We start from the raw sequence: 72,089 nt of genomic DNA, 5'->3' as shown, positions 1-72,089 counted from the left end.
AAGAACTGGTATGTTCAACGTCGTAATGGACGTCTCACCTATTATATTAAACACCTATTATTATGTTTTCAAACGAAAAATTCTAATGGACTAATTATCTTCTTAACGATCTAGATCAATTATCATATTCTGTATAATAGCAGCAGGTGTCCTAATACTTATTCACCGCGTGTGAGTTTTGAACTCGTTTCAACTGGCCGATTTCTGGTCTTCTTCGATGTTCCAAGAAGCTGTGTAATTCTCCGAGGACCTGGATAAATGAGAATCTAAATAAATAAAGAGGCCGCTACCAGCTTCCAACAAAGCAGATCCTTGATTTTGAATAATCCCTGTTTCGTGATATCTTGCATTGGCTTTCCACGGAAGGTGCGCAGGTTTCTCCTCAATTAAAAGTTGTTACGAGGAATCGAGTTGTTTACTTAGGATTAAGACGTCTCAAAAGAAATTATTCCATTCTTGTTCCCGGGCAACATTCAACAACAACGTCCGTGTTTCTTTATTAAGTAATCTCTTTGTAGTTGCGTTTTCTATTTTAATCAAATTACATCTAACTTCTCGGTGCAGTTTCTCTGTGAGTCTCCTTTTTTAAATCTACCCTCCGACATTGAAGCAAGGATGCCGTTGATTAATTCCACGAGAAAGGTAAAGAGCATAGAGGGAACGATATTATGTGAGAGTCTGATATTTATAACGTTCGCGACAGTCAGGATCGCATCGATGGTTCTTAATACGCGTACGTACCGATAATATCGATGCTACGAGGATTATCCCGTATAGGATCCAGGTATTATCCGACGGTTTCTGTCTGATACGTTTTTTCAAGGTTTCCATTTTTTCAAACACATCGCGGTATATTGGACGTCTCGGTGGAAAAAAAAGATTTGATGTAGCCCCGTTGCAGATAGACCGACAGAAAATATTTTTCCCCCGGTGAATCTCCTTCGAAGCTTTTCGACCACGATCGAGAAGAAGAGGAGAGTGGAGAAATAAAAGAAAGAGCAAAGGAACGAACAGAGAAGGAAAAGAGGCGAACCTGGTCCGAAGATGAGAGCGATTGGAGTTCATAAAGGCTTTTCGAAAATTGGAAATGCGTACGTGAGATCGAGAAATTGGAGAACGAACAGCTTTAAATCGCGAATCCTTTCTCATAAGATCGTGAATCACCGATTTATCTACTCGAATTAGAAAACTTTAATTATCCGGCCACGTATCTCGTATCGACCATCATCGTGATGCCCGCAAGAACAAAATATTCGTTTTGAGTGGCTCGTTAAATTTCCACGGTGCTTCCACTACCGAAGGAAAACTCATCCAATAGATCACGCTAAACTTCCTGCGCGTTCGTGCTGGCAATTCCCTCGTCTCAGCACGAGTCAAGGATACCCGCAAGAGAACGCGAAAAGGGGATATATACGTATACGTATGTACATTTAGATATATGTACGCCCATAGATGCCCTTCCTGTCACGGAAATCTTTGAAATCCGAAGAACACGCAGCTCCGATGAGCCATGGTGGCGTCTCGAAACGATTGACCGAATATATCGAGAAACTGAGTCGTCACTTTTCATCGAAAATTTCAATATCCAAAATCGTAAACCCGTCCCGGTGTGCGACGACCGTATAAATTTCTACGGAATATTCGAAGGCATTCGCCGCAACGGGTAACAGGGTGAAACGTTAAAACGAAGCCATTATCGTTAAATAATTTAATGCTTCAGGAAACGTTGCCGCGGCAGCGTAACCTGAATTCTCGCATAAATTTCGCAACCGCGTAATTTCCGGTGACTACGGGGTATCAGCTTCCATAAAAATGGCCGAACGATTGTGCCCTGTCTCCGGAGAAAGTCGCTACTAGCTGGCGTTCGTTCGATACCACGCCTCTATCGTCGATTACGCCGCGAGAATGGTTATCAGAGAAAGATAATATTAGAGTTGTACGAGTCACGGAGGTTCGGGCTTAATGTCGTATTTGCTTTAATTTTAATTTCAGTGCAGGAGCCATCCCTAGGCACTCTCTTGCTAGTGCAAGCGAACAGGCGAGCGAGCCAGCCAGCGGCCGACGAGGGCTCCAGGCAATTATGATAATATCTTGATCCGATAATGGGACACGGTCTTATTCTTTACGAATTGTCGCGGGGTGGCCGATGAGGGGGCAAGGGGTCGCGCGGGGTGTACGAGCGGCGCCGATTTCACGCTCGAGAACTCCGGGAATGGAGCTGGCAAAGAGGAATTAAGATCTCGCGGAGGTTCTCATTCCTACGGCGCAAAGAACCTTGCTCTGGGGAGCGAGAGAGCACGGATCGGAATAAGATGGATCGTGGCCGAAGAAGGAGAGACGCGAACGTGAAACGGAAAGAAGAGGAGAGGAGGAGGAGGACGGTCGTACGACGAAGCGAGCGAAGGTTCGAGTGAAACAGAGAGAGTGTAGTGAGAAGATAGAAAAGAGAGACACAGCGGAGGGCAAGGGGCAAAGAGTCGGGCGGAGAAAAGGAGAAAAAGATCAAGAGGAACAGGAGGTAGAATCGAGGAATAAGGTACGGTCTGGACGAAAAGTGACGGAGGGGGTAGAATCGAGAAGACGGAGCAGGAGCGAACAGAAGCAAGGGGTCAGAAGGGACATTATACTTGCTTTTGCAGCTCTGTCGTCGGCTCTTTGTTTATATTCCCAGGACAGCCAACGGGGACGGACCGTTTGACATGTCACCGCTTGCAAAGATGTTAAAGGACAAAAGGGGTAAAACCTTTCCGTCCACCCCTCTTACCATACGTCTTGCCCTTTCGCTCGATGAAGGCCCTTCGCTCTCCATCCCAAGCAGTTCTCGTAACCATTGAAAACGCGGCTTAAAACACGGCTTGAAACGCGGCTTAGAACACGGCGCACAAGCTGCCGCTCGTACGCACGTAAGTGCCATATCATTATGCGGTTGGATAATGAACCCTCGCGAAGTGTTGGTGGGATAAGTAGCTTCCTATATTTCACGGAACGACCGACGGCCGGTTTTTCGGATCGGTCTCGAAGTTGGACGCCGCAGGATTCGTTTTAAGAAAGAAACACGGAAACGACGGGCGGTGTACGTAGAAGAGTAATTCAACCCGCAGCTGAGGAATTTCGAGTCATGCCGACGACTACTACTATTACCACTGGGTGTGTTATCGAGAATACTTGTTAATTTCACGTTTTCTGCGAAATTGTTAAGCAGAAAGCAAATACGATTCTTCGAACGAACAGAGTGCTCTATTATTTCAATCTATCCTATCTCGTGTATACGGTCGTACGCGTATAATTACAGTGACCGATGCCACGCGTGACACGACCGCCCGTGCCCCATAATTTTCCCTTAGTCTTCGAATGGCTCTCCGATCCGAGTAATCTGCTCCATGGATCACGCGCTCCCATAATTAGAAATAACTCTCCATTTGACGTGTTGGTACCGATCTCTACTTCTTACTCCTCCTCCTCTTCCTCCTTTTCCATCCGTCCACTAAGGAGGAAATATCTTCCGTTGAATAACTTCGAACAACGTGTCCCCTCCCTTGACACTTCATTACCCTGAAATAATTAATTCCTATCTGGTAACGAGGTACCGGTCGTTAAAGTCCGTGACACTCGTAATACGCCCGGTTAATGATATCCATATCGTGCGCAGGTAGCAGAGCTCGCGTGCACGTATCATAAGCTGACGTGAGATGTACAGCTTATCTTTAAATATTTTACTCGGCGAACACCGTATTCTCGTGCCATCAACCGAAACACAACCCCTTTTAAAAAAATTGCCTCGCATCGGTTGAACGCTCCTCCTTCTTTCTCGCTTCTTTCTATTCACACCGTTATCCTGTCCTCTCTTTTCCTTTCTTTCTCGATAAACTCGCGAAACTACTCTGACGTTCGAGCTGTCAGCTCTCGCGTCGTTCCAAAACCGATCGATATCTGCCTCGTTTATCGAACCCTTTTCGTTAGGTAATCTCGACGAACTGTTAATTTATGCATGACTTTTTTCACCGTGTCAGCTACGATCTCGCTATCTTCGCTATTTTTTTTTCTCCGGCTGACGAACCAAAGGTTTAGGCACGACGATCATTTACTCGAAAATATTACCTACGATTTCAAATTAAACTTGGAATTTAGCTGGATTTTCCAGTTAACGGTGTTGCAACAAGTTAATCCAGCATTGACCTAAGTACGAACGCGTGTTTAGCTCGGCAAAGTGTGAATTCCGGGCCCATTCTTTTAACCCGATTCCATCGAGTTGCGTAACAAGTATCCCTCTCGTCGACCGACTTCGCTTGTCGAGGGTTAATGGAACTCTTTTCACGCTTTCCGCGCTGGCCACGATTCAATTACGGTTTTCCAGATTAGTAAATCCGTCCCGGTGAAAAACAGACGGTGAAATCTGAATGTACGCGATTTCCGTGGTCTTATTACGCGGCCGAAATGAGACTGTCCGTTTCGAAAATCAGTTTCCGCTCTGTGAGCAAATTACGACTCTCGGCTAGTCGAACGCTTATTATTGAAACTGTTTCCCCTACTAAAATCTCGGGGTGAAAAAGCATTACGAAATAGGAAAACGACGGAGCCTCTTTGGTTCTCGAGCGCCGCGACTAAATACCAGTAATTAAAACGTCGAGGTTTTGCGCCAGTCTCGCCGCTTATTTGATATTTGTTTGCTGCCCGACGCGAGCTTGCATTCGTCACTCGTTGCACCGTTTACCCCTGCCCGGTCTACGGAACCCCTTTTCTCGCATATACACATACAAACATCGTATCATAGATATAGCGGTTAAACCCGCTGTTTAAATTGTGTTCATTCGTGCTCGCATGTAACCGCGCGACAATATATCTTTATGCAATCGCGCACCCACACAACGTTCTCTGGTAAACACAGGTCAAGCCGTACGTATCAGTGTGGCCTGCTTTCAGGCAGACTTCATTTACATAGGGTGGCATTTATTTTGGGGATTGATACAACGGTTAAAAACAGTCGAAACACCCCTCACATTATTGCAACTTTTTCTCCCGACCTACTTATACTCGGCCAATCATCGGATTAGGTAAGATGTTCCTTTATCACGAACATCTCCTAGTATTGTCGTACCCTTTCTATGTATATAAGTACGCGTTTTCCAGCGTGCATTTGCCTATGTTGTCCTGACTCGCGTTAGAGTGCTCCCGTTGCGACGATAGAACGCGACAGAAAAAAAGAACCGGATTGAACCTGAGAGCGAGACAGAGAGACATTCGAAAGGGAGCGAACGAAGGCGAAGAAAACCGCGCGAGTACGCGCATTCGCTTCGTTCAGCAGCTGTTGCCAAGCCTCTGTGTGTTACGACTGCACAGTTTGTTCGTTGGCTGCGGCGCGGCCGGCTCTACTTCCACCAGCAACGTCACTGCCACTATCACAGTGGGGTGGAAAAGGGGTGAAGTGGGTGGATCTAATGAAAGGAGTTTATTAGGACGCGCACACCGGCGGACGAAACCGTGCGGAAGGGTGCAAGGGAGGATTTGCATCCCTTACGCGTAATTTCGCTTCGATATTAGATTAGTCGGTCCTGCGTTATCCGCGCCTCGGAATTACGACGTAGCTGCGCTGATTAGGGACCGAACCGCGCGTCGTCAGTCTCTTTCTCCCTCGGTTCCCAAACCTCTCCCTCGTTTTGCCCGCTACTTCCCCCCACGTGCAGGTACAGGCCTCCATTTCGCGGTCTTTTTGGCTCTCGCGGCCGAAATAAAAGCTGCCGATGGGCCATTGTCTCGAAATTAGCCGACTGGATGTCGTGTACACCGGCGAGGGCCGGCTCTCGCTCTGCCGCCGGAGAAAATCGATCGCCGCGACTGTTTCCGTTGTCGTTGCGCTTTTGTCCGACTTCATTCGCTGTTTCGCCGTCAGAGAATCGTGAAACGCGCGACCGCCTCTCGTGCATAGGGCATCGCCCCGATAAGACCGGCTGGAAGGTAATTCTATGTTTTCGGGCTGGTTCTGTGAACCGGACGCACAACCTGAGAAACCGCGTGTTCGTCGCAACATTCGGCATGTCTCTCCCTAAGCCCGGTGAAACTAGAGAAATTTCCCTGACAAGTAATTCGAGATTTTTTCCTCTCGGGCGACCATTGTGCGGCTCTTGTGCCTCTTTGGAATTCGCTGGACTGTATTCCATTAGATTCGAACGTTTCTAGCCACTACATAAAGGTGAAACTCTCGTTTCTCGACGGGGTGAAGAAGTGGAGGAAGGTAAAGGGAGAGAGGCCGGTCGCGAGGAGAAGTGGCCTCTTCAGATTCCGTTGAACTTTATCAGTTCGTTGATGAGACGGTCGTTTCGATTTAAAACGAGACATACCGAGTATTTTAGGAGACGGTCGTTTTTCTGTAGCCAAAGTATTCGCCATTGATACCCGTTTATATGACCATTTATTCGTGACGCGTACATTTTGGTATTCTTGTGAGTTCGTATAAACTTTAACGATATCGTCATTTAAAGGGGTTTTACAGCGATCAGTTATGGCGGATTGCACGATACCGATGTTTCGTAAATGGTACAGTTAGAACGACCTATGTGGACACGCCTCGCTATCAAAGAGACGTGCGTAGCCTTCAGGAATTTTATCAAACGTCCGGTAAACAAGGTGCGTTTCTCGCGTTCGTTTTGATCGTCGATGCTGTGTTAGATACCAGTAGCTCCAGCAAATTGTTGCACGTTTTCCCCGACCGATTCCTTCCAATAAAGCTACACGGCGTAGCGTCTCGTTCGCTGGCGTATTCGAGATGTATCCCCGGCGTACGTGCTCCGGAATCGTAAACAATCTTTCATCGCTCGCTTCCCTTGTTTCGATCCGTTTAAATGTTTGCTCACGCGATCCGTCGAGCTGCAATAAGCAAATACGAAGCCCGTTCCACTGGTTTGGTATCGCGCAACTGGAGCCAGAGTGAAGGATGAGCGAAAAATTGAAGGGAAATTCGTTTCGATATTTACCGGTTACCAAAACGGTTAGCCCGACAGCGAAAAAAATCCCGGCGCGAGCAGACCATCCAAGTAAATAATAATGAAAGGCTATCGATTGCCGGGACCGGCAGTCCGTGGATACTTCGAATTACGTGTTCTGCGTATCGAAGCGCGATCTAAATGTAACATTTTATGGTCGATGCGTCAACGCCCTTTTGATTTTCGTCGATACAGGGAAACGTAGAAACGAAGGGAGGAATAAGATCTTCCCACCTTACGCGACTTACCACTCTCGATAATTCTTTGTTAAACGTGTTAGGGATATTTGAAACGATGATGTGAACGAAAGACGTCGATGAATACGGTTCATTTGAATACGGATAAGTCCATTATTTCGAGTAGGAATATCCATAACTCGAATTCTCAAGTTATTCAGAGGATTTAGAGGGTGGAGCGTTGAGGTGATTTGAAGGTCAACATTTTTTTAATATACACCCCTGTCAACCATCGACAGATATATGCACTTGTGAGCACCCCAAGCTAAGAATTTATTTAAAATGTATGTAAATGCAAGCCACGGAACGTGTGACGAATGCAAAAGGTAAATGCATCATGACAAGTGTTGCTACAGTACGCAAGATTATTTAGAAAGGCCGAGGGTAGCCTATACAAGGACCTTCTTAAGTGGTTTCAATGCGTGGAGGTTCGAAGTGGTTTCAAACGTGTAACCTTTCGAGTACACATGCTGCAACTTGTCATCGGTTTTTACTATGATATTTCTAAGCTACAAGCACAGCCTGTTTATTCGTAACTTCCATAATATCAATAATATTTCTAATAACAATACTTATCAAAATTAATCAACCATTATGGCTTAACAGATTCCTATGTACTTGTATTTCTATCGTCGATGTTACGACGATATCGTTGTAATCTGACTATCGCGTATCGATAATCGTTATCAGGAAGCGAAGCATTCTTCCAGAAACATTTCTGTTTACCGAATCCCTAACCCAATAACGTACAAAAGACTTTGTCGAGTTCTTAGCTGTTTGTTCGAGGCTATGCTGCTTACTACAATCGTTCAGCTCCATGTTCTTCGACGTTGTTGATCCTCATTGTCGTATAGGGCACGATCAATTGAAAGAGCTCACAACGGTGAATGTCCACCGATATCAAGTTTCCGGTTAAATGTCGTTCAGGTTATACCGGTGCAGCATGAAAGAGGGATCCGTCGCATTGAAACCAGATCATGCACGGTCGTATAGTTGCATTCGATGCGCGTTATATGCGACAAATTAACAATCTAGAATGGCTCGCAAAAAAAGAGCATAGAACTGCACGGTTTTCAATCGGTAGGAATTTTATCGTGGCTCTGATTCGCCGCTTTTTATTTCCTTTCTTTCGATCGATTCTATTACATATTACATACATGGAATCGAAAGACACTCGATATTCGATCGTTTCATCGTTCTCCCATGTCTAAAATAGGAATATAATTTGAACATGGTAAATCGCGCTGTATCGATTATTTTCTTTTTTTCTTTAAAAAAGAGAATTTTTTTTCTTCAAAAAGTTTGAGTCTGTTGTTTATTTCGAGTGAATTTATTCAACTCGTCGGAACAGCAGTATTGTCTATCAAAAATAAAAATAGAATTCTTCGGAGGACAAATTCTCTTCCTTGTGATATTCCTTTGTGAGAAGAGCAATAATAGACTATTACAAATGTTCAGCTTCGTATCCCAAATCCTTGCGTCGTTCGACAGCCTGATACATATTTTCGAATCGTCTTTAATACAGCATTTATAACGATACTCGTTCGAAACGATTTGCCAGTCTTTCAATTAATGCGCCACGTGTTTCCTGTACCGAGCAATTTATCGCGAAAGGAAAGGACCAGACAAAAGGAAAATGAAATTCGAACGGACTGCATCGCGGCGAGAAATCGATTTGAATCGAAACGGATGTAAGGCCGGACTCGAGACAGTCCGAGTCTGAATTCGGGGTAGAGACACACGGTTCTAACAAAAAGGGGACCCATTCCTTGAATTGATCTGACTTGCATCAATCGGATCGAGCACGAGTAAAAAATTGCACGCACGCGAATCGATCTACCCTGCCCGACGTATTTTGTTCTTCGTCGCAGCTGGAAGATTTAACGAGCCGATGCGGCTTCAGACGAACGATGACGTTTCACGAAATACATAGCACGATAAATTTAATGTCAACGTCTCGAGATTCCTGTTCTCTATATTCTGAGAAGCCATAGATATAACAAAGGAAATCGCAAAATGCGTTCGATTAATTTGAAGCGTATCTCGAGGAAATTTGTCTCACGAATATGGCTACAAATCATGTTAAGTAACAAGTTTAGTATCTTCAAGATGTTCCAATGACGAATTTTACTTCCTTGCATAGTTCGAAATATCATACTTATCGCTTTAATTACTGTCTCTATAAAGTTCGAATTCACATCTTCCGTCAATTAGTTGCTAAGAATTAACTTCTTTTTCCTGAAGAACTTTACCTGCATACACTACCATTCGTAATTATTCGAACGACGTCAATAGACGTCGATGGATATTTCTCGAATTATTCATATTTTAAGACCAGTAATTTCCAGCCAAGAGTACTCGTTGTTCGTGTTTAATAAAGAATATAAATTGCGTTATTATCGAAACATAATTCGATTGGATTTCAATAATTATAGCAAAAGTTTTCTGCGTTTGAATTGACTTAAGAAAATAGGTTAATATTTTCCGACGTTTTTAGAGATCGAGAGCTCGCGCACTGCCGACGGTCAATCTTCTTAAACAGAACAACTTGCCGCGGGAAGTGGTTGTCTCATTTGCAGCATTCGGCAGTTCGTTTCGGGTGTGTACCGCGGAAAGTGGCGTCGAAATGCGGTTGTTTGGAAGTGTTTGCGCCTTCTGCAGCAGAAGCTCCTTTTATTCTCGAAAACTTTTCGCTCGTGTATCTCTCGCGTACGTACATCGCTGTGCACAGTAAAATTTTACTACAACTCCTTTTTTCCCTTCCTTCTTCTGCGCACATAAAAACAATTGCGGTAGAATGTAGCCAGGGTATGATAACCATTAATTCTCTCATACTACGCTACCCCTTGTGTAAACTCGCAAAGAAACACCCGCGTATATACATCTACATCCTTCGTTTCGTCCGTCGTTGTCCAACAGAGACGCGAAATTGCGTTTGGAAATTTTTCGGGCGACATTTGGGACCTCGGAGCTCATCGACCAAAGCCACCAAAGCTCGATCTCTCTCCAATACCGATACTTTCACCGTCTCCCGGAGTTTTCAATCTTCTTCTCCACCCCTCGTACCGCGTCAACCCTTTACGCTCGACGTCTACGCTCCGTCCCGATCTTTCAATAAATTGTAAATACTACCGAGTGTTCCAATATTGAAAGACAGTCGCGGACTGATTGCCAATTACTTTCGGACCGACGATTTCTTTTTCCCTTCCAATCGCTCGTCTCTTATTTTCGCTCTTATTTTCGTTGTTCGTTTGCTTGTCGCGTGCAGATTGGGAACACGGAAAGACTGGTGAATAATTCGTCGGTATACAGTGGCTCATGAAAGTACACCAACTTTTATGAATATATTATGTGTATTATACTAGGAATTTTAGAATCTCATTAGCGCTATAATGACACGATTGTATTGGTAAAGTTTGAAACGAAACTGAAAATGTACATAGGAGCTACAAGATAGATAATTTTGCAATTACGAAAATATTTCGCAAAGATCGCCAAAGTACTTAGAGAGTCAATTTTCCATCATATTAATACACCTCAATATTCAATAACGCTTTGCGTTTAACATCTTATAACTTTCATATACGTTTTCAGATTTGTTTCGAATTTTACCAATACAACACGACAGTTGTCTTTTATCACGATACTAATGACATTATAAACTGTTTTATGTAACGTCCATAATACATGCATAAAAGTTTTCTATGATACACTTTCACGAGAATGTGTAAATAATTTCCTGTAAATAACTACTGTCGTATATGATATACGTATAGTTATATTATATAACATACGATGTTTCCTACTTTCTTGTTCTACTCTCCGGAATTAGAATGTTCCTCCAGGTTGCATAAAATAGAAGGTACGACCAGGTGTTTGCGGTACGCGACACGGTATTCGTTTTATACACTGCTTCCTTCGTATCGCGAGTCACCCTGACAAACTTGTTTGACACAGAGCAATGGACGAAGGCGTGGGTGTTTTCGCGTTGCCTGGCTCGTGTAGATTTTTCGATCCGCCATATGGTTGAAATACCGCTGCCAGCTCGGAAAAATCCAATGTAAATCAAATCGTCGTAAAGCACTCCGTTGTCCGACACATTATAGCGACGCGCCGCTGTGCTGCAACGCTCTACACCAGAAATTTCTGAATGTCATAGATCGACGTCGCTATACGATCCGTTAAAAGCGATCCCGAAGAGCAACGGGTAGCCGATGCCTCGCGTCCATACGCTGGCAAATGTTTTTCGGACTCTCCTGGCCGTTTTTCGAAAACTACGTGACCGAATCGATGAACCGTGTTCACCGTACTTTGAATTGTACATTCGTTATTTTAACGAACACGAGAAACACACCGGGTAGGTTTATACGCTCTAAGGGCCGCCAAATCAACGACATCGCAAAAGCGATATATGTTTTTACGTAAACGTGCGTTCCGATTGGCTCGTGTTCTTGTCAAGTTACCCTGATTCAACGGAAAATCTGTTATTCGCGTAAAATTTGATGGATTAATTAGAACGAAACCACGTATTCAAAATGATATCTTGCTTTCATCAATTCTCTCGTTTACGTACAATACTACGATTTCGCGAGTTTCAATGGCCAGTTTAATGAATAGTCAATTAAACGCGTTAATGTAACTGAAGCGTAGAATTTGTACCAAAAATTCGCTTCAATTCTAAAAATTGTTAAATCATATAGCTGAACATCTTGTTTAAAATCATCTTACCGCGTAAACTAGAGAATGGTCGATTGAGATATTCGAAACTTTTCTACGGTCGTTAATGATTCTGCAAAATCACAAAATACTGCGGAGTAATGGTGCTGAAGACTTTCACGGTAACATATCGAGTAATCTTATAATCCAGACTAACTGCCATTAACGTCGTGAAACTTACAGTAAAGTCACGAAACTTTCATCGAAAGTTTCTTCGATTCGATAGAATGTAACGTACCATTGCATAAATACAGGACATTTTCGTAGCCTATAGGTACATAATTTCTAGCAAGCATTCAGGATCGCAATGGTAACCGAGCCACGCTGTACGCGACGCGTACAAAGAATCGATACACGAGTAACGAAAAGTCGTGTTGGCGAAGTACTTGAGAACTGAACGATGCTGACTGTGACGTTACCAGGAAAGCTCGTAGCTTTTAATAACATCGATTCCCATTGGCACGAGTATCGAGGCGGCCGGTTTTGTTTGCGAACGAAAAAGGGCTTTCAGAGAAGCATTCGACGCGAGTATTTATGGGGCGGCTCTCTCTTGTCCACGCCACTCGAGAAAGCCACGAGGAATCATCGAGGAAGAGGCAACCGGCAGCAGCCTCTCTTTGACCCCTCGCTCGTTTTAACCCCTAGGCAATTAATCCCTTTTGCTCGATTAAACTCTTATTCTAGCTTTAATTAAAACTTCTTTTCCACCGTCATTCTCGAGCCGGACCAGAACTACTCCGCCCAGAAAGATCGCGTGTCACCAACGCGATTCGCTCTCTCTTTACATGGAAACTGAATCTGCCGCTAATTGATTTTCGAATCGGAAAGAAGAAGCAAAGTTTCGCTCGGCGAGCGAGGCCAGCCGCGATTTATCGGTCTCGTAGTAACGTCTACGATGGTAGAGAGCGAAAGGACGATTCTTTTGAGCAATTTCGAAAAGGGGTAAATGGCAAAACAGAGAGTAAATAAGATAAACAAGGGCCAAAAAGAGAAGGAAACTAAGGGAAGTTATCTAACGTGAACAAGTGTTTCTGATCCTTTCTTACAGCAGAGAGCACCTGTCCGTCGAGGAACGTGTTCGTAACCATTGCTTTCACCGATAGAGACCTATTTCTGGCAAACCTCGGAGTTTAGGACTTCGTAAAGTTGACTTTAACCCGGCTGTTTCTCGCTTGAAAGGAAACTTTCTTAGACCTCCCTCGAGCCTTTCGTCGGAGTTATAACGATTCACGATCCTCTCCAGTTTCCTAACGGTTTTAATTACGATCGTCCATAAGGCGTGATCTCGCCCTCTTGGCTAAGAAGCAGATATTAATTATGTTTCGAGAGATCCTTCGATGCCCGCTCGGTTTCCGTTGATTTTTATCGGCCGATTATTACGTAATACGCCGAGGGGATCGACAGTTTTGAATCTCCGTTAATTACCGTCGAATAATAAAGTATCTCTGTCAGGATTAAATAATATAGTCCTGGACGAACGAAGAGGAACATCGAGCAGCAGTGACGTTTATTTACGACCGATAATTCCTCGTAACAGGTGATACCGTCCGGAGATCTCTTTCGTCTTGGTATGCGTCAATTAAGACGGTGATCAATCATTCTCGGTAAGAAATTCTCGCGTCGGATACGTCGGTGAAACGGACCGTATATTTGCGTGGGAGTCTCAATGGGTTCGCCGCGCTCGAGATTTCTAATCGAACCGCGACTATAACCGCGGTCTAATCTTCGCTCCTTTCGAAACCGCTTATCCTCCGCTCTATGCGCCGCAAGGAACGAATTTGTGCGCGCGCAGATTCCCCGAAATTCAATTCATCGCGACAGGGAACATAATACAAATCATGCGGGATCATCATCGATCAAGTCGAAAGTCTCTCGACGGGTGGACAAGAATGAATCAGCGAGGCTTATTCAAAGCGTATCAAGGACCCGATCCTGCGGAGTCAGTTCGTCGTGTTACACACAAATCGAACATCTCGATAGTCTGCGAAGATCGCCGCGCGTATAAATACGTGCCCACCCTCGAACATACAGAATATTCAACTCCCCCTTTCCCTTGTGGACTGCCCCTCGGCTGTCCTTAACCGCGTAGAAAAAGAAACAGAAAGGCACGCCGGACAACCGACCACTTAAAAATTGATCGAAACCTTTTTATGAGCAGTCCATGGACAAGGGTGGTGCTCTGAATATCACGTGGATCGCGATAGAGAAACGAGAGCGACAAGCGGAGACGAGAGACCGGTTCGTGGCTCTCTTCGCGCAAGTTTACCGCCCCAACCGCGAAGTCGCTTCTTTTCTTGTCCAGATAAATTGAAATTATTATGAATATATATGGCTTTGTTAATGTCCAGACTGTGAATGTTTATACATTTATTGAAGATTTATATGTATAGCATGGTAGAATGTAAAAAATATGTAACGTACAGTACTCGTTATATTTGAAGAATGAAATACGGTGGCTACAGAAGGTATTTTCAAATACCCTTATTTTCCAATGAAGCGTATTTTTATTAGTCCCTACATTTCATTTTCATCTGTAGACAAATTTTTTGTAGTCGCGTATATCTATATTTAATCGTATTCATAAAACTCTGAATTTCCATAAATTTTCGCAATCGAGTGATATTAAATCTGATAATATACGGATAATATTATATGATACTAATTTTATGATAATATATATACAGATAATTGAAATACCTATATTTCAAATATGTGAAAAATCGTGCCATCTATGATAAAATGTATAACTGCTATTTATTTGCTATTCATTTTCCTCATTCTTCCTCCTTCCCCGTCTTTCATATATTATTAATAACATATTATTGAATTAATAATAAATAATCATATAAAATCGAGTTCATATATGTTTCACTTACAATTAGAGTGAAATAAAGCAACTATAAAAGGAAAGAATTCGCCATTTATCTCCAACACGGAATTCAAATGACGCTGCACCTGCGCAGAATCGTGCGCAATCGCATAGCTATGTTACATTTCGAATACTCGGCAAACGAACAAAAAAACATGGTGTTGCTCGAACAAACAAAGAATTCCCAAACCCAACGCAGCCAAGAACGCAAGGCGAAGTAAACAAACCTACCTACTTGCGTCGAAAATAGAGCACAACGCGTGCCTCGCGATGGTTAGCTGCGCAATAGCTTTACGGTTGACCTACGATTTTACTGAAAATTCCGCCATATTGTATTCTTACCTTTTGCAAGCATTCATAGACCAGGCTGATCGTCCCAGTAAGAATAAGATTTCATCGTACAGGCGAGGATGGGCATCGATGTCGAGATATAAGATGTCTCGAACGCTATAAAGTCCTTATAGATGAGAAAGCACAAAACAAACGCGAGTTCGAACACAAAACACTTTCGATCGGACAAACGGCGAGAAGATAGAAACAAGTTGCGTGTAGCATCCCTTTCCACGCATTACTCTATTTCATTGGACGTTCGCGTATGTATACTATACACTGCGTAACTACGTAACATACCGGTGTTCGTTGGAGAGAAGTACGCGCGATTTCCACGTAGGTCAGTAAAAGATGGAAGAGAAGGGTACGAAGCAATACGACTATCTTTCTTACTCCATGGACGGTCGACGGGAGGCGCGTGCTCGCTGAATGCCGGTCCTCGATGTGTTAGTGCTGCCGCCAGTGGTGGGGGAAGGAACGATTGGTGGACGCTGCGTCGAGTTAGATGCTGTGGAGATCTCAACCGTCAGTTGCGCGGTGGTCGCCGTACCGGGTGTCACGGTTTAAGGAATTGTACTTCGTGGATAGTCTGTACGTTTCCTTATTCCTTTCATTTACGAACTCGTGTAGTTTTGTTTCGTCGACCGATACATGGAATTTCAGTGAACGAAATTTAAATCATAACCTCGAACAAAGTGTCGATTACATTGGAAACGTGAGTCGATGACACACGGTAATGGGAATGGGACATTCGTTGGAAAAGTTACGGAGCCCCCAGCGTTTTGGCGGAACGCGAGCATAGTGTTGTCTCACATAGCCGAACAGAAGTATGAGCATCACGTCGCTGGGAACGAGGTTAATTCGCGCCGGTGAGTCAGCACCGTGAACAATTAGCATTTTGATAGCGGGGGGTTGGTAACGAAGTTTACGGGATGCGCGAACTGAAATCACCGAGCATCTCGACGCGTGCGTAATTATCCGCAGATTTACTCTGTCGTTGGTACATCGTCGAGGACTTTCTCAGTCAAGTTGAGTGTCTCGCGAGTCGTAACGTGTAATAACGGCAGGTTGATGAAGGGCACTCGCGCGCGCGCTGGATCGAACGATTCGTCGACAGAGTGAAGTGTGATTCTTTTAAAGTGTAAACTACTTGGAAGCACTACAGTGAAACGCGATAATACTGGTACCAGAGCACCCTCTCGTAAATCGTTCATAAACCTAGCACGCCATTCGGACGACAGGTCAACTGGCAGTGAACTTCGTCCCCTTGAATTCCCATTAACGAAACTCAAGAATTGTTGGGATAGTTGAAACGATCTGACGCGTTCGAGCAGTAATAGCGAGTTCGGCATCGATTACCGGAGAGGGGGGGCACACACATGCCAGTCACTCGGAGTAAATATTGGAGGGCGTACACGAGCGACGACAACGTGCGTTAATAACGGAGCGTGTAGGACTACCGGGGAGCGGCGTGTGATGACCGGAAGTAGACGGAAGAGCGAAAACAAGGGAAGGCAACGAGTTCGCTAAAGATGCGTGGGCTCTCCGGTCCAGAAGGGTTCGGGAGATCGGTGTCGCTGTCGTTGGCCTACTGCTACTATCTTCTCGTGCCGGTATACCACGTGCTCGCCGTGACCAGCGAACTACCACCGAGGCTCGATTTACCGGAGTATTGTTCGTGGGACTCGCGACAGGATGGCGCGCTCACTTGCATTCACCGTTACACCGGGAACGACTCCCTCAGGACGAACTTTTCACAGGCGACTAGCGAATACGTGACCTCGATCAACGTCGTTTGCGAGGATTCAGAATCATTGGAAAATGGTATACTGAACGTGGACGGGTTCGTACAGTTATGGAGATTGCGATCGTTAAGGTTGACCGGATGCAAGCTGGTCCATTGGCCGGCAAAAGTTTTGAGCGGTCTGCGGGATCTGCGTAATCTAACGATCAGGAGCTTAAACGGACGAAAGAGCAAGTACAGCTTGGAGCTGGAGAACGGGGCGTTCGACTCGGTGCCACAGATTGAGAAGATTGATTTATCGTGGAACAACATCTGGCAGATACCGGAACACTTGTTTTGCCCGCTATCGAACCTCCTAACGCTGAACATCTCTTGGAACATGTTGAAGGATATCAGCGAACTGGGATTCAGGGATATCGCGGAGAAACACCCGAGACGTCAGCAGGAATCGACCCCGTCGCCTTTCCCTTGTTCTCTGGATGTGCAATCGTTGGACGTGTCGAGTAATCAAATTTCGGTTCTCCCCGCCTACGGCTTTTCCTCGTTGAAGAGGCTCCGCGTGCTGAACTTGTCGAGCAACGCGATCTCCATGGTTGCAGACGAGGCGCTTCATGGACTCAGATCCCTCGAGACCTTCGACCTGTCTGGAAACAGAATCGTCGCGTTACCGACGGAAATGTTTCGGGACGCGGCCAAGTCACTGAAGGAATTGCGGCTCCAGAACAATTCCATCAGCGTGCTGTCACCGGGCCTGGTCGCGGACATGAATCAGCTTGTCGCTTTGGATCTGTCGAGAAACGCGTTGACCAGCTCCTGGCTGAATTCCGCCACGTTCTCTGGTTTAATTCGACTGGTTCTTCTGAATCTGTCTCATAATCGAATAAGTCGATTGGATCCGGCTCTGTTCAAAGATCTTTACACGCTTCAGATATTAAATTTGCAGTACAACGAGATCGAAACGATACCAGCGGATACGTTCGCGCCCATGAGTAATTTACACACGCTAGATCTAGCTTTCAATCGATTGACTTACCTGGACGCTTACTCTCTCAACGGATTGTTTGCACTTTCTCTGCTGTCGCTCGATTCTAATCAGCTCGAAGGTATCCATCCGGATGCCTTTCGCAATTGTTCCAGTATGCAGGACCTGAATCTATCCGGGAACAGTTTGGACAGCATACCGGTCGCACTGAAGGACATGAGAATGCTGCGTACGCTGGACCTCGGCGAAAATCAGATCAGAAGCCTGAACAGACCCGGTTTCCGTGGAATGTCCAGTCTGTATGGATTACGAATGATCGGAAACGAGATCACGAACGTCACTATGGAGGATTTCGCTGAGCTCCCCGCTCTTCAGATATTAAACTTGGCACGGAACAAGATCGAGGTCGTCGAGGACGGCGTGTTTTCCACGAATCCAGCGTTGCAGGCGATTCGTTTGGACTCGAATTTGTTGCAGGACATGTCCAGTATGTTCGCCAGCGCACCTGGTCTCCTCTGGCTGAATATGTCCGACAACATGATCATACAGTTCGATTACAGTTATCTGCCAGAGAAATTACAGTGGATGGATCTACATAAAAATCTTATTATGGATCTCGGTGTCGCGCCACAGGGCATAAGATTACAGACGCTCGACGTGTCGTTCAACCGGCTAACGAGGATACATTCAAGGTCGATACCGGACTCCATCGAGCTTCTGTTCGTCAACGACAATTTGATACAGACTGTGGAGCCTCAGACGTTTTTCGACAAGTTGAATCTTACCAGGGTGGATCTCTACGCGAATCAGATCGTCAAGATGAATCTGTCTGCGTTTCAGTTGACCCAGGTGCCCGCGTATCGACAATTGCCAGAGTTCTACATCGGTGGCAACCCCTTCATATGCGACTGTACAACGGAATGGTTGCAAAGAATCAATTCGTTGTTGCTGAGACAACATCCGAGAGTAATGGATTTGGAGTCGGTGTACTGCAGGCTTCCGTACGATCGTCACAAATCGTTCATACCGTTGCTCGAGGCGAAACCGTCTCAGTTCCTCTGCACGTACAAGGCTCATTGTTTCGCGCTGTGTCATTGCTGCGACTTCGACGCCTGCGACTGCGAGATGACTTGCCCGACAAACTGCACTTGCTATCACGATCAATCCTGGTCGGCGAACGTAGTGGATTGCTCGAACTCCGGTTACAAAACCCTCCCCGGCCGATTACCGATGGATGCCACCGAGGTTTACCTCGATGGAAACAATTTCGGGGAATTGAATTCCCACTCGTTCATCGGCCGTAAGAACCTGCAGATTCTGTACGCGAACGATAGCAACATCATCGCTATACGCAATCATACTTTCAGCGGTCTGAAGCGTTTGTTGGTCCTTCATCTGGAGAACAACAAGATAAGCGTGCTCAACGGCGTGGAATTGATGCCTCTGGAGAACCTGAAGGAACTGTACCTACAGAACAATCTACTGACGTATATAGATAACGGAACGTTCCTTCCGCTACGTCAGCTGGAAGTGTTACGATTGGAAAACAATCGACTTGGCACTTTCGCTGTTTGGCAGCTCGGCCAGAATCCATATTTGGTCGACATCGGGTTGTCCAGTAACCCATGGAGTTGCGAGTGCTCGTACTTGGACCGAGTACGCGAGTGGATGTCCCGTAACAGAGCGAAGATAAGCGACTGGAGGAGCGTCACCTGTTCCCTTGGTATACCTATTACTCTTCCGGCGAACGGATCGGTCATAAATTGCGCGGCATTAACAGGCACGACCTCGGTCATCGAGACTCGACCGCTCGAGGCTTACTTGCCGCTACTGCTCGCCACCGCCGTGCTGATTTTTGCCATGGTGGCGCTGGTGTGTGGTGCATTCAGGCATCGTCGTACCCTGAGGACATGGGCTGCCAGCAGATGCGGCCTCAGAGCGTGTTACAAGACAGCAGCTTTCGAGGATCAAGAGAAACCCTTCGACGCCTATATCTCGTACTCCGCCGTGGACGAGGCGTTCGTTTCGACGATTCTGGTACCTGGTCTGGAAACTTCTTACCGGCTGTGTTTACACTACCGTGATCTAAGCGCCGGTAGCAACGTGGCCGATGCAGTGGCGGAAGCGGCCGATTCTTCGAGAAGAACCATCCTAGTATTGTCGAAGAACTTTCTGCACGGCGAGTGGGCCAGATTCGAGTTTAAAGCGGCGCTGAGGGACGCTCTGAAAGGGAAGGGCCGCTCGGTGATCGTGCTGCTGGTAGGCGGTGTGGGTCCACGAGATCTCGACGCCGATCTCAAAAAGAGAATCTCGTCGCACACCGTGCTGGTGTGGGGGGACAAGTTGTTTTGGCAGAAGCTAAGGTTCGCCATGCCAGACGTGTCCCCTGTTCCTGTTTTGGAGAGACCCCTGCCATTGCCGCCACCGCCACCGCCCCCGGCGCAGCATCAATGGACGTAGAACTGCCATTATTTAGGTAAGAGCCGTTATTTAATCTTCTTACTCTCTAAGAATACCTTTGGTTTTTTCTTTTCCCTGCCCGTTGGAAAGGAGTACGATGGACATTCGAATCGAGATCGGCAACAATAGTCAAACGCGAAAGTGGGTATAGAATCGAGGCGAACTCTGGATTGAAAATTCAGCCAAGATCAATGATTTCTTTCTATTTTGAAGATAAACGTTTTTTCTGTTCCCCGTGGTTGCTTCACAAAAGAACAGCGTTTGCTCTCTGAATCGATCGTTTACCAGCTATATCTAGCAAGCAAAGTATGCCGATTCCATTTCCAGTTCGCTTCGATTCTAAGCTACTCCTGCCCCTCTTTGAACCAATCGTCTCGAAAGAAAGGATCTCGCTGTTCACCGGCTTAGTCATTCGCCAGATTTTTATTATACCGAATCGGTTGTTCCGTCGAGCTCGTCGAATTTCAAGTACATCCTACTACGCGTCCGTGGTTCGATCGGATTTATAACGAACGCGCTTAAACGATCGAATCCATTCGTAGAAGCCGAAACACGTACCAGTACAGCGATATTCTCTCTAACAGCAATGCTCTAAAATTATATATCATACCCAAATGACAAACTAACGAGATCGTAGCCGTTTCATTGAACACGAGCCTCGACCTATGGCCTCGATTTAACGGCGGCACATTTCGCACCATTGTGATCGAACCGTGAATGGGGTCATCTTCGGCGGGCGGGTTTTGCGGGAACATATGGAACGATCGAAAAGTATACGAACCGATATTACGCGTGGAATTTGTCGTCATCGTCGGGCCAGTTGTCGTCGAGTTCAATTAGAAAACTCTATTGATCGAACTCACCCTCCGTAGTGGGCCGTTCACGAGTCCGCAACAATTCTCACCCACTTACCAATTAAGTTGCCTTTATCGGATGGCTCCCTGCCAGCGTGCAAAGGAACACAGTCAAAATTACATCGTCCGCTCGTTTCGCGTACGGACATTACCTTCAATCGATTATCATTGGCGTCGTCATTGCCGTTCTTAATTCAATACAGGTTTCGACGTGCATTTTGCACGACAACCTATTCGCTTTCGCCGATGTCTAACGTTAACATGTCCCCGATACCGAGCGCCACCGCCTAGCCTTTTAACGCAACTTGACGATCTATACCATGACACATAGCTAATTTTCTCCGTGGTATATTAAACCGAGACGTTCTACTGTTCCACTTCTTCCAATCCATGTTTCTATGGAATTTTCATAATACCGTTCATTCGCGATCTAATTAAACGATTAGCGCGTGTAGCCTGCTCTACTTCGTCAATTTCCTTTCATCCCTAGTGAAAAAAGTTATTAACCTCTGTATCTGATCTGAAGCAATTTTACTCTTCGAAGGGTGACACGTTCGTCGGAATCACATATTTGTGCTACGGTTACACATTGTCGGTGGAACAAGGAAATTAGGAAAGTCGATTGATTGGCCGATCCCTCGGAATTGTGCGGCGACAATGGCGTCGCACCCCCTCGGCCGACTTTGTTCCTTTTATTCGTGTCAGGTGGCCGTCCTCGTCCACGAGAACTCGCTCGGTCGTGTTAACTTTTCGTGACACGCTTCAGTTTCAGCTGTTCGGCTCAAGCTACGTATCCGCTCGGCCAGTGACCGTTCGAGGGAAATCCGAAGGGCACAAGGGACCGTCTGCGATGGTCCCTTTTTATTCGGCGTATTCACGCCTTGTGCCGCCAACGCTTCCATTAGCGGCTGATCCGTTGATAAGCCGCATCGATACTGGTCTTGCTTTTCTTCCTGAAATTACCCTCGATCCAGTCATCTTACGGGATTACGTTAGAAATGCATTCAGTCAAACAATATGTGATTGAAGCCACTTTCTATTCTCGTATCTGCGTTATCTTCCGTTCGAGAAAATATACAGGAAACAGATACTTTCGCTTCCTTTCGAGGCTTCTCTGATTTACCAGGATATATATGGTAGAGTATCTTATCGTTGTATCACGCGATTCGAGCGAACATATGCAGAGGAATGTTTCTAAATTCGTCTCTCTGATGGAAAAAGTTCGTAAAGATCTTCGTATGGAAACTCGTCGATAGTCCTATTTTCGTGTCCCGAATATTTGGAAGGCGATTCTACTGCAGAATAAGAAGAAAGAGGAAGGATCCTTGGTTGTTAGTCTGTCGTCGAACGAAGTAGAAGGAGAGGAGGCTCTTTGTAAGATCACATCAAAAAGGCAGACGGTAACGGAGAAGCTAGGGTTTCGTCAGGCTCTCACTATGGGGGAGAAAGAGGACCGTGTGCTCTTTTTACCGTGATTTATTGCACGCCATACGCGTAGCGGTACGGGGGTTTTGTTGTCAGTTTCGATTTCGGCTATGATGTACGAGTCGAGAAAAAATGGGTTTCCATCGATTGGCTTGTCGTAAGCTACTTCATAGCGCGCGCGCACTCTTTCAAATGTACCGCGTAATTTAGTCCCATAATTCCCTTGTATTTATGTGTTTTCCAGCTACGGCCAGAGGGTGGTTACTGGGAGAAAGAAAGAGAGAGAGGGAAAGAAAGAGAAAAAGGGAGAGAGGGAAAGAAAGTACGGAGGGCGCATAAAGCGCGCGGATAAAAATTGCCGGCGCGAGATCGCCGGTGAAAAATGCTTTTTCGCCGTCGATCGTACGGCTCTCGAAATACGTGTCCCGCCTCCTAATTGCGTGGAGCCCGGCGGCCGTTTTCGTTCGCGTAGCAAACTCTCATCCGGGGAACAAAAATCTGCCAGTAATCCCCGGAGCCAAACGGGCTGTCGAACGGAAAAGGAAAAGAGAACACACGGGGGCTGTCTCGAGGCGTCCGCCCATCGGAACAGGTAGAAATCTACGATCGCGCGTACCTGTTCGTCGCCCTTTACATTTGTACCTGACAACGGCTGGACCGAATCTGGAAGACAAATGGGATTACCACCGGCCTTGCGTTTTCCCTGGCCCTGAAGGGACGTTAGAAATTAAAAGAGGATTTGTACCGGTGGTTGATTCGTTGGTTTCTTTTTTTCTCGACACACCCTTCCCTTGACGGTGGGTGGTCGTTTCGGTACGGATTTTCAAAATGACGCAACGGGGATGGTAAAGTCTGCGACTTTGTCAGCGTCATGTCGCGGCTAAACAGCCTTCTTCTGAATTTTGTAAATAATCAAAGTTTGGATCTATCTTGACAAGAGGATAATCTGTATCTAATTTAAGAAGTCGGGTAGACAGTGAAACGAGTTAAGTTAAAGACTGCGTGGTGACTGTGAATGCAATAAACGAGGAAGTTGAGAAAAAAAAGAAAACGGTTGTTTCTCTTTTAATTAATTCCCGGTCGGATCTTGCTTCTCCTTTGGTCTTTATTCTCTAGAATCTCTCCTCCTTTATTACTCTCTCTCTCTCTCTTTCTCTTTCTTTTCCTAAGAAGACTGCGTTTAATGCACGATTATTTATTTAGTCGGCGACCGTCAGTGGCCACCGCATCGGAATTAATTGAAAGAAACCGCACACTACTATGCCTCTTACTCGTTAGGCTTTTCTACGCACATTACGCAAATTGCACGATAAGCTTTACGATCCGTGGTACGCGAGACGGAACACCGCCACCCGGTTTAATTACACGCACATCGGAAGAACAGCATCGTTACCTGAAAATTTGCCATCTCCAAATACTGTCCGGAAGCGTTAGAAAATGTCTTTCCCTTGAAAGCAAAAATAGACGAAAGTAAGAGGGAGGAAGGACCATGGGAGAAGGACAAAAAGAAAAGCAAACATACAGAGCTCTGTTATCCTGTTCCAGGCTCATCGGGTTCGAAGCCGCTGTAGATCACGCTTAAGCCCCTCATAAATTTCTATAAATCTATTAACTCGCGATGCATTTACATAACAAAGAGAGGATATTCCGACGCGCTCTCTGCATCTGTCCACGTCGATAAAAACGGTTCGCGAGCATAATTTTCGATCGCAAAAATATCGAGAAAAGTCTCAGGGATCGTGCGCCATCGATCGGTGATAATGAAACGACGCGATACGATTTCTCGCCCCTTGCGCGACGAAGCGCTCGAAACGACAAACTATCTGTCGCGTTATTCCCTGGTCAGCCATTTCCAGGTCAGGATCGCGAGAACAGGAAGGATGGATCGGCTTGACGTAACCGCATATCGACAACCGTGCTATTACATTCTCAGATTGGCGTATCAGTCGCCATTGGCATTATCAGCTGTCCACCGGGTGAAATGCACTTCGCAGCGAAACTAGTGGCAGCTCCAGTCGGTCCTCGGTGGCCTCTCATTGTCAGTTCGGTGTTTTACGGGGCCACCAGGTCACCGCAGCTTATAAGGATAGCGCAGTTTGCTTTTATCCTTTCGCCTCGTTGGCATTGTGCGCTCCTTTTCTGCGAATCCTTTCGAAAGCCGTTCTTTCCACAGGCATAAATGTAACTCGAGATATATACTCCGCGAATGAAACGAGTCAAATAAGCCGCTGGTGTTCCTTCAAAATCCCTCCTCCGTCTCTGTTTCTCCAGCTTCCTCGTTTTCCTGCTTTCGTGCCATTTCCCCTGCGTTCTTACTCTCTCTCTCTCTCGCTCCCTCTTTATATAGGCGTGAACCACTCCGAGCCGCTCTTGACGTTCCAACCGGGAGGGAGATTGGGAAAACGTGCCCAGATATCCGCTTCCTTTTCGACGGTGGCCGTCTCGTAGCACTCTCGGCCAACCCCCGCCGCATTACGCCGCGAAATGAATCGCACCGCTGGAATGAATGAGAGAATAACGAGCGACGATCCCGAGTGTGATTTCCACTGGTGAATAGTTAAAGGTAGAAACGATGCGATTCGCTGAATGGCCGACCGTACCATGAAGGAAACGATCGTTATGAAATTTTCGGTGGAAATTTCCGAAACAAAAGTGTCAATTTAGTTTCATTAAAAAATAAATACAGCCTGTAAATCGATGGGATTAAAAACATTTAATCTAAGAACACCGTCGGTAATTTTCTTTAATCCGTTTGCAAGCAATTTTCAACTAAAATCTACTATCCACTCTCCATAATATATGAACAAATATAACAGGGAGGAAAATTCGTTCCCGATATAATAAATCTGTTTAAAATTGCAATTACGCCGAGCGTGCGAGGGGTCATCGTCCTCTACAAAACGGCCCGTCGGGAATTTTATTAAAAAATACACGTGGAAATGGTGTAAACGTCAATATTTGCTCTTCCCTCCTACTCATTATCCACTCTCGTTTCGCGCGTTCCTCATTAACGAAAAGGTCAGTGTTTCTACCGGATCTCTCCAATGCAATGCTTTTGCTCTGCAAATATCGAAAATCTCCTATCGACGAGATACCGCGCGATTCCAGTAAGGTGATACGATAGCACGCAATAGAACACGTTATTTCATAACTTCGGTACTTTCTCGAAAATCGTACTAATCTTATCGGACACGCCATCGTATCCAGAGTGCACCTGCATCTCTGTGCAATATTTGAAGAGCTCAGAATTTTTATGGCGCTTTTAGACCCGGTCCATACGCATCTCGTAGTTTTTTCTTCGAGTTCCGTGCACAGCCGGCCCCACTCTCTGCCACTCCTCTCTTAGTGAAGTCGTTAACAGACTTATCTCGCAGCGTGTTTGGTCAATTTGGAAAGCATCTCTTCGCTTTAGCGCTCGACGATTTCCATCCCGAGTCTCGGGTATACACCGGCTAACTTCGTCATCAGAGTGCTTCTTGCGTCTTACTTAAGAGCTACTTCCACTTTTAATACGCGCTTCGTGCTGCTTTTTATCTTATCGAACTTCTTTCTTCGCTCAACGCTTCCTCTTTTTTTTTTATTGGCTTCAGCTCCTTCCATTCGGCGGTCCGTCTTTGTATACAGGCTCTTACGCGCGCTTTCAACTAGGATGGAACAAGGTTAACGCGGGCTGTTCGCGTCCTCTCGAAAGTCTCACGCGATCGCATGTCTTTTCTTGGTTACTCTACCTTTTTGTAATAAATTTTATAAAATTCAAGAGCAGTGGCGAGAAGATCGAGGCTACACTGGCTTAATGGCTCTTGATATTGCACTTTGGCGTAAAGTTGCACAAAATTGTAAATGTTTAGCAGAGTGTCATTTCTGTTCGTTCAGTGTTCGTTAATAGGATAGCCAAAGAAAAGAAAGATTAGAGTAAATAAAACGTATTGAAACGATATAAATGACTATTACGTAGAATGTATGTGAACCGGTTCGTGACTGTTGGCGTTTTGTATTTCCCTACTCCCACCACTATACCCGCTCGAAGCCAATGTCGTTACGAATAATTTAATTGTGATGTTGGAACCTTTTAAATCTTTGGTATCTTATCGAGGAAGCTATAAAACTGGCCCGCAACGTTGCCTGAATATTTTAAGGCAATTGCCATCAAAATGTTACTTTTTATTGCCTCCCCACGCGTTCGATGTATCTCTTCAGCTATCCCTTGCGCGGTCGCTCGTTTTTCCACAATTTGTTCGTTCCCAGCTGTCTGAACTCGTTTTCCTTCGGTCAGGGCTTTTTTAATCATCGAAACGAAAACGTCGCATGGAAATTACAACGACGCTCATTGCCATGCGGGAAAAATATTATATTAGACCTTTTTTTCAGCGAAATTTTTCACGGTCCGCCCTCGACCACGTGGTATTTTTATCATGGCCAGCGTAATACGGTGCTGCATATACGCAGCTTCCGTAAAATATGGTTACGTTGATTACTTTTTTTTTCTCTCTTTGCCTCATGCCCCTGTTATCCTTACAAACCACCCCCTTAGCGGATCCCCATTTTACTGCGCTTTTCCCCTCGCTTCTTGTTCGGTTAATGTAAAGAATCGGATATGACTCACCAGAGAAGGGAACAGGAATTTTCAGCGGATTCATGGCGGCGTACAAATCGATACGTTCTGCGTTAAAACGCCCGCACGGATCTAATGGCTGATTTCGTATCCTTCCGGACCGTTCCGTCCTCGAATATCGTTCCCCAAAATGTTTCTTGCGAACTTTTCAGAAAACCACGCCGTATCGACACGGTGCGCTACGCGCTGGCTCACGGTCGAAACGTCGACACACGAGTTTATTTGAACGGTTGCCGGAGAAAGGGAGAGAAGGCGGTGAAGAACGGAAGTGCGCGCACGAGCAACGCGGCCACCGGAAATAACAGACTGACCTTAACATGGCCACTGGTGCAAACTTTCAGATGTTATGAGTGTAAACTCGGGCCGTACTATCATCCACCCCACAGTCAGATACGCGGCGCCCCGTTTTATTTATGAAACGAAAACATTCTCGCAGACCGGTGCAGCCGCGGCGAGAATAATTTTCCGCGCGCCGCCGCGAGAATAATTTTCCACGCGCCGCCGTTTCGAATTAACCGCGTCCGGCTACGTTTCGGCTGATACAGAAAGTTATCGTTGCACGGCTGCGTGCACCTTGTCGATCCAGTTTCCGCCAACCTGGCTGCCGGAATATTACGTTCCCTTGAGGTTACCTAGGTTATTACGTTCTCTTTCCGGCGAGTTGCTTGCTTAACGAATTCGTCGCGAATTCTCCGATGTAATTTCCATTGAAATTCCTGTTGGGTCGAAAGTTAAGATGTACCGTAACGTGTACGAGAAACCAAGATTTCCCAATTTTAATCTTTCACGTGTTCGAGCATGTTTCTCGATTCGATGCGACGGGTCGACATAATTGTTGAAGATTTTAATCACGTCTGAACAGATGCTGCTGACAGTACTCGTCCCACTGTTATTCAATTAAAAAGAGAACAAAACCTAATTCTCTTTTATTAGCAAAGTTAAGTAACGCGAGATCAACCAACGTGGTTAATCCTATTATATTTCAAACGTCAGACGATCTCGCGAAAATCTGTTCCCTGGAAAGGGTAGCAACCCCTCTGAAATTAGGCTGGCCCCGTTAACAGCTGCGACAGCATGGCGAATTCCGAAACGCGATCAATTTATCAGAGAGAAACGTGGACGTGACTAGACTTAAGGCACGATACATATGGCCGATTTAACGATATTGACTGGGAAACTGGATTCATGATCGGTCCTGACTGCAAGAGATTATGCCTTTCCGTGGAATATTTTCAGCGACGACATAAAACCGGCCGGGTTTGAAAACGCCAGTTAGAGAGGTGGGAGAGAGGCAGTCGTGTAAAGGAGAGGATCGAAGCCAATTATGCGCGGTACCAGCGTCAAATTCGTTACGGTGTTACATTGTAATCGAACACGCGCGACAGCCAGGGGAACGCAGTGAATGCGTTTAATGGGGGGAGAAATTTTTGGACAGTCGGGTCCAGGTCCAGATCCCGTGACTGGTAGCTTTTGTTGTAGGGTTTTCAGGATTTCGGACTAGGGTCTCCTCCCTACATTTCACTCTCTCTCTCTCTCCCTCTCTCTCTTGTTCACTATTGCCGTCCGATGATTTTGCAGTTCACCCCGTTCCGCCCTTGGCGTTAATTACTTTCTCGTTTTTGAGCGACGCTGTTCGCCGATTTTTCCTTTGTGCCTGATTAATGGACGCGGTAAATGCTGGCGTGCAAGCGGCGCGGCGTTCGTGAGATTGACAGACGCGACAGGAGTGCGGAACGCGATCCAGAGGGTAAATGGCAATTTTTTCGCCGTGAACCTGGCCCCACTGTTCAATTTCTACCTGGATCAGCATAGAGGACCGTCCAAATTTTGTGGTCATAAAATCGAACATAATATCTCACCGTTAACATATCATTCCTTCACTTCTCTTCTTCTATCACGATCATAGTTAAATCCGTACTTGGAAGAAAAAGATTCCAGCACAGATATTGTATATCGGAGATTTAAGCAAGGCCAAATCGCGGGAAAAGAAAATGGTATCTGTTCGAGATTTTCCAGCAGGACGTCTCGAAGGAAGGTAGCGAGTATCGACGTTGGTCTGCGCGGTCGTGAATTATTTACGAGCTTTCGCCGAGCCCGACCGTTTAATTCATACGGAAGGAACGATAATATCCGAGGGGGATGAGGGCCGAGAAGAACGGGAACGCGTCGTCGAGCCCGCCGACTGCGGCTCACCATTGTTACGCTCGGCGACGAGTTTGAAAAGGACAATTTTTCTGGCCGCTTTGCAATTCGTCGGATCTAGGACGGAAGACGAATGCCACGAAGCATCGCGGCGGATTCCTTTCAAACAAACTTTTCGGAATTCAGGCAAGCAAGCAGCCAGCCAGCCACGTTCCCTTCGTTTTCAAGCAGCGCTTCCTCCTTAGCGTTCCCTTGTTATTTCAATTGCCGGCACTCTACCTGTCATCGAAGTGTCAGTTCAGGCCTGGCCCGTTTTAAAAGAGCAAACCGCCGCGCTACAATTTCTCTGCCTCCCTCGTCCATTCAGGGGATGATAACCGTGAGAAGATCGAATACAGTCGGCGAGGCAGCATCTTGTCTCGTGTCTTCTCTGTGCGTACCTCTCTTTTCTCTTTCTCCCGCGCCCTGTCATCTTTCCTTCGTTTCTATACCTCCCTCCCTCGGTCTTTCGCGTTTTGTGCTCCTTTCTTCTCCGAGAATCCGCAAAACGGGCCGCGTCTGCCTATCATAACATCCTCGTTTTCACGGTAACAATGTCGGCGTAACGAGACGTGCGACGGGAATATCGAATGCGAATGCAGGCAGGCAAACTGTCCGAGATAGGAATTGGAGATATTCGTGAACTTTCTCCCTTTGAGAGGTACAAATTTTTTACTTTAAGAGAACCTGCCGAACGTGACGATAGAAAGGGATGCTGCGCGTCTCTTTCGTACATAGTTTCTTTCAAACACTAGTCTCGCGTTGTGTATGAGAAACGTTAACGCGATATTCATAGTGGTTCTCGTCTTTCTCTTAAATTCGTAGTTTCTTTCAAACAGGATCCTTGCGCTGTGCGCGAGAAATGTTAACGTGATATTCATAGTCGCTCTCATCTTTCTCTTAAATCCTCAATTATCATTCTCTTAAACGATTTCAACATTTGTATAAGCTTCTTCAAATGCTAAATGTACTTTTAATAGCTGCCACGATGCATTTTCCAAGCTTAGACTCGTAAAAGAAATATGTGTGTATATCCTAATTGTATTATAATTAGACTGCGAGTGTTTATGCACGTGGGAGGATTTAAAGCTGCAAAAATGAAGAGGACGCGTATTCTACGCGAAAGATATGTAAAATATTTGAAATAAAATATTTCATACCTTACAATTATATGTATCTTGGAATTAATAGACGAAAGAAATCGTCGTTTACATTACGTTCATAAAAATATGAAATTGCATAAATATTCAGAGTCTACCAAAGTGTCTTAAATTGGCAATTGATTTTTCAAGCAGTCGGATTCAATCATTCCTGTAATAGCTCGAGCGTTTCCAATTAAAATTAATACCAATTTTTCTCGGCGAATTTCACCGTCGATTATACCACTTTGTGTATCATTTTCCGTATTTCTGCACCGTAATTTTTGTAATCTGCTGTGTGCACGCCCGGAATTACGAGAATTTCATACCCGGTACGATTTTATTAAACGGCACGTTCGCGCAATCGGAATTTCACCCGTGTAAAGGTAAACAAGAACTTCAAGCACAGCTGGCATTCGTTTTCTTACGATGGTAAACGTTAAATGCATTAGCGTTTAACAATGCGCGAGAGCGCGTGTAATCATTAGCCAAGCACAAAAGCTTCGCTCGCTTTGTTTTCCAACTCTAGTCGTCGTTACGTGCATTTAATATCGGAACACGATCAACCGATCAGAATGGTTTCGTTAAATTAAATCGAATTGTTGTTCCACTTACATAAACAACAACTTCTGTTTCCATCACGTGTAGGAATTAATTCGGTGCCGTCGCGTGGAATCAATTACAGGTGCATTGTAAACGGAGAATCCAAACAGTTGTGGGGCACTTGCAGTGATCCAAGAAACAATTAGCTGTTGTTTGAATAAATTAAGATAATAATGAGTTTATCAGAAGAGAAAAAAAGAAAGGACGTCAAATTAATTTCTACGATTAATACAATAAAATCGCGTCAAATACGATACACAAGAAAATTTCTACTCTGCACGTAGTTCCATGCATAGCTTATCGATATTCTCGGCTTTTATCTCTGCGATCTATCGAACAATGGAAACTTCAATAGGAAAACGGTACGCGGACCGTTCGATAATTTACGGGTACGTGTAATCAAATAAGAAAAGAGGAAGAAGATGGCGCAGAGTTGTAGCGGATGTTCCTCGATGCAAATTAATACGTAGAAACGGGATTTCTCGGGAACAGAAAACAGTGTTCGACGAGAGAACGACGCTAAAGGCGGAGGTGAAAAATCCAAACGAGACTGGCTTCGGTAGAGGCTGGTGGCCGTCATTAGAGACTTTGAGGCCGCGCACCAAATTACGCGTGGATCCCCGTATGATCCTCGCTTTATTAAATCTACCGTGTAATTTTCGTTCCGTTCGTTCCAATTCGACGGGTTCCACGTGCGTGTCTCTGTACCATTAGACCCTTTTCGTCCATTCTTCCTCCCTTTTTTCTTCCTTCCTTCTTTCCTCTCTCTTTATTTTCCGTGTAATAATCCCTTGTTTATGGCCCATGACTATAGGAATCTTCGTGACAATCGATCCCGGTGTGCCCCGAATCTTCGACATCTCGTGAAAAAAGAAACGACATTCGGCCCTTTCTCCTGTCCCCATCCTTTTCTGCCGCGCCGTTAATTTATTCAGCAAACACACACGTTGAAATACGAACACGCGCGAAGAGGGAGAGTTCGATCGTACGGAGGAGTCGCGAGGAGAAACGGAACAGCCGGCTGTAATTCAATGAAAAGGGGCTGAATCAACGCCGCGAGAAATCGATAATTTACGGCTGTGATTCGTCACGCCTTCGTGTTAATTGTTTTTACCAGAGCCAACGGTTTATCCGTGGGACGGATCATTAAAAGTATCCCCCCTCTCCGCCCAGCTGGATCACCAAATAGAAGACTCTTCGATTATCGTATTCGTTGATTTCGTCAGGGTTCCCAGTCCGATCCATTGCGCAATAGTCGTCATCGACTTCTTAGCTTGGTAAGACGAGAGAGATAGGTTTTTTACAGAAGGGGCGAGACCGAGAAGTCGAGCAACGGGTATCCTTTAGCTCGTCGAGGCCGATCAGGCGAGGAGAAAATATCGCGCGACCCGTTGAAATCGATTATACGCCGCTTCGATAGTTCCGACACGTCCCCAGGAGGGAATAGCTAAGTACAAATTTAAAAAGGCTTCATTGGCTGGCGCCAACGGTTCTGGGCGAAAGCGAGAAAAGGTGAAACTTTCGATTGATTTTTTCATGGCGAGTTCGCAGTCGCTAGTAATCCGAAATTCCCCCGTCTTTCCATCTCCTTTCTTTAATAGCGTAAGGTCTCGGGGAAAAAGGGTAGGAAGGACGAAATGAAAAGGAGATCGTAGATGGTTGCCGCGGCGTCTCGCAACCGAGAGAACTTCCCTCTTTCTCTGATTCTCTTTATCCAACTCGTTCTTTGTTTACACGACTTCTGAATGAAACGGAGAAACTATTCGGCGGCAGCGCTTTAATTAATAAGCGGATACACGGATACACGTATCTCACCCACCTGTCCTCCCCTTTTCTCGTCCTGTGTGTACCTACGTGTACGTGTGTATGTGTGTGTTGTTCATCAAGGTAGTTCGATAATTTCGTGAATAAATCGACGCAAATATTTAACGTATCGTGCAAATAAATGTTCGTTACGGTGAAATTATCGACATCAGTGCGATCAGAAACGTTCGTTCGCTCCCATTTATAAATTGGAAAATTAGATTACCTGGCTATCGTTTAAGCATCTTCCAGAACGCCACAATTTTTCGTCGATCGACTGACCGATCGACTACTTTGATTGCTGCTCAACGAGCCGTAAAATAAGAGAATTAAATGAATCTCGATAGGAGAAAGATGTACGCTACCTTCGAGGTTATCTTCATCCTGTAATCCACCTATCTACCACTATAAGAAAAAATGGGGATATTATTTTTCTTTAAAGCGACGGTAATAGGGGAACATAGGTTGGCAAAGTTTCTAAACTGTTTTAAAAGTACTCGGTAGGAGGCAATTTAATCACAAAATTACAGACAGATATCTCTATTTTTCTGAATTATTTTATCATTTTCTCTTCCTTCTTCCGTATCATAGCATAGCATGGCATCGTTTACCTTCTGATCTTGAGATACTTCTTTTCCCATCCTATCGGCTGTCTGGCTTATTTATCGACCATTCTCGATACACTGTTAATTCCAGTGAACACACGCGCGTAACATCGTTACGACGTCGTATTAGCATGTCAATTACCGTCTTACAATAACGCCGCGATGCTCGTTCCTCGATGATTGCATTAAGTATCGCGTAACAAGATCTCCGGCCCATTCTCTCCGTGGAACGACGTTCCTCCGTGAGGAACAATGGCAATTTTTCCTGGCCGCCTGGGTTCCCTCAGATACGGCCAGTCTCGCGACGTTCCCGGACAAAGAGAAGCAATTTCGCGTACACGACGCGCCACCCTTCCGTCACCCACTGTCCCGCAGGAAATTCGAGCAGAGGCCAGCTTCGCTTTCCACCAACGCATTCTCCTTTTGTTTCCGTCGTTTTCACGCCGAACGTTTACTTGTTGCGTGTTAGTGCGATTTTATTCGCGACAAATCATCCCGTGATTCTCCGTGATTCCGGTTCCCAACCCGTAATTAACGGCCGTTGCATTAATTACCGTCACAGCCGGCGCGCAGCTCGTGCCTGATCTCACTGATCAACTGAATAGTGACAGCGCTAGATTTTTCATAAAAGTTCTACATTGCAATTAACATGCTCTTTATTTCTATTTTAATATTTTTAGTTAGTCGAGGTAATACGTTTGCCACTCTCGAAATTATTTGGGGTTTCATCCTTTAAACATAGCTTGCACTTTGAACGACGCTGAAGATATTACTGTTCTAGAAGTCGAAATAATTTTTGTCAATAGGAAAGATATGTGCATATAAATATTTAAATACTTTCTATAGAGTAGAAGTCCATTTATTCAATCTCGCTGGGGAACAATAGTAATTCAAGTTCGTGCAATAGGAATTTACCAATTTTGCTTACTATTTATTTTTCATTCGTATAATAATTCACGCGCTGGTGCGAGCGGAAATTCGTTTTATCGATCACCAACTATAATTCTGTCCCCATAAATGGAGTCCCGATATAATCGTTAAACGCGTATATGCACTTCTAACAGTATGATTACGCGATATTCGCAACGAATGAATTAAATACGAATATCTATATACGTGGTAGTCGCGCATTCTTTATATTATAATTAACGTTACGATTCTCTTCAAAGGACAAAAATTAAAGATAGATGACATTCTTCTTCACGATCCCTGAAAACATGACCAGTGTCAAGTTAAAGTAACACCTTACGTAATCATCAGGTTAAGGTATACTAATCGACGTAAAATCGAACCTCTGTACGGCGTATTTCGCGAGGTATTACTTAAAAACGTGTATCAAGGAGCGTTTAAAAAGCTCGATTACAGGATTTCACGGCAATAAAACGGCAGCGAACCCGCAGCCCCGTTTCGGCCGTAAATTCGTCATGATTACGTATAAACTTCAGTATGAAAAGCCCCGCAGCGTACAAATCATTCGAAAGCTCGTAAAGGTACGACGGGAGTTGAACGAAGGAAACGTTGGAACGCGCGATTAAAAACGACGCAAAGTGTCGGTGACAGCCGTGAAAGCGTCGTTCCCTCGGGTTTTCACGTACATACGATTTAATCGATAGTTTAATTAAGCATGGTAGCGCAAAAGAAGCTTCGACCAGCGCGAAAGTGACGCGATGCGTCCGAGTGTGATTCATCGCGAACGACTGGCCTCGAAGGACAAGATAAAAACGTTCTCCATTAGCGCGTATTCTGGGGTAAATACGTAAGGCCGAAGATTTATCGCTTTCATAAAACTCCCCTGGCCGAGGTCAAGAGTTAATTTCCCGGAGCATCGACAAAAACGTAACTCGAACTCGAGGCTACGTTTTTCTTTGACCTGTGATCGCGCAGTTGCCTGCGCGGAAAGCGGAAACCGCCGAAGAAGAGAGTAACCTTTTCCGTCGTTATCACGACAGTCAGTTTCGGACGGTGAACTCGATCCTTTAACATCGGTTCGTTTGAAGGAGATAAGACAGGATACCATGGCATCTAATTTATTTTATGTACACGTTATTCGGACGTGGATGACCAACGTTGGTCATTTTTTAAGGTTGCAGACGATACCGGTCCTTTTTATCGGTACTGTGATAGGGTTGACGTCTCTTCTTCTTCGGATATCGTTGGATTTATTGGGATTTTATCGTATTCTATCTTCGTTTATCAATTCGTATTATTATGTAACTATGGGGTGGAGCATCTTGAGCGAGGTCTTGTACAGAGCGATAAAGACAGCAGCAAGTTTTGTATCTTCCAAACGTGTTATTAGAGATCAGAGAAAAATTGGAAGATTCTGTAACACACTGGTAGCACACTAATACCATCTTTCAGAAAACTTTAATACAATATCTCGATTTCAAGCCGCTTTGACATCGCCCGCATTAAAACCCTCCGTTCAGTACGTGCTTTCGAAATTCAATAACGAATCCCGATTTAACCTCCTTTCGTTTCCAATAAATAATTTCCGAGCCGCGAGCTCAGTGTCACTTGACTCCGAAAAGTCTGCTGTCGTGTCGTTTACGATAAATATTTCCTTCGAGTCAGCATCCATCGAAGCTCAGGGTAGATTAACTCCCGAACCAGGAGGTGGCTCGTGACGTGGATTTTCGTGGCTGCATCGGAATAGGATCGATCGAACACGTCGACCTGGAATCAACCTGGTCGATTCCGCCTGTTTACGTTCTCGTGAAAACTTGCAAATGCACGGAACTTTTTCTTTTTTTTTTTTTTTTCGTTTCCCTTTGTTCGAATCACAACGAAAAAGGAGCCTCTGGCGCCGATAATTCGCGCGCACGATCAGCCACGCCGAGGATGGAGCAGCCGGCCGTGTGAGCGTGTATGTCTGTTGTGTTGCGAAGCCGAGGGAGGCAGATGCTCACTCTACAGCCTCACGCCCCGATACAATGGGTCCAGAATGCGAGACGAAAATAATGGTGGTCGCCTGTAAACCTATGAACCGATTCAATACGGTCCCACCTTTCTTCCCTCTGCTCCTCCAGGGAGAGAACGTCGACCGTGTCTTCTTTGTCATGCCACTTTTACCTCCATTTATCTCGCCGCGCATCCGTCCCCGTTCTTGTCTCTTCGCCGTTCACGGCGTATCAGTGTCCATCTTTCTTTATCCGTGCATCTATCCCGCCCCCCCCCTATTCTACCCTACCTGCTGGCCCCTGTGTATCTTTCCAGCATCTTATTGTGCCCCATTTTCTCGGAAATCTTTCTCTGTCACGAGATCTCGTCCTATACGTTCGATTCGAAAACTTAACCCCAGAACCGCGGCTTAATTCTTCATTTTACTCCGCCGGTTATTCCGTGCAAAATCGATCGAAAACCTCGACATTCCCGATAGAGATGACATGTACGATCGCTAGTTTCCATCGTGCGTCTCGTTCGTCCCATAGCGTGATTTTTATTAGAAGGGTGGAACGTTACAGCGTTCCTCCATTTCCCGTGCGTCGTTCAGGCACGCGTGGAAATCGAAAACTGCAAGTAAACGAACCCTATGCTGTTACACGCTTCTCCCTCGGGCGTGTTCTTCGAGCTGCCGGTCCACTCGTTCGTGGACCTCTTAGATCACTCTCGAGAGACACACGCGTATTTCCTTGCTGGATTCAGCCGTCCTCTCTCCCTTATACATCGGCGGAAGGACGAAGGAATAGGGTATGAGGGACAGAGAGAGAGAGAGATGTAGTGCCATTGTGCTAATCCCAAGTTACGTCTAGAGGTACAATTGTGTCAAGTTTACGGTCGAGCGCGATTCCATTCGGCCGACGCATCCAGCTACGTATACCTCCGACGGTGTATCTACAAGCGGCCTGCGAGCGGAACAAAGACGGAGATAGAGTAAATGGCAGGGGATGGATAACACAGTCGGTCCCCTATCAAAGAAGGAATTACGGGGAACTAGTTTTCTATGAGCTCTTCGGTTTCCTTACGTAAGATCGAGCCTGCAGGATGATTCCATTATTAAGTTCCGAGTTGCGTTGCCTTTCGTCCGCGACCTGTCTTTGCCAACGTATCCCATTTTCTTCTCCATCCTCGTTACTCGTATTCGTCTTTCTGCAAGACATGAAATTTCGCGTTTTTCTTCTTTCGATCTCTTGGTTGTATCGCTTTTACAAATTACCGCGCTGCTACTTATTCCATCAGCCGAATGATTCAACGTTTCCTCGGGCGTAATATGTATAGCCTGATAGCCTTGGCTTTTGCCGGCACGCTTCTCTCAAACGAAGATATATTCGTTAGCTTCGTTTTTGGAACTGCGAACGACGCGTTAAAAGCGTACGATCTTAATCGAAACGGAGAAAAAGAGATCTGTAGGAAGATGATGAGAAGGAGAGAGATACCTAGGCGACGAAACGAGGGGTTGAAACTCGGTGAAAGTACATTGACGTTTATGGGTTCAGGCTGGTTTCACGGAGGTGGGGACGATTCGATGAGTAATGGGGGCCGCTTAATCATTTTACGCAACCGCCGATTATCTGGTGAACTAGATAACAGATACGTAGCCGGCATACGCGTAAGATTGATCGTACACGCCATCATTCGGTCCGTGCGAAGAAAGAAATCAATTAAATCCTTTATGTCGGTCCCCTACGGCGGATCATATCTGTCCGATGTAAAAACATCCACACGACGACGATTTATCTTCCCAGTCGAAAGTATCTCCATAATATTACCGATTAGCGGACAACCGCGCATTCAGAGTTCTTCCATTAGAGCGCGGAAACGAAGGAAACGAAACGATATACAGCCGTACGATCGGCGGAAATGGGGCGAGTGATTATAAAGTCACTGATCCAGTCCCTTTCGTCCGATCATTTTTTTCTCCGCTCGTAACTTTCTACCAGACAGACGCTTTAATTACTCGCGTGACGGTGCACCACACCCTATTAATATTCTCCGCGTGGTTCTCCTCGTAGACAGCGTGTCAGTACCTTCCACCGACGAAAAAACACACGCTCAAACACCATCTCCCATGGTTCTTTCGCCCCGGTAGCCGAGGTGGTTATGTATCTCTCCGGCGTTTCCTGCATAGGAAACACCATGAATTTTAACGAACGAACGCGAACCGGATGATAATATCAGCGCGGCGCGGGTGCGAAGATACGCCGGAGACCCGTGTCAACGGCGAGAAAGCGTAACGCGATGCGACGCAACGCGACGCAGCGTACGAGCCGCGCGACGTGCCCACGGGGGTTGGAATTTCGGAACGAAATTACGGGTGATTTAAAAGCGGCTGGGCAACGCGTTTCTGCCGGTATCGCGGCACGTAGCCGCGCGTGCACGCGCCTATATAGATTCCGCTGGTTATGGATCGTCGGCCGAACCTGGCCAACAAATATTCGAGTATCTCTTTCCCTGCGAGAAAACGCGCCCACGGGTCCAGACGAGACGTGACCGAGATAACGAAACGACTCCTCTTCTCTCTTCTCTATTCCCACGTCGTGGTGTACGAAGACGGTGCTCGCGGCCGTTTTAGCGGCGCCGAAATCTTGAAAAGCTCTCCATCCACCGAAACTTTCTTACGTACGATCCTCGCTGAGGATTGTATCGTTTTCCCCCATTCCGACTATGCCTTCTTTCATATGATGGAACCTCAGCGGTATATACATATATGTATACGTGTGTTTCGTCCAAGCGTAATTCATATGTGTAACGTAGATAGTACGCGTGTAGGTATATACGTGTCGCGTTGGGGAAGAGATATTTATTAGATGCCCCGCGCATTGAATTCTTAGGAGACTGCTTTCGCCCTCCGTCGACGGGATGAGACGCGGTTAACCAACCGTGAACGATAGTGGATTTTTACGATTATTTATCGTTATTACCGGATACACGTGCTCGTGTCCGTTTCCAACAGTTACCCCCAGAATTGTCGCTCGTAAAATCGTGAACGTGGAATCGAGGCAGCTCCGCGCCACTTCTATGTCATCTCTGGTGTGTTCGATAGGCGCCGATGTCTTTACGTTTTTCCTTCTTTGGCCGACTCTCTCTTTACTGCGTCCTCGTTGGAGTTTTTCAAGCCGGTATCTCGCAGGAAGCTTGGGCGAATGCTTGCGTGGAAGATAGGAAAGCGTAGGAAGGAATGAAGACTCGTCGATGATCTGGATTGGAACTTTTTTGCTTGGAGAGCAGGATGCCTTTGAACTAGAAATAAATCCTTCCAAGTGATTAATGGGGCTGGATATTTACGATTTGTCGAAGTGTGAATAACATTATTCTTCGGAAATTTTTTACAAATATTCGACGTCAAGCGTTGTCGTTGTAAAATATTATAGATCAGTGGAATTAATTTGCGTTTTAATTCATTCGGCTTGGCTACCAACCAACAACGAATTCCACGTTGCTAACCTGTGGCAAAGTTCGCGCGCATACCTACTTTACGATTCATGGGAAGCCTCGAAATTTTAATCGTCCGGATGAAAAAACGTGAAAAAGGTAGAGAGGCTAGATCGGTGGTAAAATTCGGGCAGAATTTCAAGAGAGCGCCCTCGTGTTCTCGCATAGTGTCGCACGGAAACGCACGGCATTTATCTGGCTAACCGCCGCGTGCCTGTCGCTTGGAATTGCGATCCGTGTCCCATTGTACTTAAATAGTTCGAAATGACGCCGGTCGATTTAATTTCGGGTTACTGCAACTATTTCCATTTGCAGAATTTATATCAGCCGTTTTGAACGTGTGCACGCCGCTCCGCCAGTCGTAATTGCGTATCGTAAAAAATACACCCCCGCCCATGGCTTGCAGCCCTTGCCAGCGAGCATAATTTCGAGAATCGTGCGCGTATTACCGCGACCAAGCTGCCGCTAATAAGAGTCCGGTATATTATTTCTCGTTTACTGTACGCTTTAATTAATCGCAATTACGTTTGATTGAATATCCTGCAGCGGGACGAACGATAATTGCGACAAAGTGACCGGACTATATTCGTTTCCATCGTGGAACCTCTTTTCGAACGACGGTAGTTCATTAGTGTTGCCTGTAATATTTTTTTCTCTCCGCTGTTTTCACCGAATAATTTCATCAACAATTACTCGCTAATGAAACGCGTTCCACCGTGACCAGGGAATAAACCCGGGGCCACGAGGCGTGGAATAATAGAAAAATCGCACCGTCGCCGCCGGAAACGTCACAATAATGCTTGTCAATCGATCGGTCGCTGATAATCGCAGAAGCACGCGTTTCGTCGCCCGGGCCACGCCGCCGCGCTGAATTAAATCCAGCACAAAAGCGATCCGTCGAATCGATCATTTTCATTTTTCAAAATTCACCCTTTTGTTCGTCGTCTGTCTGTCTGTCGATAATTCGATTCATGTACGATCCTACACGAACGTTGATTTCGGCTAGCCTAACGGTGTACGTATTAACGGAGAGGGTGCGCCGAATGATTCGCACGATGCAAAGACGTCGCCACGTGCGAATTACGCGGTAATACGCCTCGGAAGGTCATAAAACTGCGCACGTGGACGCCTGGCCCTGTGATAATCGCACTCAGACACGTGGCCCGCCATTCAAATTGGAAAATCATGATCGGAAAAGTTTTTTAACGCGACCGCCATCTGGCCCACGGCACTTGCGTTTTATATACATCGATACGAGGGGTTAGAAAACTACTGAATTTCGCTGGTAGCTTCAGTTACAAAGAAAGTTTCACCTCTTTCCGGTTGAAAGTTCGTACAGGTCATCGAGTTCTTTGGAAATATTTGAGCGAAACGGGCGGGAAAAAGAAGGAGGAGAGGTAAGAGAAGGTAAGAGGAGGTTGGTGCATCGAGATGGAGGTTGAGGAGTTTTTGGAGGGAGGAATAACGGAGCAGCAGGTGCTTCAAGGGCAGCGGTCCCTCGGCTGAGAGTCGAGGTACACACAGCTTGCCCGGCAATTTCATTCGCCTTCTCCCGCTCCGAAAATGATTGGTCGCACCTTGCATCGGTTATGCGCTTTTTATCGGGGCCCCTGCTCGCGCGCGCGGAAGCTAATAATTTAAAGGCTGCCTCCCGTGGTCCGGAGGGGATTTCTCGGGAACGCGACCCGAGGAATATTCGAAAGTTGCGCGGAATTCGCGCGGAAAGTCGGCAAAGTGGGATAAAAGAGGCGACCAGCGTGGTCCAGAGGCTTTCTTTGACATCCGGTAGAATACTCTTTCGTGAAAGTTCTTGGTAGAATTTGCGTAGAACCCGATTAAACTGGAACGGAAGGAAAGTAAGGGACTTTCTTTTTCTTTTTCGCTACGATCGCGTCCGTGAGTTCTCGAATGTAATTAAATGGGAGGGCAGAGGAGATCGTCGGAATATATTCGATGGACAAATGCGATTCGACACGGAGAGCTACGTGTTTCGGAGCAGAACCGAGTTCCCTCGTCATCGTGAGCACGACATAACAACGCGATTAATTTTTTCTCGGGATATTAAACGGAGAGATAGAACAGAGTAATAAAGTCCCGCACCTTTTTTCTTTCCGAGTCTATCGAATACAGTAAGAAACTCGTACGTGGCGGCGCGGCGGCGGATCGGCAAAAATCAGGCAGACCGGCGAAAAAGTTAATTCCGTTAGTTCCAAGGGTCGGTCCTCTGAAAGCAGCAGCAACCGCTCAAAATCGTTTCGCGTGGCAAAAAAGCAGGCAGAGAAAAGAGGATCTTTCGCACGCTAAAAGTTACGCAGAGCATGGAATAAATTCGAACAACTGGTGGGGCCAATAAAAAGTGCCTATAAAACATTTGCACGCCGAGCGCGGAACCCAAGGATAGTGGAAGGTTGCCCAATAAATTTCCAACCCTCGCCAGGGCCTTCGGTATATGTATTCCTTGCGTACATCGAACGACGAATTTGCCATTTATACCGGATAAGCAAGTTTCCCCTTTTCCTTCGAAATTGCACTCGGAGGAAAAATCCTCGGACTCGTCCCTTGTTCCTTAGAAGCTTTTCTCTGTCAGTACCGGATGACTTAAATCGCCTGTAAGAGATTTTCACCGGAGTGGCCCCGCTCGATTGAAATGAAGTCCTGGATACTGTAATTGCGATCGGATAAACAATGTCGACGTAGCTCCTTGCACTCGATCGGTTTTTCTCCTTTCCTGCTTCCTCCATTTACTTCTTTCTCCACGCGTTTCCATTCCGTTTCCTCCTATTCTTTCTGCCAGGGAAGCTCGTTCATTCGGCGTCGTTCTTTCTCATTCGTTTCTCTTCTCGTCTACTGTTCGTCCCAGCTCGTTCTCTCGATTCCTCTCGCGATGCAACCGCCCGGAATCTGATCGTAAAGGTCAAAACGACTGTCTCTGATTGATTTACCCACGGTCAATACACGGTGAAGAATTGTTTGAGAGCAGCGTCGATTCTCTCTATCCTCTATCCTGAACATCCAATTCCCGTATCGAATGGAGAGGCTTCTCCCCAGTCCGGAACGGTACTTATTCCTGCCGCTATACGTTCGGCCTTCGGAATAACCCCTCCAGTCGTTCCGGATTGCTACGAACATTTTCTTCTCCTCCGCCCTCGATCGAACATTAACCGTTTGCGCTGCCGCGAAACGCGATCCAACTTCCCCCTTTTCTCCATCGATGCGTACTTTCATCCCTTTTGCTCGTTCCCAGAGCTTTTCACAAGTGGTAGAAGATCCTGGACTTGGACGTACAGGTTCGAAAGTCGTTCAATTTGGTAGAGGCTGCATCGAGGCTGATTCGCCACTCGGAATTACCCTAACCCATTATTATATAGCCAGCCTTTTCTGCTTAAACGAAATATGTACACAAGAGGGTAGCTTACTCGAATCACCTAAGCTTCAACATTTTACAATTCATTCTTAAACTTTGCATAGGATAATTGGATTTGTCGTGGTGGGTATATTACGAGACACCATTAGTCTTTATAATAAGGAAAAAATGAGAAAATGTCGCATATTTTAAGCCGACAAGAGAAAGTATGAAAGACGAGAAAATTATTCGAATAATCCTACGGTGCGAACATCAAAACTAACTCTCAGAAATAAAGTGGTATACACACGTTACTGAATTATGATAATTACAACCGAGAATATTAACATTTGAGAAACTTCGTACGTCTTCGTAGATAGTCACAGCTTTCGTGATGTAAATATTAGTCTGTTTTTAAATGTAGATCGCTAAAAAATTCTTCATAATCGAACATGGCGAATTACTACACGCAAATTGCTTATCTTCGCTCACCAACTCCACTCTTACCCGACCTTTTAACGTCTTCCATATCAACGAGCAGAGTTCGAGCGACGAATGCAACGGGATAAAATATTATCGTAGGAGTATGGGATTTCGTGGATCGCGGCCAGAAAAGGATAAACCAGCGGTGTCTCCTCTGTCATTTTAGTTTGTCGTTCGCTGTTATCTGTCGATCCGTTTGCCACCCTTTCGCGGCACCCGCTATCAGCCGCGCCGCCTGGTCAAGCGTTTATTGTGATACCACGAATGCGTTTTTTTTCTCGTTCCCTGGTTTTTCCTCCCCCACTGGGTATGGTTTTGGTCCCGCTAGATTTTTCGCGGTCGCGAGATTTATTCGAAGAGTCGCGCGAAAGCTTTGACGCGTCTGTATATGATGGACGAGAATTTCTGTTCGGCGGCCGAACGATACCGGTGAAAAATTGCTCGAGGAATGGAGGCTGTAATCCCCGCGATTTTTATTCTGTTCTCTTTTGTTTTTAGCGCGAGTATCTATGCATATGTAGCTATACGTATACGGTGTGTTTGTGTACCTTTCTTCTGTTGGTGGGGATTCCGTTCGAGCGAAACATGCTGATGCACTGATTGCAAAAGTTTCGGTCTACTGTTCGACGTGGGGGAATCAGAGTTAATCGGACTTTAATTTTATGCTTCTTCATTCGTCTAATTTCTTATCGTACGGTGTACCGTACCGTGCGAAGATCTTGAACCATATCTCACATGCAAATGTTTTACTTTTGTCGTGAATAGCAGGATACTTGATATTATCTTTGTTGCGATATTATTCTTTATACGTATGTATTCTAATATATTTACAATTGTTGATTCCATTTTTTTAACGTTTCCAACAAATCCATCACGCGAAAGATATCTATAAAACAGCATGTGGAAACTCTGCCTAAAAGTATACCTAGTTCCCATTAAAGAGCGACTAATAAAATGTTGCAAAAGTTTTCCACGACATTACATCAAGAATACTTGAAAATACATGATCTGCGTTTCACGTCAAGTCTACCACGATAAATATAATTTCTATCATTTGGCCATTATTCTCGTACAATACTTGTCTTAGCTCCTACTTCGACCCAATTAACTCGGCTAATGGAGCTTCCATTGCATTTTACGTTCTCCATCGCCAGCAGATTTCTCGAGTCTTCCGATCGAATCGATCGTTACAGGCGAGCAATCGTCCGGGCAAACGTTCCTCGACGTATCCCTTATGCAGGACGATGAGCATGTTTTCAAGAAGTTTCGGCGTAGACGAGCAGGTTCCATCGAGCCAGCTCGTCGGGACAGTAATTATTTGACTGAGCCCGATGAAGGGAACAGCGTAACTTTTCTTACCGGTATTTGCAGGAAAAGTTACGGCTGGAAGTTGCGCATAATGCTGTTGGAAAAGTATGGAGGACCCATACCGCTTCTGGCGAACATACAAACACACGATCACACACGTGAAGTATACGAGAAAACGTAAGGAACGGGGGATGCAGGAGGATCGGTTGAGTGCACTTTCGAAGTAGTTGGCGAAATGCAACTGCTGCTCGCCAGGAGAATGTGGCTGCGATAACGGAAATCGTGACATACGCCATTTTCCCTGGACTCGTCTCTCAGCCAAGCGTCGTTCCACTTATCGAATCCGAACCAATCGACTATCGTACGCCCTTACATTCTGTGTACGTAGGTGGAACGCCTCGGTTCGTGGCCGTTCAGTTCCTCGGCTATTCCCTGTAATACGCGCTCACAGACTGTGCAAACTCTGCTTAATTAAAATCTGTTATTTTAGACGACGAATTAACGACGATTATCCGCTCGTCTTTATAGAGCGCGGCACGGAAGTAATCCAAGCCGAAATTTAAAATTCATATCGAAGATGGTATCCAAGAATATGTACGACGTCTTAAATTAACGTGGGAAATGCTTACCGCTGCTGTTACATATCTTAGAACACTTTTACTATAATTTCCAACTTTTGGAAGAATTTCTGGAAAATTTATTAGGGAGCGAGTATCCTCTTATATCTCATACAATTTGAGAAAGGTTCTGTCGTAAGATTCTTCTTTGTTCGTCACAAATTGCTATTCAGATTAAACGCAGGAAGTTGAACTTTGAAATTCACATGAATCAAATGACACGCACAATGCCTAACGTTGATATAGAAAGTGACATATGGGGAATAACGTAGTATGCAGCAATAATACGACATGTTAAAATTTCTTACGCTTTCCAATAATCTTGATCTAACTTCGAAAGCTTAGGATTTGCCAGAAAATGGATTTCCTTCCATATCTCGTGTAATTCGAGAAAATTTTCGTGATATTCTTCTCCATGCGTCACAAATACGTCGTCCACGACTGGTTCGGATCAAATCCAGATCCTCTGCCAGGAGGATCGACGAGCGGCAAAAAGCGAGCGTGTCGCCCCTGGCTCGAAGTTTCCGATTACTTCGTAAGCCTCAATTCAAGTTGGCCCATCGCGAATTACGTCATTCCTTTTTAAAACCTTTTTCCGATCGTCGACGAGACGGGGCCAGCCGTTTAGGCTAGATCAATCGATCTCCGCCGAGTTCGACGATTGAGTTCTTTCCCCGCGAGATTGCCCAATCGCAGATTTAACTGCGTCGAACATTGTTTTCGCCACTGTCACGAATCTCGGTTGTTCCAATTACTGGCTAATCCAGCGCAGACTCCTTGCGCCTCGGAGAATTGAATTTTCCTTGGTCTTTTCCGCAACTTGCTCGAAATCGTTGGCTACGCTCGCCGAATCGCTATTTAAATTCCATTACGAAAACTATGTTAATTCGATAGTGAGAGGGAAAGAGGGTTAGTGGAGTAACGAAAGCAAAATAGAAGCGTGAGAACGAAATTAGAACGGAAAGTCGGTGGCATGTAGATGAAGGCGAGAAGAAGGGAAGAAGCTGAAAAATATAAAGAAAAAGTTAATGGAGAGATAAGAGAGGAGAAACGGGGAAAGGGTAAAGGGTGGAGAGCAAAGAGACGTCAAAGAGATAAAGAGGGAAGAGATGGTGGGAAGTTAAAGTGGTAAAGAGAGAAAAAGGAAAGATAGAGAAGGACGTGGCGAAGAAAGAGGGACGCGAATGATGGTAGAGTGTCAAAGGAAGAAAAGAACAACCAAGGGGAAAGGAAATTCACGAGGGGGTATGGGTGGTAGGGGCAAAGAGACAGAGGAGAAAAAGTGGACGAAAGAGGGAAAGAGAGGCGCGTCAGGTGAGCCGGAAAATCCGGTAGCAGTTTTCAGGGATAGACCCAAGGCTTGCAGGCGTTCGACGAGGGTTGAAAGGTGAGGAAGAGGGTAGGTGGCGAACGAGTACAAAGCCGTGCACCAGGAGCTGTGAATACGAGTAGGGACGAAAGTTAAAGAGTGCTCGAAAAAATTTATCGAACGTACCACTTAACTCCCGCCACGTTTTAAAACAGTCTGACGGCACCGTTCGAAAACACTCCCTCCTTTGATTCCAAGTCAACCCCGTCCGTCTATGGTAAACGAGGGGATGGAAAGGGCGATGGGCAAACATACTTATCGTTCGTTCGACAATCGAACAATTTCCTGCGGAAAGAGATTGCCGAGTCTATCGAACGCGTTTAATCATAATCAGACTAGAGGGTTGAAGCCGAGGAAGAAATCGAGGGTTACGCCGTGTGTTCTCTTATCTTCTTCGAGAGATAGAATTTCTTAATAACTGCAATTGCTTCCATTAGATTTAATTCGTTACGTTTATTACGATTCTTTTTCCACGAGTGAGCTATCGGCTATTATAAGCAGAAAATGCTTCGTAAATTATGAAATACTTAAAGCGAAAGTGGCCCTCTACGTTTTTCGATAGCTACTATCGAGAAATTTATATTTCTGATTTATCTCCACTCCGATTCTCTTATCGTACAATTTCAATTGACAAATTTCATGGAATTCCTGCTACAAACACTCGTGCGCTGCCTCAAAGCGACTGAGTCGCAAATATAATCGAGGAACTGACACAATTCCCTTCGGGGCAGGTTACTGAAAATTGCAAGAACGAGCGTAACGCGTGCGCATAAAGGATCGAACGCGGTGCAGCATAGAAAGTATTTTGCGGATTGCATTCTTTCTGGGTTAATACGTAATTTCGCAGTGTTTCACACAGAAAGATGGACCAGTTACTTTTAGCCCAACGTTCCCCGTTAGCCGAGGCGAAACGTGAAAGAGCTTGTCCATCCATTCTGCTTCCGGCGACGAGCTCATACATACAGGGCAGCCGCGTCATTGGCTGGACGATAAATCCGGTCCCGTGTTCGCTCGTCCAAGAGGAAGTTACGTGGCGGTCGCTGAATTATGTCGGTTCGACGTTAGATAAATTTTACGTGGCCCTGTTCATCGATGATTCTACCTCTCTTTTTCGGGCGACTCGATCGCCATGTCGATCGCCAATCGAGAAACCCAACGGTATTTCTGAATTACAGTAGCGAATCACAATCGTCCTACTGATATTCCAATTTTCTGAATCTCGGTTTTGCGTTATTTCATCGCGTCGTATCTAAAAGTTTGATATTACGGAAATGAAACTAAAACGCACACCTGTGAAAAAGAATTGGAAAATAAGAACTACGTGATAATGTACAAGTATCGAGTATATTTTCTAGTCAAATAACTGAATTATCATGAAATTTGTCTTTATTTCGGAAATAGCTAACGTTGAAGAAGAAAAAGTTTTAACCGACACTTCTTTATATAATATAATACGCAATCATAATACAATAATTACAATATATATATACTCAATTAATTGATATACTCAATCAAATTGATATACTCAATTTATTCTGACCATCGTTTTATTTTTTCGATTCTTCCTCCATGTAACTGCTCGATATTGTAAACCAAACAGGAATTTTAATCATTCTGATCTTCAAGAATCATGTATTAAACATACGTTTCGGGAGAACGATATAAATCCTATTCCGGATCATGGCACTTAGCCCGATAAAAAGCAGAGTCGCAACGCGACGAAGCGCGGGCTCGTGTCGCGAACAAACGACCGGCCACGAAAATATAAAAGAGGGATATCCATCCATCGTCCTTTCGTGGAACGAGACCGCCGTACCTATGATCGTCACCGTCGGTCTGCACGATAAATCCGTGGCTCGTTCGCACGAGGGAAAGGACTCTTACATTGTGTCGTGTCGGATAGCTCAATTCATATCAGGATCACGGTGAACGACGAATCGGAAAGTACGAAACGAGAGGAGCGTGTCAGTGGTGCGTCATGTCAATCGGATTCCACGGGAAAACCGAAATTTGTGGGACCGCGGTGAAACGATGCCATCCTGCACACTCTTCTCTATCCCATTCTTTCTCTCCGTCATACGTTCACGTCCGGTCGATTCACTGATGTGATTTCACTGCCTGTGACCGGAAGCAGCGGGCGCGCGTGACGGCCCAGACCGCGTAAAAAGGCGCAAAGCCATCGCGATGGATGGACCTTTATTTTTCAAAGATCTCTGTAAAAGATCGCGATTCTCAGCCCTTCGGAGCTAGATTAATATACCGGTGATCCCTCCAGTCGTATTTTCGTTACGAATGACGGTGATCGTGTAGGCTGTAGAGTACTATCTCTCTTTCTATATATATAATATATTATATGTGAGGAGAATTCAACGATCAGATTTAAGTCAGATATCGGATGGACTTGATGCAATTCCGTCTTAGAGTAAGACTGGATCTAGGATGTACGTAATGCTAGTTGGACTTAGCTGGAGCATAATTCAGAGGTGTACAAGCCCCGTGTGGATCTAATCCAGTTTATCATAGGCTAACTCGGATCTGGTCTACACTTAGCCTAGACGTAACTCTAGTTTCAGTGCAGTTTGGAGTGACTACTTTAATCGGCTAACCCAAGTCGTTGACAGGTCATTTTGTAGCTACAAAGTCCGAAATGCAAACTACGTGTACCGAACAGGAACCAACATTCTTCATGAATGAAGATATCGTTTTATGAAATTCGATTAAAATTTTCTCGAGTGTACAATTTGTGTACGCTTTTATCCTGCAATTGATGTACGAGGAACAACTACATACACAGTGTGACAAAAATAACCGAACTTCTTAAGACTAAGAAAAGCCAGTGGCGACGTTGTCACATAGAAATACGCCTCTCATTGTCACTATGTTAAATTTGTACAGCGATTACGTCGTCGGAAGCAGAATTACAATAATCAACATCAAAGTAAAGTTCGTTCACGCGTCGGAAAATTTGATTCTGTTGCGTGACAATGCGCCGATTCATCGCGCGCCCGCTGTAACTGCTTTTCTTCAGAACAAACAAATTAAAATGTTGCAGCACCCTGTTCGCCAGATTTGGCACAGCGCAATTACGTTTTGTCTCCAATGCGTCAAATAACAAGGAAGGGAAAACGTTCTAACAACGTTCGCGATATCTGGAAGGCTGTGACGAGCACTTTCAAAGGAATTCCATAGAAACACGTGTAACAGTTATGTAACGCATTAGTTGAGCGTGAAAATCGTTGTATCGCCATAGGAGGAACGTGTTTTGAATAACATAACATCTTTTTCCTCTACACGATGCCCCTGGTTTGTTATCTTTAAAAAAGTTCGGTTATTTTTCGAACAGACCGTGTATATTTGTAGTCTAACTCTTTTCCGTTTCTGTTCCCTCGACTAAAACAATGAAATCATTCGTAGCAACGATGCTCTAATTGTTTCCATCATTGTATATTATAAATATTAGCATTTTTAAAAATGCATGAAACCTGTCCTCGTTAATTATGAAAAACGTAAGACACCAGGTCTAAAAGACAAAATCTTTGTACCAATAGTGCCAAAACGTTCGCCGACTTTCGTGTCTGAAAGAATGAAACTCAAAGGCGAGAAATTCAGTCAATTATCTTCAATTGATATTCTCGCTAACGAAGAACACCAATAAAGACACGGATCAGTCTGTTTCGTTAATTTCCATTCGAATATTAAACGAGAGGAGAAAATTATTCAAAACGAGCGGGCTTCTCTATAACGAAGGAACCATATCGACCATTTCGTATATCTATCGTTGGTTGTTTCGTCGGAGGGAGTTTCTAGGCTACGTAGTGACACGAAAGGCAATTGCACGCAGATCCCTGTTGTTCAACGAACCGTTCGGAGTCTTCCGCAGTCGACCATTTCGCGTTAGAAACAGTGGAACACAGGTTCGAGGAAAGCAGCCGACTTTATATCGCCACTTTTATGTCAGCGCACGCGAAAACGTCAGCTCCGTGCGCGGCACAGTATGCGAAATTCATACTCGTTCCAGTTTTCAGGAAGAATACGAGGATCGTGGGTGGCGAACGCCCGATTCTCGGCGACACAAACGTTTCGTACACGAACGACCGAGATAGGGCTCGTTTTTTTTCACCCTTCTGGTCGTCGTCGAAATTGGCGCGCAAAGGTCCGCACAGATGGCCGGTCACGATAAGAAAAATTTTGCACGAATTTACCGATATTGGTCGATCGTTATCGGTGCTACTGTTCCGTGGCCAATGGGAAAAATCGCGTGTTCCCATCTTTTCCTCTATTTTTTCCCCTTTTTCGAAAGCGGAAGGACCGCTTCAATATTTCAACAGCTCAGATAAAAATATTTCGGTATTTCGTATTTTTTCTTACACGCTTTTACGTGTAACTTTTATCTTATTTCCTTTTTCTGTTGAGTATTTGATATTGAAAAGATACGCAGACTATAGGCAACAACACGATAAGTCACGTTTCCTACTTTTTTACGGCTATGTACATTGCCGATCAATCCCAAATTACTAGTATTGTTCGTATGTTTAGTTTTCGAAGTAAACATGCGTTTTTTCTGTCTCTTCAACATTTTCAACATGTCGTTCGTCCGTCATATCAGTACATTGGAATTATAATATTTTGACATTTATATCTTTAGCTTCAGTAAAACTCTATCGATCTATCAGCCATTTTCAAGACTTATACATCTTCGAGACTGCAAGTTTTCATTTTCAATTATGTCGTATTAGAATTTTCCTTACCACTGTTTTTCTCCTTCCTATTATATACCGAATATATTATATTAAATGATCGAGCGGAGTGATATAAGTGTTCTTCGAATTTGACACGCTTACGTTAATTACACGACGGGATCCTGATCGCAACATTACTAAAACACCGTGAACTCTGATTCGGAATTCGCATTAGCAGATAACACACAGGAACTTATTACCATTACCAAAGGGAATGGGAACTTACGACGGGACTACTACCGCAATTACCGGCAATAGCAACATTAGAAGAAACTCGAATCATGGCTGTTCCAGTTTCAATATCCGTCCCCAATCGACGTCGAAACAGATTGCACGTACGTTTTGCGTGCTAATTACGCGCGCGTAATCTACGTTTGAACTCGCATTCGAAATGTAACCGAAAATTCCGATAGAACATCGATGCACGATTTAAAAAAATAAAAAAAAAAAAAGAAAAAGAGAAGGCCGACTGCACGCGGAATGCAAATAACAAGAGTGCCCTGGGATTTGGTTCGTTGTTTCGATTCCCAGTATAAACGAACCGCGTTTCTCTGCGTAGGCAGATTATAGTCGAAACAGAAAAAAAGAAGACAAAAGAAAATAGCCGGTTGCAGACGTCCCGAAGAAAAACGAAAATCGAAGCAGACCACGAGAGGGCGTACGTATAACCGGACGACAAATCGAAAACGGTGCATTCGTTAGCATGAAAAGTGCTCTTACACTGTGTTCGGTCGAACAGAGAGACCGCGGTCCACGGCATGGGATCGTTGAAAATAGTCGAATCGAAAGGACGGAGGGAACGAGGGTTGCGAATCGTCATTCCTATGCGTCATTTCACTTGGCTCCAAGCGAAATTTCCATGACCACGTATGCGTTCAACCTTTCCATTTTCTTTTTTCTCCCTATTTTCCCTCCCTATTTGCTTGTTTTATTTCCGTCCTTTCTACTTTTTGCCCTGGTCCCGGCATTTTCACTCTTTTCGCGCAATTACAAATAGAAATTCCGAGAGGTCGGAGTCGGGGACACGCGGACGTATTAAACTGGACGTCGACGATTCGGTGCCGCGACCATCGATTCTGAATAATTCTGCCTGCCATTTTGTTTCGTTCGTCGCTGGCAAAGGGGCACCAGAGGGAAGAGAAAAATCTTCCCTCCGCTCGTTACATCGCGATCCCGTACGTTTCGCGGATATACGATACTCGTTGCTCTCTTTTTTTCGTCTCGCTCGTCTAGCCGAAAGGAAATCGAGTCGTCGTCGCTGCAAAACGGGGAATTAACAGGTCGTGTCGAGTGCAACGTGCTCTCTCGTGGAACAGCACCAAAATAACCGTGTAACTGGTCGATTCTTTCGTTTCGGTCAAGGGAATACCTCCATTTCGACGTACGCACGTATTTCGGTGCTTTGTTCGCTGGAGATTTATTTTGCACGCCGATGATACTCTTTCGCTGCTCTGGAATTACAGTAAACTAAAGCATACTTAACGCTTAACCTATCGCTCTTACGCTAATGTGAGTGTACATCGATTTTATTATTATGTAACTGTGCATTTCTTATCTCTTGTCGTTTTTAATTCATCTAACTTTCGTGTTAAAGGAGATTTCAATTAATACCAACAAAGTATTCGCTTCCTATAATGAGTTGACAGTTCGTGTATCTTGCCTTTGATACCAAAAATGCAGAGAATTTTCACGACAAGGAGATTATTTTCTAAATCGTTGATTCCGAATTCGTCTCTAACTGAAGCTACTTTCCTGTGAAATGTACAGCACGTACATCATTAACGAGTATTATTATCTTGTCAAAAAGTCCCGTATATCAAATACAAGCGTACAAGTTCATACGTCCATCACATTCCTCAATTCACGATCCACGTTCGCTGAAAGTGAAATGCTTAAAATTCCAATGGAAAACTGGATCACAACCAAATATCGTTTAATCGTCCAATTTTTCCCGTGGCGACGTATTCGAAAGGAAATCAGGTCGTATTCGAGTACGAAAGAAAAATTAACGCGCGCCGGCGTGTTAGAGTGGAAAGTGGTAGACGAGAAGAGGACTATGCCACATCCTCTGGTCCGGCATTTTTCAAGCCGTAGCTCGTTATCGAACGTGGTCGGTCGCCTTTCGACCGGATAGATTCGATTCGCATTCAGAGCCAGCTGGAAGCGGAAAAAAAAACGAGCCATTGCGGCGTCGTCATTCCGCCGTGTCATTCCGCTTCAGAAGCCGCGCCGCGCGTCCAACGAGCCGAAATTTGAATGACGCTTTTCCCGATCGCCTCCGCGTACCCCATTCCGCCACTCCACCCATCCTTCCTCGTTCTCTCATTCGATTTCGATCGTCCGCAACGCGAAACTAGATTTTTATCCGCCTCTGTGTCGCGTACCGTTCGCCGCTGATTCTTTTAGCACGGCCAAAAACCGCGCGTTCACTGCCTATCCCCGATGATTTCCCCGCGTTTCCTCGACGATCGATCGATCATCCACCAGGTCGTTACCAATTTCCACCAGTCTTGTCCAGGGAAAATGGAACTTTTTCCACGGGACAACTCGATTAGAGATACTCGATCTTTTTTATTTGGATCTCTAATTTCGTGGTCCGACCGGTTAGTTAGTTGACTTCTGTGAAAGTCGTTACGTAGGATCCCGTTCGTTTCTTTTTGCAATTCCGCAGTAGTTTACCAAGAGACGAAGTTAAATACTTGGACCGAATTTTTAGAATCACAGAGAAAGGAGTGTGAAGAACGAGGTCCCTGGCAGGAGGAAGATTCGTTCGATCGGTGGTCACCGGATCGAGGCTCGAATCTACTCTTTGCCTCGATTGCTCTAACTAATTGAACTCCGGCTAGTCCCCGTTCCCAGACTCTCCTCTTTCCGAGTCTAATAACGCCAAATGGCTATCTACCTACTTTCTAGCTCGGATCCAGATTCCATGGTCTTACCTTTATCTCGACTGTTTTAACGACTCCGAGCTATCTAAACTACGATAGGTTCTCCCCCCCCCCCCCGAGCCGATCACTTGAAACTACCGAATCTTACAAAGACCACCTTCGCACATGCAAAAGGTCCAATCGGACCATTTTTCGGTGGCGGTTTGGAAAAAATCCCACCTTCACGTGGAGTTTTTTCCGGTCGATCGTTTGCAGTAGCGTCCGCAGCGTATCCGGGATCGTTTTCTTAACGGCCGACTAGAATCCCTGTTACCAGCGAAAAGTTTGCCAAGTTTCGCGACGTTATTCGACGCGATGTCGGTTGTTGCTGGTACGAGTCTCTCGTGCAAACCGTTCGAGCGTACCAAAAAACGGTAAAAAAGAAAAGGAAGGTGGGTACGGGTGAGAGAATGGGACGGAAGAAACACGGTAAATTTACATGTTGGCCGAATATCGAGAGGGCAGTTGGAACAACCCCTCCGGCGGAAAGTTTTGAAAGGTTGGCTCTCGCTTCAGGCCGCACGGAAGCCTGTGTTTTCCGCGTGGCGAGGTGGAAGGGACCAACGAGCGAAGGCAATTCGCATTTGCACGGGTACCCGCGACAACACCGCGTCACTCGAATGCACGTAACGAAATACCGGGGACCGCGTCACGTTTTGTCACTGTCGTCGCTGATGGCTGGATGAGAACTCGGGAAGGGTCGTCGTGGAGGAGAGAAGAAGATAGAGAGAAGGAAGAAGGAAGCGGAAGGAAGGACGGTGGGGCGGAGAGATACATCGGGGAAGTTTCTGCAGACTTTCGACTTGGCAACGGTACCGACGAGGAACCTTCAATTTTAATGAACCGAGCATGAAGTACAGATAGAAAGTGGGGAGAGTGTGTTCGGCCGAGGAAAGTTTCGCTCGATGCTCGTCCTTTACTCTTTTCTCTCCCTGTCTGTCTCTGCCATACTGTGTCTCCCGTTCCTTGGAATTCCGTCTAGAAGGAAATTTCAGCCGCACTCTGAATATTGGACGCGAAGCTTCATTGGATGCGTACATTTTGCGCATGTGTACGTACGTACAGGAAAATCCACGAAAGAAGGAGGAATAATGCATGGGAATTATCGAGAAGCTCTTATTAGACAGTCGGACAAACATCCCTCGTTGTCGTTTAAAACGAACACCCACCCCATCTCGTTCTTCGTTTATGGTAACGTGTAACGCGGGGCAAGCGTTGCGTTAGGTCGCCTGGAATGTTAATAAACATGGGAACAATGGAGGATTTCAATTTCACAGCGCGTTAACGACGATCGGGACACGGGCTAATGGCGGTTAATAATGGCCGACGAAGCGCGGCCTGTGGCCCGCGATGTCTTAATTGCCGGTCATTGCGATAATAAAAGTAATACAAACCGGAATGCAATCGGAATGTCGTTATTATACGGGATATTAATTAACGGGCAGCGGCGCATTATTAGAGGCGCACATTGCCTCGGACATGGCCTCTCTACGTCCTTTTAATCGCGAATAAATCCCGACCAGTTTCCCCCTCTTTCCCGTCCTCTCTATTTCTCCGCTTCACCTCTCTTCTCCTCGATTTTTTTTTCTCCTTTTCTTTACCCTCTGTACGTCCTCCTTTCTCGCTTTATTTCCTTCTTCGACGCTTTTTCCTTTTTCCACGCGGTCCTTCCCTTTCTTTTGCTTTTTTTCCTTTTTTTTTTTTTTTTAAACGCGCGATTATCCATAGTACAGCGACACACTGGTAGCGGCCTGGCTGGCTATCGGCTTTAATTAACACGCCCGCGTTATATCCACCGTGTCGTGAACGGTTGAGACAAAGGACAGTGGCTCTTTGTTCATCTCGTCGGTGGAGGCTCTTTCACACGCTCGAGAGCCATAGGGCAGGGCGTGTCCACTCGTACAGCCTCTCCCTTCAGAACCAGTTCCACTTGTTTGTAAACACGGAAGGACTTCTATTTCCATAGAGGAGAGAAGGTGGTATTCCAAGATCGTTTCAGCCACGTTTCATTATTTCTCTCTGCAGGACAATGGAGTGTGTCCGTCTCGGCCGTCAGCCAGTATAGTACACTCACTCTAGATCCACTTGATATCTTAATCTACTTTTAATTCAGCAGACCAGGCCGATTACGAACACCTCACCGATGAAATTAATGTTTCCCGTGCCATTTATTTAGCTACCTAGCCGTATATCTCGATTATTTTACCTCGCCTCTGTTAACGGATCGTCGTGATTAACGCGAGATAAATATGAAGATCGACGATACGTTGATGGTTCTTGTTTTTTCGCGGATATACCACACCCTGTTCCTCCGTCGTACACGCCATACGTATACTTATTTATTAAGCAACTTGTTCGAAAGTGAACCTCGACCGTCGTTAGCGATTAATCATTTCTAATGTACCTTCCTTCTTCGAAGACTTGTCTGAAGGACAGATTTTGGTTTGTCTATATAGAGACAAGAAAATAATGCGATTGTTCGATCGGAAAAGAATCGGAGCACGCGTCCATCGTGTACTTGGACACTTGCGTCCACTCGACGCTTCGGTGGAAATCCTTGTCCTCCGAGAGTGCGCGCAAGTGGTTGGAAAACACGGAGCGTTCGGTCAAAAATAGATTTTCCACCGGCAGGTTTATCACCAGCGTTATTGTGCAGCTCGACCGGAGTTCCCCTCCTCGAGACTTCTTGAACTTCCGGCGGCCGGCGACCAGGAGGCTGGCCGCGAGAAACACAAAGACTGTCCATTTGCCATCTGATAATAATTGGAAAAGTTATCGCGGAGATGAAGTTTTCCCCGCGACTAACGTCTCCCGCGGTCCATTCCCTGTAATGTAAAATGGGGAAACTTTCGCATCGGGGAATAACTTCCGGTGCTTTTGAATGATATTACTTTCTTTCCGGCGCAAACACCGGGCCTTCTTGCCAGTGCGCTGGCTTTCTTGGCCTGAATTTTCAACCAGACCAGCGCGCGGTTCGGCGCGACAGCATCGCGGGCAGCGAAAAAAAGGAAAGAACCACAGAGAGACGATGCAGAGGAGATTAATTCGATCGTGTAAATTACTTTGCGTCCGGTCTCGTTGCTCTTGCCGCCTTTCACGTTATTAATATCGCTTCGTTAGCTGCGAACGCACACGCGAGAATTCCTTTACCGATTCGAAAAATGATCACCGGTGCGGTGTATGGTTACGAGGTACCGATGTCAGCACCCATTTAACGCCAGATAGAGATCGTTTTACGATCGAAAAGACGATATGGCTTTAAATATAATTACCAGAACGTTAAGATGACTTTATCTGGTATAGCCTGAATGGAATTGGAACGGGGAGGCGATTAAAAATTTCAATAGATCGGATACGATAAATTGTCACACCCACGCAATTTATCCTGCAGACACAGGTTCTCTGCATGATATCGGGATAATAGGTTATTTCTCTAATAATTGTTTTTTAATGCATCTATTAGTTCAACGCGAAGAATATATTGTAAAAATAATCGACAACGTAATTTTACTTTACTTCTACTAACTCTTTAAATTCAACCTAGAAATTACAAATTTTTCACGACCAAGTACGTTTCGCTTCTTTTGAGGAACAAATTTATTTGCTTAAGAGCGAAATATTTATCCTCGGGCGAATTCTAAAATTGTAAAAATAATTCCCTAGAATCTAAGCACAATATCGCAAAGCGTATCTCTGTCGCTTTTAATTCGTATAACGTAAGCTTCGAAAATAAAAATCATCATTCTCGAAGAACCGAGCTACGTTTCGCGTGTCAAACATTGTGTTCCATTCGTCGAACGCAGATTTTCATCTCGTTACCTGCCTCGGTCGCCTTTAAACTACTTTTCGCCGTGTCATCGACGTGCATATGGGAACGTGACCCAGTACGCGAAGTCGCGGCGGAAGTTGGATGGCGAAAACGAGAAATCACCGGTCAGATGGAAGTTCCGAGAGCCGTGCATCTACCCGTTCACCGCACCGTGAATCCGATGTTTTCGACACCAAATCGAATTTCCACCGATTGCATTACTTCGCGTGCCGTTTCGGTCAGCTATGCAGCCACGGATGCGATATTAGCGAATCAGATCGAAACCTCTATCCTCGCTCGATTTATTGATTATTTCATTAACACAGACGAATTTCGAAAAGCGATGAATTTCGATCTAAAAGTCAGAATTACGAGGCGAATGTGTTACAATTTTGAAGTGTATATATCACCGTAAAAATCACTATCACAAACAATGTATCACCATAAAAATCACTATCATATATCATTCTAATAAAAATAGCGGTAGTATATCACTGAAACGAAACGAAATGATCTATTAGAAACGACTGAATAGCAGTGGATAAATCGCGAATCTGCGGAGTTTCGGTGACAAATGGAAGCTCTAGATGAATAATAATTCTACGAAACAGTCGAATAATGGTATCTTGATATTTATACATTACTGCAGGTTTCTGCTCGTATGTTCCAAGGCCCGACGTATTTTCCTTCGTGAAAATTTTCATCATCGATCCACTCTTATTCGTCTGTGCACGCGGCCAGCAATTAATCATTGTAGCCCGCGATTATGTCTAATTGTTAATATAATAGGCAGGCAATCGCAGCCACTTGGTCCCGTGAACATTCATAATGCGACAACAAGTCGACGCGTTGTCGTCACTGAAATTGCATATCGGCTATTGTTGAAACACTCGACGGTCGTCGCTCGGTTCCACGTTGATATAATTACGCGCAACCTATTTTTCACGTTGTTTAGCTTACACAGTACGCGTCTACCATTGTCTACATTTTTCTTTATCATAATTTAAATAACGTCGAGATGCTCGGCGGTCAATGCGCCGTTCCACGACGAAATAATAACGGACGACTCATTTTCTGGGCATTTCAGTCGTATATAGATACGAGCTCTATAGAGAGCTCGCTTGTCACCGATCAGACTTCTTTATTACAATTTGATACTTTTTCCTGACCATCCTTCAATTTTTTGTTCGACGCCTCTCAATCGCATTCGCGTCACTTTCTCGTATGAATATAATTGCGCTGGCGCCTCGTGCCGTAGCGAAAATCCTGCTGATCCCCGTTTATTGGAATAATTTTACAAACGGCCGCTTTTTCCACGCGGACACGGGAAACAAAAGGGATGCGAGCTTTGGTCGGGCCATTATTAATTTTCCGAGCCGGTTCAATTAAATCGCAGTCTCTGTCGAGCCACGAAGAGGACAAAGTCTCGCTGACTTCCCCTTCTTTGCAGTCTCGTGACTCGTTCAGCTGTTCCTTTTTGGTCGACGGCTTCTACCTCTTCGTTCTCGTTTTTATCTGCTCTCGATACTTCGTACGATAGTTGCTTCGTTGAGAGTTTACTCACTGCTTTAGATGGAATTATTGGTAATAATGACTGTATGCTTTAACGGAGAAAAGATAAGAGGTCTTTAAGCTGTTTTCCCACTTGTATAAATCAACGTTGTTCGAGTTAAAATCCGGCTTAGAATTTTCGAAAATTGTTTCCACTACGTCTCGATGATATAGTGTGGTACACGTACTGAAAACGTTACATACGAGACACGTTACGACTGGGTTTACAGAGATATTTTCGCAGCTGAAACGCGCGCCACGGCCGCCGTTTACAATTTTCATTATTTACATCACGGCTTCGAAAAGCTGTCGCGCGAAATGAAACTTGAAACGATCAGGCTGGTCACTTAATCCCGCCATTCAGAATTCTGAACGAACAAACCGACGTTGAAATCGAAATTGCGAGGCTTAAAGTATTGTATACGATTGGCAAAACGGTTTGTTCACTTTTCTCGCTAACAACGGGCTGGATTTTATCGGATCTTATAAAGCAATTAATTTGAAAATTTTCATTATACTCGCGCTCGTGCGCGAGATCATCGGTGATTTTGTAAAAACGCAGATTAATCACTTTCTCGTTGCCGCGTATGGCCCATTGTACCTTTTCCCATTCAGAACGCATGAATGCACGTTCATTAGCAAAGAAAAACACGTTGATAATTTTCCTCGATATTTTACAATATGTTTAATAGAAAAATTAGAGTTAATGGCGCTGTTGAAAGTTACAATGACTTCGGTAAATCGTGAAAAATGTAATTCCACTGGAACGTGATTCCTTTTTGAACGCCTGTTACATCCTCGACGGTCGAAGAAACAATCGAGTGCATACGGAGCTCGTGGTACACGTACAAATCGTCGTGTCTCTCAGTTGACCACCGGCGTTCCGCGTTTTATTTCCTGAAAATACGTTCGCCGGGGAATTTGTCTCGGCGTCGAGAGCGTCGTCGACGCTGACGTGATTTATAGGCAGTGTAACAGAACGCTTCTCTCTTTTTCTGTTTCAGATGTGAACTGTTGCCAGAAGTATTATCGATTCGCATTACGTATGAAGTAATTGGAAATCGCAGTGGACAAGGTGAGTAATTATTTCCCTCTTTTATTCCACTTTGGATACGTTCGCGAGTAGATGGAATTCTCGATTTATCTTCACTTTCGCGCCAGTTTAACTCGTTAATTATCGATCGTCAAAAGATTTTAATTCTTTTAACGAATTCTCCGGTGGTCCAGTTTGAGAAGATCCGATATTCCAACGAAGTTGTTGCCTGTTTTTAGAAATTTGATTCACTCAGTGATTCGTGTTTGTTAATTGATGAACACAGTGAAAAGGGCAGAGTGAAAAGAGCGTACGCCAAATATGCATCAGTTTTCCTTCTCTCTCATTGATATTGAAAGCGAACAAATACATAGCGGAAAAATTGTTCATTATTCATTTATCGATTATCGAGCTGTGATGAAAAGTGGAAAGAAATATGTACGTGCAGCTACTGGCGACGAATTAAATTAAATAAAAACTTTCTGTGTTTCTTATTTATTCGCTAAACATATTGAATATAATATTTACGTTAACATTCCAAATACGTTTAAAATACGTATCGAAGTTATAAGAACTAATGAATTAATCGCTTGTTGTAAATAAAGTCTAATAAAAAGTGTAATACAATGAATTTATTACACAACGTTTGGTTAGTAATTTGATTTAATTATTATTCGAAAGAGCGAAATAAAGGAACTATTTCTCTTGAAACTTGCTCTCCCGCAAATTTATATAGAATTCGGGCATGTGCTCCTTTTTCACTGGATTTCTCAATTTGTAACCAGATTCTTTTCCGAGACGGTGCATTTGATGGATGCGACGCGAAACAAGTTCAATTGTAACGGAGACGAGCGGAGGCAATGAGAAAGCCACCGTTACTCCAAATTACTTCAACAATCTTTCAAGCCACGGTTTCTTCTCGAGCTTGGCTAACGGGAGCGAAACGAAGGAAAACAAGTAACATAGAGGAGCGCGATGCCATCTAATCGGCCGTTCGTCTTCTTTTTTTCTGTTGCAGGTTTTCCCGACTGCCGCGACGTTTCTCTCTACTTATTATCAAGAAGTATTTCTTACTATCGCAATTGTACTCCGTAACACGGTGTCTTCACCTAAAGTAAACGGTTTATTCGTATTTTTGAGACTCGTGATAGCTTCGTAGTGTGCAAATGTAAATTAGGGCGAACGAAAAAAAAAACAAAAAAAAATCGCGAAACTACAAGAAACAAAACAGAAATATAGAAACAAAAATAAACGATCGAACAAGATCAAACCTCAAGAAGACGCAAAATACCAGGGGAAAAGAAATGAATAAGACGAAGACGGCGAGGAAGATGAACAACAAGGAAGAAGCGTAATGAAAATACACAGATACACACACACACACACACAGTAACACGTACATACACCGAGAATACTACCCTTTATTAACTCGTAATTGCAACGAAGTTTTTTCTCTTTCTACTCGAACTTGACTAGTTTACTTAATCCAATGATCGATTATTAAGGATTGCGAGAGATTATATAAATATAAATATATAAATATAAATATGAATATAAATATAAATATAAGCGTAAAACACGAGATGTGTCCTCCAGTCCTCGATGAGCGTTCTCTTGTTTCTCGTCGAACGGAGAGATTTAATGTACATAGCGAGAGTTTTGTATATTTGTAAAATAGATAGGGCATTTTATTATAAACAATAAAGTTATTTATATATATTTTAATCACAACACGGATAACGAATTCCTTCCGACCCGTCAGCAGCAGCAACCCGCGATGTACACCGAGGGGATCGATCTTCTCGGAGCGAGCGGTTAATCGGATCGACCATCGGCAATACACACACACGGTCATGCGGATCTACGGAGGATGTCGCGATCTAAAATTCTATCAACCGGTATGTATTATGGAGGATCATAAAGGAGGCCGTTAACGAAAGCATTTAGTATCATTAGCGAGCAGAACGGTTTTCTCGATGATACAATTCGTTTGCAGCAACGAATCACCCATCATCCACCCTATTCCTTGCCTTCCATTAGAGATGTCCGCTTCGTAAATGATTTCGAACCAATGGGCGTCGATACAACACCGTAAAACCACGAATACCGAGAGACACTTCAAGGTATGAATCGTGCGATCATTGAAAAACTATCGTTCCGAAAGTTTTATCGAGCTTTTGAAATTTCTAGAATTTTCATGTTAAATCGTGACTATGGTAAATTTCTGTTCTACCAGCATTCTTCGGTAAAAATTTTGAAGCGAATATTTTGAAAAACGACGGAAGATATGAATTTTGAGGAATTTTTAAGGAACAGAGGTTACGGCGATGTGGAAATATTTTCGCGAAGTTTGCGAGAATATTTTCGCTTAGTGGAAGTCTAAAATGACGAGCGGAAGGACCACGTCCCAGCTATGGATTTGTTTGTTCCAAATTTCCACCGCATTATTAATTCCCATGATGGCCGAGGCGAGTTGGTGGACACCGCGTCCATTACATTAACTTGATTGAAAAATATCGGGCAACAAGTGCGTATTAGCGATCGACAAATGGAATTCGAGTCACGCGTACGTCAGTCCCGTTGCATGGATATTTTTCAACCCTTCCCGCTCGACATTAACGTGATTTCTCCATGGGGAAAAATAATTACTTTCCGATACTCTCGCCCGAGGATTTAAAAACAATCATCGTATCGGAAACGGGAAGCACTATGCCTCCAAAGCGATAAAATAAAAATTGTTCGTTCAACCAGCTCATTCGATGCTGTTATTCTTACATTACTGTTTCCGTAATTACTCGAGAATAAATGGGACCTTGGTTATTATGGAAATTCCATGAAATGGTTGCTAGAGAGTTGTCAGTGCTTCCTCGGGATCTGATAATATGTACCTTATCCTGTTTACTTGACTCGAGGTAATAAATATTCTTGGAATCCTCAACAAACAAATTACGCTCCATGAATTCACTATAGACACCGTAGAATAAGGATCGTTTTAATTATTTCCAATGTTTCATGGAGATAAAATAGTATTAATTTTCTTCGCTTTGCTCAAATTAAAGTTAATTATTTTAAGAAAAAGCAGATCTCTCGAATTTACCATTTACAAAGCAGACGCTATTCTAATTACACTTAGTATTTCTTGCAGCTTGAATAATATTTATTTTACCCTCTTTCGTTAAATTCGAGCAAAGATATTTTCTTGATACTTACGAACTAGATTCTTCGAATTTACTATCTTCGAAATATACCCATCGTTAATGTTCGTGAAATAAATAATTTCTGATAGCGAAATATAATTCAATCGTTTCCAGCACGCTCCTTATTATATGCAGAATCCCTTTATCACGGTAGGTAAACGGTGTGCGTGTCGCGACTTCCGGTTCCAGAGGCAAACAATGGCCAGGCAACAGCGCGAGATATAGGTTAATAGATCTCCACGAGTCAGCTTGAATCGAGCTATCTCTCGTGCTTGCCACGCGTTATAAAGGCGAGTTCTTAGGGCAGCAATTACACGGGTTCCGCTGAAAGCTGCTCGCACATCCGCGAACCGTAGTCCTTCCACTTTTCTAATTATTCTCGTGGACTCGCGCGAACCAGAGAACGAGCAGAAGTCGACGAGTACATCGCCGACCCGTAATAACGGGGAAACCTTGTTACGCTTAATTCTTCGCCCCCGACGAGCTCCGGTCACCGACGATGGTCCTTCACCCTTCTAACCTTCCGTCCATCGAGTTACGCTCATAACTGCACCGACGACGACGTGTTTGAGCTGTTCCGGGCTAGATACGTTTGACGAAGGATTTCAGCCATCCAGTTCTTAGTTCGCCGATATGACTAAGCGTTTCACGACGAACGAAAAATTTCAATTGAAGGCCAAAGACACAGATTTGATTTTGATTAAGTCTAATGCAACGTTAAACGAACCAGATGAAAATTCATCAATCGTTCAAGCGTCTCTTACTACAGTAGATATTAACTCGTGGCTTACTACTAATGTTTAAACATCAGTAAAATCCACCAGCGATTCCACACCGTCTCTTAGGAAAATGAACGTCCTCGTTGATAAAACGCAAACACCATTTAGTTAGACCAATGGAAAAGAAAGTATGATCCTATTCACACAAATAACCTTCTTATTCGTACGTCGCTTTAATCGCCATAAGATCAATTTTAATTAATTATAAGTCTATTAATCGGATGCCACTACGCGATTAGAATACGGTACGAGTCCTAAATTCACAGCTCAAAGTGAGCAAGTCGGTTTTCCTCGTTTTGGAAAGTTTTCCACGGAAATGCGAAAATCCCGCGCGTGAAGCGCGAGGAAATAATTCCTTCCCTTTCTGGCCGGCTCTCGTTTTCCGTCAGTTCCACTTTTGGTTGCCATTTGTGTCGCGCAATGGAGTGCGCTGCTCCTGACAGCACTTCACATCCCCGGCGCTCGCTTTGTCCGCCGCGGCGGCCCGACAATGAGACACGGTCTCGCTATATGAATGAATCCTTGCCAACCCCTCTGGCAACATCCCCCTCAGGCTGCAAGTGCGGATCACCCCCCGCGAGCATCCGATTGCAGGCCAAATTCGACCCTTCTCCCTCTTCTCTGCCCTTCTCCTTTCCTCTATCTTTCTCTTTCACGCGCTCTAGTTGCACAACCACTCGTGACCGGGGGCTCTTATTTCCTTCAATAAAGTCAAAGGTCCTCGAGAGTACCTACGGTCAGCGTTTCGAAAGCGACGATCGTTGCCTTTTGGCCGGTGCTTTGATGTGCACGCCGGACTATCCCTCGTTACTGCGTCTTTTGGTAATTAACGATAGCCGACACGTGGACCTTGCGAAATGAGTTATTGATCGACAAGTGGAATTGCTTCTGCAGGAGCTTGTAGAATTTTAATTCATTACGTTACAGACGAAGGGTTTTTACTGTGTTACTTGCTTTTTCTTACCACTTGTATCTATATACGTATTGGGTCTTAGTTTCGTTTTTGATTTGTTATCGTAAGTACCAATTAAAATTAATTAATATCGTAGGTACCAATAGGGGTTTATTAATTTTCGATAGATTCTCGATGAAGGAATGTTTTTGCAATGTGATTTCCTTCAATTTTTTACCTCTATAGGACACGTTGTAATTCGTGGAAAATGGTAACTTATTTCTGTACAATCGAATAGCAACCGCGTGCTTACATAAAAGTGGATCGATTTGTCTCCTGGGAGGCTCACTTTTCATCCGTAGAATATTCTAACAAAATTGATTAACGAAAACAACCCGCATATTCTTCAACCGTGTTACCAATTCGATTTCGAATGTTGATCGAGATATAGTCAGACACTACAACGTTCAGTAATAAAAGCAACCTTTCCGACTGAGGGTGGTTATAGCAAGGCCAGAGTGATCTCAGCGAAACACGAGAATCGGACGATAATCTGCAGCGGGCCACTTCCTATTCCATTCCATTACACGACTGCTTGAAACCGCACGTTCTACGCGGTCTGTTCCACACTCGTCGATGTTAATATCGAAGAAAATATTCGAGTAGCGGGAATAACAGCAGGCAACGCGCGCGACCTCTCCATAAATTTACGTTTGTTCACCCCTCGGTATCGGTCTACCTCTCTGTATCCGAATCACAATGGCACTTGTATTATCCAAATATCTCGGGTATATCCATATTAACGGTACAAAGCCGATATCTTCATTATCCGAATAACGCGGCGTTGTTACACGCGGGCCATAGTCGCTACGGACGCGCCATTACACCCCTGAAGACTAGCTATCTGCGATCTGGAAACCAGCAACGTTTAATCCTTTTCATTGCTTAATAATCGCGTGCAAAAGTGGGTGTTGAGAGTACCGAATCTTCCAACTGAATATCGTTTCGTTAATGATAACAGAATGGTTTATCTTGATAACGTCGATACTATAAAATCATTAACAATTTCATAGAATTCACGATTGTCTTTATGATTTCAGAAAATTGAATAATATTGATCAAGATCGTATAACGAATAAAGAGATTCTCTCTATTGTTCGATGGATGATTTAAAAGAATTATTATCACTCGTAGAACTATTTGCTCTTTTCTCGAAAGATTACCACCTGTCCCATTAACTCGCGTTTCATCCATTTCCAAAGAATCTTTCGCATCTTTCTCGATTCAATCGTGTTTCTTATAATTGAAGCGTTTCTTAAGGATCATAGTTGATGTGAACGATTCTCGGTTCAAATCCCATACGAGTTTGTCCGCAAATACTAAGATTTCCTATTTGTCGAGGTAACATCGACATTAGCGCATACAAATTTTGAGAGCATATCAGAAATAGCTACGGTAACTACAGAAAATATTAACCATTTTATTTATTACTATTTATTATTATCTACATACTAATCGATTAAGTTCGAATGCGCAGGTCACAAATTTGGATTTACTTGACACTACGAACAAAATTTGATACCATGAAAATGAAATGTAAAAATCGTTTCAAAGCAGATCCACCCTTTCCCATCTCTTGTTAGCTTTCGCAGCCGAAGAAATCTCAGAACCAACTGAATAACGGAATAGCTCCTCGAAGAAAGGAACACTTCAATCGATAGGAAACCCCGTGGCAATGAAAGGATCGACGCGAGCAGCAAGGAATCAGCACGGTCGGTCGTTCCGCGAGCATTCACCCCCCTGGCGCATTTCCATGTAATATAAGAGGACGTGTCGCGCGGCGAAATTTATACGGTTATTTGTCCTATACGTAGGTGTACGCGTCGTTGCGAATGGACTGCGCGAAAGCTCTATGTATCTCTCCCTTCTCTGGCTTGTTCTCTTTCCCTTCATCGTCAAGGTCTGGCCAGTCTATTCGCTTCTGAGCCATCTCCATGCTCGATACGGATAACAAGGTAGTCATTTTTTCTTATTTTCCAGACGCGGCCACGAATCTTGATTTATTTTGCTCGTCCGGCCTTGCTACACCGAATGATATACTCCTGTTACTGGTCGCTAATGACGTGCTACCTTGCTATCTTCGATGACGTAGTGGGTCCATAGCAAGGGTTGATTCGACGAGGGTTGTTCGTTAGGGGATCGAATACAGATTTAAGGGTCCATATTCGCCATTGTTGTTTGATTCACGCTGTACGAGATACCAGGGTGTTATATAATCTTTTTCATCCAAACATTTATTTCGTATATAAAGGAAGGATTTATTTGCTAACGTTGTTGTTACATCATATATTTCTGCCATCGAGATCCTGCGATTTTATGAAATTTCAAGGAATTGATGTATTTATAATATTCTACTAAACTAATATTTGCTTTTCGAACGAGAAGGATCTTTTCTATATTTTTACGATTTTTATAGCAGACTTCTGTAAAGTTTCTGTTATTGTAATGTGTGTTTTTATTATGACAGAAAATACGTTTTACATATATACGTTTTACTTCACTAATCAGTCTTGAATGAATTAATAAAACATGATGCAAAATAGGAGTAATTCGTACCAACAAGATAATCATATATTCCACGTAAATTAGATATTCCTCCAAGAATATAAACCTTTGAACACCGTGCCCGTTCCAAACAATTCCCAATATCCATCTTAACGTAAGGTCAAAATTTTCGTTCGTCCCGTCAGTCTGCATACGTTGGTTTCCTGTGCCGTCGCGTTCGTTTCGCAAAAATGTTGGTCGAAAATCAAACGGGTTACGCGGCGAAACGCGTTGTTTTTCATCAAGCGTGTACATTCGTGCGCGTGTGTCGCACGACAAGTTAACGAGTGCGATATTCGACGTCGAGCCTGGGGCCCTACGTCGTTTCGTTCGGCCAATAGCTTCGGTTCTTCGGTCGACCAAGCCTGTCTGGCCTCGCGTGACACTCGAGCGGCTGTCGCCGCTGGAAACAAGCGGCTGCCGGTATCGCGGAAAAAGCTGCTGCTTGGGACCTTATTTGCCGCGTGAGTAGCTGGCTTATTTTCTGTATTAATTAAAGTAATTGCGTCTGGTCGAGCTCGCGTTCGAACGGCGTCGGTTTTATATCGGAGATCGCGGCTATTTCCAGCCGCTACTCTATCGATCTCGTCCGGCTTTTTTCATTCTGTAACGAGCGAATCAGGAAATTTCAAGCGATATTACCGCGATATTTTAACGGGTAACGGGGATAGAGGCGAGTGGGAGCGGACAATGACTCGAAGGGAATGGAAATTTTAATCGAGAGACTGAAAATTGATTCGAAACGCAGCCATTACTCTTCCGTTAGGAATAGTTGCCAGATTTTAATGAAGGTGACAACTAGCTCGTATGTCACTTTGGTAGCAGAGAAGAAAGTTTACAGCCGACTAGGAAATGTTCAGAATTTGTAAATGGAAGCGTGGTTAAGTGTTACCGTGGAATTTCACTCGGCAACTTTCACTCGAGTCCTATGAAGAAAGAAAAAAAGAGCAGAAAGATTGGCGAACTTTGAACGTCGTCGCCTCGCGAACGCTCAAACTTGAGCAATTTCTTTCCGCGTAGCCGGGGTGGAAATTGACTGCTGAAATTTTGCGGTAATATTTAGTCGACGACTTCCGTCCACCGGTGGGAAGAATGTTTCAGAAAGTTTCAATTTCTTGCATACCGATTAATTGAATCTTCAATGCGATCTATCGGTCTTGACGGAAATGCAAGCAGGAACCAAATTTTCCGTGAGAAATTTCCATCCATATTATATCAATTGTAATATCCTTACGATTTATCCACATAACCAAAGGTAATGCAAGAAAATCCCCACAATATAAATTAACTTCCACTATTACGGAAGTTCTTCACATATGTAATATCTTATCCAGAATGACTCAAAAATAGTCTCATTGCAAAACAATCGTTCATTTTTCATTGCAATATTCTTATCGTTATTACGACATTCTAATATTTTTAGCATTTATAAATATTCTAAAATTTCTTTCGCCAAAGTTCTCAAAAGTTGACATCCCCAAAACCAGAACTTCGCCATACATATATAAAATATTCCATTACCGACGACACGAGGATAGCCTTAATTCGAAGTACTCGTGGCATCTTTCATCGCAGTTACAATATTTCTACCATTTATCAATATCCTAAAATATCTTCCAAGAGAATTCCTAAAAGCTAACTTCTCCATTTCTCATACAGCTAGGTATACAACATTTTATTAACAATAAGAGAAAAATAGTCCCGTTAGAAAACAATCGAGCATCCTCGATCTCGAGCAAGTCGATCAACAGCGCATCCATCTCACAAACGACTCGTTATCATCTGGTAGCCCATTATGATCGAGATGATCGCGCGGTTGGCAGAGTCGAGGAACGGTTTTTCGAGCGACTCGCGATCATTTCGCGGAAAGGTGGCTGGTAGAAAAAGGTGCACGCGAGCAACACGTAAGGCGAATGGTGCAGAGGGGCGTGCTGAAAAATGTCGAAAATAATTGAGCCGAACGGCCTCGCTCTTCCAGTTTGTTACACTCGGCATCGTGCTGCCGTAGCCGCCATAAAGGCGTTCCGCGTCGAAGAAAAAGCGACGAACGGGGTGAGGGAGCAGCGTTTTGCTCCCGAGTGCACCGAGTATTACGAGCCAGGACCGGAATTCCGAAAGTTTGTTAGTTCGTTCTGCGAAGAAAAATACCTGCTATCAGACTAGAGTTGCTTCCGCCATGTTCCCTTCACAACCTCGATGTAAGCTGAATCCTCGAAAATTTTCCTTCGTCGTTTTTCAAATTTGTCCCTCGGTTCGTTTGCCTAATGCTACGCACAGCTTTGCGAAAAAATTCCACGTGAAAATTCCATTTCGCTATCAGGTGCGCGTGTAAATAGTAGGAAACGATACTCTGCGAATTTCCCGTTAATATCGAAGTTCATTAATATTGAGATCCATTACGAACTTACTATTAACGAAGCTATCCGAACTGTAACCAGCAGCAATCGGGAATTCTCCACATGATATATGTAATAGCAGATTTTCCATTCCTGGCGGAGAATTTCTTCACTGTGATACGATTTTCAGAGTTCTAGCTCGGTTATCAGAGCGAGGGAAGCGAGAGTAGCGTGTAAAAACTAGCTACGTGTCTCGAAATAAACATTCCTCGCGAGCGTGTCTTCCGCATCAGATGGAGATAGAGGAGCCTCTAGCGTGCGAAATTTCCTTTCACAGCTGTGTGTTTTCTCTTCTCTTCTCTCTCTCTCTCTCTCTCTATCTTTTTCAAATTTCTCGTCAACTACGCCACGTCGAGAGTCTCACGAACGTATTCGCCTATTCACGCCGCGGCGCGCGCCACTCGAATTTCAGCGCGGCGCGCATCTTCTTCAACGGTCTCCCCAGCTAGTTTCGCGTTATCTGCAACGTTCTCGTCGCGCAACTCTAGCGCGAAGCTGATTAAAAAAGGAAGAAAACGGAGAAACTTTCCTCTCTGGGGGAGAGAAATCTCCGTGCTTCTCTTTCTTCGAAACGAAGAAACGGAGGGAAAAACGAAGGGAATACTAGAAGAAACAAGGGGTGGGGGAAATGAAAAAGAGGAAGCGAAAAGGCAGATGCACGGCGAGGTAATCTATTCGTTAAGAAAGTCGAAAGTCCGTGAATGTTGGCGAAAAATGCTCGCGATATTAAGGGAAGCGACCGCGGAACGCGGAAAGTTTGTCAATTTGTCGGGGAACGGAAGTGGCGGCGGCCTCGCAGGCCCCAGAAGTGCTCTTAAAGCCGTTCTACATTTTCACGGTATTATGTCTACCGCTGCAGCTTCCCTTCGTGAGGAAGCTTTACGTAGACGCGGCTGCTGCGGCGAAGTATGCGCCGAATGTCTTGCCGGAATACTTGGGATCCCTGGCTGGCAATTTCCAGTTATCTTGAGCGTTTTCCTTGCCGTCGCGTCGCCACGCTATCGCGCTGATTCTTGGATGCTTCCACGCGTTATCGGTCGTGAAAGAGTTCGACAGCGTCGCCTTATATTACCCTAAAGTGGACTATACCTTCGCTTTGTTAGTCCTTTATTGCCTGCTTAGAACGATTTGACGT

General features: G+C 44.7%; 1 protein-coding gene across 2 annotated transcripts; it reads left to right on the top strand.

The window, feature by feature from the left end:
* The first annotated feature begins 15,649 nt into the window (after nt 1–15,649).
* Nucleotides 15,650–62,811, top strand: Toll-6 (Toll-like receptor 6). 2 transcript variants are annotated; one of them, XR_004464803.2, is made up of 3 exons: nt 15,650–20,330; nt 61,058–61,128; nt 62,105–62,811. XR_004464803.2 is itself a non-coding variant. In XM_033341260.2 (2 exons), the coding sequence occupies exon 1, from the start codon at nt 16,661–16,663 to the stop codon at nt 20,312–20,314; it is 3,654 nt and encodes a 1,217-aa protein (XP_033197151.1). In that variant the 5' UTR covers nt 15,650–16,660; the 3' UTR covers nt 20,315–20,330; nt 22,838–23,631. The 2 variants fall into 2 exon arrangements, 1 of the variants encoding a protein (XP_033197151.1); XM_033341260.2 differs by lacking the exons at nt 61,058–61,128; nt 62,105–62,811 and adding an exon at nt 22,838–23,631.
* Nucleotides 62,812–72,089: the final 9,278 nt, after the last annotated feature.

This window comes from Bombus vancouverensis, chromosome 5, assembly GCF_051014615.1.
Source record: "Bombus vancouverensis nearcticus chromosome 5, iyBomVanc1_principal, whole genome shotgun sequence".
NCBI lineage: Eukaryota > Metazoa > Arthropoda > Insecta > Hymenoptera > Apidae > Bombus > Bombus vancouverensis.
Note: the sequence above shows the minus strand (reverse complement) of the source record. Positions and strands in the feature narration are given on the sequence as shown.

Coding starts and splice junctions, on each gene's coding strand:
- Toll-6 (XM_033341260.2), top strand. CDS start 16,661: ATGCGTGGGCTCTCCGGTCCAGAAGGGTTCGGGAGATCGGTGTCGCTG.